This window comes from Perissodus microlepis, chromosome 20 (genome assembly GCF_051167445.1).
Source record: "Perissodus microlepis isolate ML-2025 ecotype Zambia chromosome 20, ASM5116744v1, whole genome shotgun sequence".
In the NCBI taxonomy this organism is placed as follows: Eukaryota; Metazoa; Chordata; class Actinopteri; order Cichliformes; family Cichlidae; genus Perissodus; species Perissodus microlepis.
This window is the reverse complement of record NC_140480.1, coordinates 12,760,913-12,833,001: the sequence shown is the minus strand read 5'-3', so window position 1 is coordinate 12,833,001 and position 72,089 is coordinate 12,760,913. Positions and strand designations below refer to the sequence as shown.

At 36.9% G+C, this 72,089-nt stretch overlaps 2 protein-coding genes across 6 annotated transcripts; one reads left to right on the top strand and one right to left on the bottom strand.

Moving 5' to 3' along the window:
• Positions 1 to 24,611: 24,611 nt before the first annotated feature.
• LOC146364233 (kinesin-like protein KIF1B) lies at positions 24,612 to 36,802 on the bottom strand. 5 transcript variants are annotated; one of them, XR_014798959.1, is made up of 9 exons: positions 34,960 to 36,275; positions 32,846 to 32,954; positions 32,661 to 32,727; positions 31,866 to 32,067; positions 31,634 to 31,718; positions 29,050 to 29,164; positions 28,819 to 28,951; positions 28,657 to 28,718; positions 24,612 to 28,562 (listed from the first exon to the last, which is right to left on the bottom strand). XR_014798959.1 is itself a non-coding variant. In XM_084917662.1 (8 exons), the coding sequence occupies exons 7-8, from the start codon at positions 28,109 to 28,111 to the stop codon at positions 27,648 to 27,650; spliced, it is 285 nt and encodes a 94-aa protein (XP_084773788.1). In that variant the 5' UTR covers positions 28,112 to 28,951; positions 29,050 to 29,164; positions 31,634 to 31,718; positions 31,866 to 32,067; positions 32,661 to 32,727; positions 32,846 to 32,954; positions 34,960 to 36,270; the 3' UTR covers positions 24,612 to 27,647. The 5 variants fall into 5 exon arrangements, 2 of the variants coding, with proteins under 2 accessions (XP_084773788.1, XP_084773789.1); XR_014798957.1 differs by adding an exon at positions 36,624 to 36,802 and having other exon boundaries at positions 24,612 to 28,951; positions 34,960 to 35,177; XR_014798958.1 differs by having other exon boundaries at positions 24,612 to 28,718; positions 34,960 to 36,274.
• A 1,002-nt stretch (positions 36,803 to 37,804) lies between these two features.
• LOC146364232 (uncharacterized) lies at positions 37,805 to 38,995 on the top strand. The gene is made up of 2 exons (XM_084916738.1): positions 37,805 to 37,810; positions 38,135 to 38,995. Exons 1-2 carry the CDS (start codon positions 37,805 to 37,807, stop codon positions 38,825 to 38,827), a joined length of 699 nt encoding a protein of 232 aa, XP_084772864.1. The 3' UTR covers positions 38,828 to 38,995.
• The last annotated feature ends 33,094 nt before the right edge of the window (positions 38,996 to 72,089 follow it).

Below are 72,089 nucleotides of genomic sequence, written 5' to 3'. Positions count from 1 at the left end.
TATGAGCTGTCTTGATGCAGAGAAAGTGGAGTTTGTCATCCTGGAGCTGTTGCCAAGATTGAACGATGCTCTGGCTCTGTGGTCAAGTTCAGACATAGGCTTTAAGCAACCATGAGCCACTGATAAGCGTGATAGATTAATAAGCATGTATAAAGTGGACTTGTTAAACAGCTCTGATAGGAGAAAGTCAATGAGCACGCAATAAAGTGGACTTGTTAGGGACAGTTTACCATCAGCCTTGATAAAGTTTAACTTCATTTGTATTGAAAGACAGACTTTAAAGAAGATTCTTATTTGAAACTGGTGATAAAATCCAGGTCAGATACAGTTACATACAAGCATACAGTACACACTACTGCTCAAAGGTCAGAGGTCAGTTAGAAAAGACCCTGATTTTAATAGAAAATTGGCTTTAATGCAACATCACATGAAGTTTATCAGTAATGTTTCACAGCTTTAATCAAATCCTTCATCATCCATAAGTTGTGATGGAAAAATGTCTGCAAGCGTGCAGGAGCCCATTTTTAGAGACAATCATTCCTGTGTTATAATGCTCATTGAAGTTTATCAGGTCAGACGACCAACAGATGATAAGAAATATAATCTTACTAATTATTAGAGTTGAAAAGTACTTTGCTAAGCAAAATTCAATGAGGTTAGGCTGGAGATTGAGACGTTAACATAAAAGGGTCAGTTGGTGATGCATGAAAAAAAATAAATTTCTTCTAAAAATCTATTGGAGAATTCTGATTGTAAGAAATGAAAAATATTAAAACAGTGAAACTGTTAAAAAAAAGTGAAGGTTTTGTGCAGCTGGGTGTTGCAGCCCCTTTAGAGGAAAATGGAAACTTGGTTTCATGAGGTTAAAAACAAACACTGGGATGATCCAGACACATTTATTGTTTCTTTAATCACCACAATAGTTTCAGTTTGTGCTAAAATCTCTTAAAAAGCTGTTTGAGTGATAAGTTTGGCTTTAATGTGTTAAGCTTGCATTAGATAAGACAATGTACCACTGAACACAGGAGGGATTAATGCTGAAAATGGGTCTCTGAACACCTCTGTAGATATTCTATTAAAAATCATTCATGATTTGTGATCAGTGTTAATATTAAGCATTTATATGATTATTTTGATAAATTGCTGTGATTCAATCTGAAACCAAATTTGAGTCTATTCTGAAAACAAGACATTTCTAATTCACCTCAGACTTTTGAGCTGTAGTCTACATTGTAATGATAGTGTATGGTTATTGATTAGAGCAGATGATATGAGGCTATCAGGAGAGACTGTTAAAAAGTTATGAGCTGTCTTGATGCAGAGACAGTGGAGTTTGTCATCCTGGAGCTGTTGCCAAGATTGAACGATGCTCTGGCTCTGTGGTCAAGTTCAGACATAGGCTTTAAGCAACCATGAGCCACTGATAAGCGTGATAGATTAATAAGCATGTATAAAGTGGACTTGTTAAACAGCTCTGATAGGAGAAAGTCAATGAGCACGCAATAAAGTGGACTTGTTAGGGACAGTTTACCATCAGCCTTGATAAAGTTTAACTTCATTTGTATTGAAAGACAGACTTTAAAGAAGATTCTTATTTGAAACTGGTGATAAAATCCAGGTCAGATACAGTTACATACAAGCATACAGTACACACTACTGCTCAAAGGTCAGAGGTCAGTTAGAAAAGACCCTGATTTTAATAGAAAATTGGCTTTAATGCAACATCACATGAAGTTTATCAGTAATGTTTCACAGCTTTAATCAAATCCTTCATCATCCATAAGTTGTGATGGAAAAATGTCTGCAAGTGTGCAGGAGCCCATTTTTAGAGACAATCATTCCTGTGTTATAATGCTCATTGAAGTTTATCAGGTCAGACGACCAACAGATGATAAGAAATATAATCTTACTAATTATTAGAGTTGAAAAGTACTTTGCTAAGCAAAATTCAATGAGGTTAGGCTGGAGATTGAGACGTTAACATAAAAGGGTCAGTTGGTGATGCATGAAAAAAAAGAATTTCTTCTAAAAATCTATTGGAGAATTCTGATTGTAAGAAATGAAAAATATTAAAACAGTGAAACTGTTAAAAAAAAGTGAAGGTTTTGTGCAGCTGGGTGTTGCAGCCCCTTTAGAGGAAAATGGAAACTTGGTTTCATGAGGTTAAAAACAAACACTGGGATGATCCAGACACATTTATTGTTTCTTTAATCACCACAATAGTTTCAGTTTGTGCTAAAATCTCTTAAAAAGCTGTTTTGAGTGATAAGTTTGGCTTTAATGTGTTAAGCTTGCATTAGATAAGACAATGTACCACTGAACACAGGAGGGATTATTGCTGAAAATGGGTCTCTGAACACCTCTGTAGATATTCTATTAAAAATCATTCATGATTTGTGATCAGTGTTAATATTAAGCATTTATATGATTATTTTTGATAAATTGCTGTGATTCAATCTGAAACCAAATTTGAGTCTATTCTGAAAACAAGACATTTCTAATTCACCTCAGACTTTTGAGCTGTAGTCTACATTGTAATGATAGTGTATGGTTATTGATTAGAGCAGATGATATGAGGCTATCAGGAGAGACTGTTAAAAAGTTATGAGCTGTCTTGATGCAGAGAAAGTGGAGTTTGTCATCCTGGAGCTGTTGCCAAGATTGAACGATGCTCTGGCTCTGTGGTCAAGTTCAGACATAGGCTTTAAGCAACCATGAGCCACTGATAAGCGTGATAGATTAATAAGCATGTATAAAGTGGACTTGTTAAACAGCTCTGATAGGAGAAAGTCAATGAGCACGCAATAAAGTGGACTTGTTAGGGACAGTTTACCATCAGCCTTGATAAAGTTTAACTTCATTTGTATTGAAAGACAGACTTTAAAGAAGATTCTTATTTGAAACTGGTGATAAAATCCAGGTCAGATACAGTTACATACAAGCATACAGTACACACTACTGCTCAAAGGTCAGAGGTCACTTAGAAAAGACCCTGATTTTAATAGAAAATTGGCTTTAATGCAACATCACATGAAGTTTATCAGTAATGTTTCACAGCTTTAATCAAATCCTTCATCATCCATAAGTTGTGATGGAAAAATGTCTGCAAGCGTGCAGGAGCCCATTTTTAGAGACAATCATTCCTGTGTTATAATGCTCATTGAAGTTTATCAGGTCAGACGACCAACAGATGATAAGAAATATAATCTTACTAATTATTAGAGTTGAAAAGTACTTTGCTAAGCAAAATTCAATGAGGTTAGGCTGGAGATTGAGACGTTAACATAAAAGGGTCAGTTGGTGATGCATGAAAGAAAATAAATTTCTTCTAAAAATCTATTGGAGAATTCTGATTGTAAGAAATGAAAAATATTAAAACAGTGAAACTGTTAAAAAAAAGTGAAGGTTTTGTGCAGCTGGGTGTTGCAGCCCCTTTAGAGGAAAATGGAAACTTGGTTTCATGAGGTTAAAAACAAACACTGGGATGATCCAGACACATTTATTGTTTCTTTAATCACCACAATAGTTTCAGTTTGTGCTAAAATCTCTTAAAAAGCTGTTTGAGTGATAAGTTTGGCTTTAATGTGTTAAGCTTGCATTAGATAAGACAATGTACCACTGAACACAGGAGGGATTAATGCTGAAAATGGATCTCTGAACACCTCTGTAGATATTCTATTAAAAATCATTCATGATTTGTGATCAGTGTTAATATTAAGCATTTATATGATTATTTTGATAAATTGCTGTGATTCAATCTGAAACCAAATTTGAGTCTATTCTGAAAACAAGACATTTCTAATTCACCTCAGACTTTTGAGCTGTAGTCTACATTGTAATGATAGTGTATGGTTATTGATTAGAGCAGATGATATGAGACTATCAGGAGAGACTGTTAAAAAGTTATGAGCTGTCTTGATGCAGAGAAAGTGGAGTTTGTCATCCTGGAGCTGTTGCCAAGATTGAACGATGCTCTGGCTCTGTGGTCAAGTTCAGACATAGGCTTTAAGCAACCATGAGCCACTGATAAGCGTGATAGATTAATAAGCATGTATAAAGTGGACTTGTTAAACAGCTCTGATAGGAGAAAGTCAATGAGCACGCAATAAAGTGGACTTGTTAGGGACAGTTTACCATCAGCCTTGATAAAGTTTAACTTCATTTGTATTGAAAGACAGACTTTAAAGAAGATTCTTATTTGAAACTGGTGATAAAATCCAGGTCAGATACAGTTACATACAAGCATACAGTACACACTACTGCTCAAAGGTCAGAGGTCAGTTAGAAAAGACCCTGATTTTAATAGAAAATTGGCTTTAATGCAACATCACATGAAGTTTATCAGTAATGTTTCACAGCTTTAATCAAATCCTTCATCATCCATAAGTTGTGATGGAAAAATGTCTGCAAGCGTGCAGGAGCCCATTTTTAGAGACAATCATTCCTGTGTTATAATGCTCATTGAAGTTTATCAGGTCAGACGACCAACAGATGATAAGAAATATAATCTTACTAATTATTAGAGTTGAAAAGTACTTTGCTAAGCAAAATTCAATGAGGTTAGGCTGGAGATTGAGACGTTAACATAAAAGGGTCAGTTGGTGATGCATGAAAGAAAATAAATTTCTTCTAAAAATCTATTGGAGAATTCTGATTGTAAGAAATGAAAAATATTCAAAGAGTGAAACTGTTAAAAAAAAGTGAAGGTTTTGTGCAGCTGGGTGTTGCAGCCCCTTTAGAGGAAAATGGAAACTTGGTTTCATGAGGTTAAAAACAAACACTGGGATGATCCAGACACATTTATTGTTTCTTTAATCACCACAATAGTTTCAGTTTGTGCTAAAATCTCTTAAAAAGCTGTTTTGAGTGATAAGTTTGGCTTTAATGTGTTAAGCTTGCATTAGATAAGACAATGTACCACTGAACACAGGAGGGATTATTGCTGAAAATGGGTCTCTGAACACCTCTGTAGATATTCTATTAAAAATCATTCATGATTTGTGATCAGTGTTAATATTAAGCATTTATATGATTCTTTTTGATAAATTGCTGTGATTCAATCTGAAACCAAATTTGAGTCTATTCTGAAAACAAGACATTTCTAATTCACCTCAGACTTTTGAGCTGTAGTCTACATTGTAATGATAGTGTATGGTTATTGATTAGAGCAGATGATATGAGGCTATCAGGAGAGACTGTTAAAAAGTTATGAGCTGTCTTGATGCAGAGAAAGTGGAGTTTGTCATCCTGGAGCTGTTGCCAAGATTGAACGATGCTCTGGCTCTGTGGTCAAGTTCAGACATAGGCTTTAAGCAACCATGAGCCACTGATAAGCGTGATAGATTAATAAGCATGTATAAAGTGGACTTGTTAAACAGCTCTGATAGGAGAAAGTCAATGAGCACGCAATAAAGTGGACTTGTTAGGGACAGTTTACCATCAGCCTTGATAAAGTTTAACTTCATTTGTATTGAAAGACAGACTTTAAAGAAGATTCTTATTTGAAACTGGTGATAAAATCCAGGTCAGATACAGTTACATACAAGCATACAGTACACACTACTGCTCAAAGGTCAGAGGTCAGTTAGAAAAGACCCTGATTTTAATAGAAAATTGGCTTTAATGTAACATCACATGAAGTTTATCAGTAATGTTTCACAGCTTTAATCAAATCCTTCATCATCCATAAGTTGTGATGGAAAAATGTCTGCAAGCGTGCAGGAGCCCATTTTTAGAGACAATCATTCCTGTGTTATAATGCTCATTGAAGTTTATCAGGTCAGACGACCAACAGATGATAAGAAATATAATCTTACTAATTATTCGAGTTGAAAAGTACTTTGCTAAGCAAAATTCAATGAGGTTAGGCTGGAGATTGAGACGTTAACATAAAAGGGTCAGTTGGTGATGCATGAAAGAAAATAAATTTCTTCTGAAAATCTATTGGAGAATTCTGATTGTAAGAAATGAAAAATATTCAAATAGTTAAACTGTTAAAAAAAAGTGAAGGTTTTGTGCAGCTGGGTGTTGCAGCCCATTTAGAGGAAAATGGAAACTTGGTTTCATGAGGTTAAAAACAAACACTGGGATGATCCAGACACATTTATTGTTTCTTTAATCACCACAATAGTTTCAGTTTGTGCTAAAATCTCTTAAAAAGCTGTTTTGAGTGATAAGTTTGGCTTTAATGTGTTAAGCTTGCATTAGATAAGACAATGTACCACTGAACACAGGAGGGATTATTGCTGAAAATGGGTCTCTGAACACCTCTGTAGATATTCTATTAAAAATCATTCATGATTTGTGATCAGTGTTAATATTAAGCATTTATATGATTATTTTGATAAATTGCTGTGATTCAATCTGAAACCAAATTTGAATCTATTCTGAAAACAAGACATTTCTAATTCACCTCAGACTTTTGAGCTGTAGTCTACATTGTAATGATAGTGTATGGTTATTGATTAGAGCAGATGATATGAGGCTATCAGGAGAGACTGTTAAAAAGTTATGAGCTGTCTTGATGCAGAGAAAGTGGAGTTTGTCATCCTGGAGCTGTTGCCAAGATTGAACGATGCTCTGGCTCTGTGGTCAAGTTCAGACATAGGCTTTAAGCAACCATGAGCCACTGATAAGCGTGATAGATTAATAAGCATGTATAAAGTGGACTTGTTAAACAGCTCTGATAGGAGAAAGTCAATGAGCACGCAATAAAGTGGACTTGTTAGGGACAGTTTACCATCAGCCTTGATAAAGTTTAACTTCATTTGTATTGAAAGACAGACTTTAAAGAAGATTCTTATTTGAAACTGGTGATAAAATCCAGGTCAGATACAGTTACATACAAGCATACAGTACACACTACTGCTCAAAGGTCAGAGGTCAGTTAGAAAAGACCCTGATTTTAATAGAAAATTGGCTTTAATGTAACATCACATGAAGTTTATCAGTAATGTTTCACAGCTTTAATCAAATCCTTCATCATCCATAAGTTGTGATGGAAAAATGTCTGCAAGCGTGCAGGAGCCCATTTTTAGAGACAATCATTCCTGTGTTATAATGCTCATTGAAGTTTATCAGGTCAGACGACCAACAGATGATAAGAAATATAATCTTACTAATTATTCGAGTTGAAAAGTACTTTGCTAAGCAAAATTCAATGAGGTTAGGCTGGAGATTGAGACGTTAACATAAAAGGGTCAGTTGGTGATGCATGAAAGAAAATAAATTTCTTCTGAAAATCTATTGGAGAATTCTGATTGTAAGAAATGAAAAATATTCAAATAGTTAAACTGTTAAAAAAAAGTGAAGGTTTTGTGCAGCTGGGTGTTGCAGCCCATTTAGAGGAAAATGGAAACTTGGTTTCATGAGGTTAAAAACAAACACTGGGATGATCCAGACACATTTATTGTTTCTTTAATCACCACAATAGTTTCAGTTTGTGCTAAAATCTCTTAAAAAGCTGTTTTGAGTGATAAGTTTGGCTTTAATGTGTTAAGCTTGCATTAGATAAGACAATGTACCACTGAACACAGGAGGGATTATTGCTGAAAATGGGTCTCTGAACACCTCTGTAGATATTCTATTAAAAATCATTCATGATTTGTGATCAGTGTTAATATTAAGCATTTATATGATTATTTTGATAAATTGCTGTGATTCAATCTGAAACCAAATTTGAATCTATTCTGAAAACAAGACATTTCTAATTCACCTCAGACTTTTGAGCTGTAGTCTACATTGTAATGATAGTGTATGGTTATTGATTAGAGCAGATGATATGAGGCTATCAGGAGAGACTGTTAAAAAGTTATGAGCTGTCTTGATGCAGAGAAAGTGGAGTTTGTCATCCTGGAGCTGTTGCCAAGATTGAACGATGCTCTGGCTCTGTGGTCAAGTTCAGACATAGGCTTTAAGCAACCATGAGCCACTGATAAGCGTGATAGATTAATAAGCATGTATAAAGTGGACTTGTTAAACAGCTCTGATAGGAGAAAGTCAATGAGCACGCAATAAAGTGGACTTGTTAGGGACAGTTTACCATCAGCCTTGATAAAGTTTAACTTCATTTGTATTGAAAGACAGACTTTAAAGAAGATTCTTATTTGAAACTGGTGATAAAATCCAGGTCAGATACAGTTACATACAAGCATACAGTACACACTACTGCTCAAAGGTCAGAGGTCAGTTAGAAAAGACCCTGATTTTAATAGAAAATTGGCTTTAATGTAACATCACATGAAGTTTATCAGTAATGTTTCACAGCTTTAATCAAATCCTTCATCATCCATAAGTTGTGATGGAAAAATGTCTGCAAGCGTGCAGGAGCCCATTTTTAGAGACAATCATTCCTGTGTTATAATGCTCATTGAAGTTTATCAGGTCAGACGACCAACAGATGATAAGAAATATAATCTTACTAATTATTAGAGTTGAAAAGTACTTTGCTAAGCAAAATTCAATGAGGTTAGGCTGGAGATTGAGACGTTAACATAAAAGGGTCAGTTGGTGATGCATGAAAAAAAAGAATTTCTTCTAAAAATCTATTGGAGAATTCTGATTGTAAGAAATGAAAAATATTAAAACAGTGAAACTGTTAAAAAAAAGTGAAGGTTTTGTGCAGCTGGGTGTTGCAGCCCCTTTAGAGGAAAATGGAAACTTGGTTTCATGAGGTTAAAAACAAACACTGGGATGATCCAGACACATTTATTGTTTCTTTAATCACCACAATAGTTTCAGTTTGTGCTAAAATCTCTTAAAAAGCTGTTTTGAGTGATAAGTTTGGCTTTAATGTGTTAAGCTTGCATTAGATAAGACAATGTACCACTGAACACAGGAGGGATTATTGCTGAAAATGGGTCTCTGAACACCTCTGTAGATATTCTATTAAAAATCATTCATGATTTGTGATCAGTGTTAATATTAAGCATTTATATGATTCTTTTTGATAAATTGCTGTGATTCAATCTGAAACCAAATTTGAGTCTATTCTGAAAACAAGACATTTCTAATTCACCTCAGACTTTTGAGCTGTAGTCTACATTGTAATGATAGTGTATGGTTATTGATTAGAGCAGATGATATGAGGCTATCAGGAGAGACTGTTAAAAAGTTATGAGCTGTCTTGATGCAGAGAAAGTGGAGTTTGTCATCCTGGAGCTGTTGCCAAGATTGAACGATGCTCTGGCTCTGTGGTCAAGTTCAGACATAGGCTTTAAGCAACCATGAGCCACTGATAAGCGTGATAGATTAATAAGCATGTATAAAGTGGACTTGTTAAACAGCTCTGATAGGAGAAAGTCAATGAGCACGCAATAAAGTGGACTTGTTAGGGACAGTTTACCATCAGCCTTGATAAAGTTTAACTTCATTTGTATTGAAAGACAGACTTTAAAGAAGATTCTTATTTGAAACTGGTGATAAAATCCAGGTCAGATACAGTTACATACAAGCATACAGTACACACTACTGCTCAAAGGTCAGAGGTCAGTTAGAAAAGACCCTGATTTTAATAGAAAATTGGCTTTAATGTAACATCACATGAAGTTTATCAGTAATGTTTCACAGCTTTAATCAAATCCTTCATCATCCATAAGTTGTGATGGAAAAATGTCTGCAAGCGTGCAGGAGCCCATTTTTAGAGACAATCATTCCTGTGTTATAATGCTCATTGAAGTTTATCAGGTCAGACGACCAACAGATGATAAGAAATATAATCTTACTAATTATTAGAGTTGAAAAGTACTTTGCTAAGCAAAATTCAATGAGGTTAGGCTGGAGATTGAGACGTTAACATAAAAGGGTCAGTTGGTGATGCATGAAAAAAAAGAATTTCTTCTAAAAATCTATTGGAGAATTCTGATTGTAAGAAATGAAAAATATTAAAACAGTGAAACTGTTAAAAAAAAGTGAAGGTTTTGTGCAGCTGGGTGTTGCAGCCCCTTTAGAGGAAAATGGAAACTTGGTTTCATGAGGTTAAAAACAAACACTGGGATGATCCAGACACATTTATTGTTTCTTTAATCACCACAATAGTTTCAGTTTGTGCTAAAATCTCTTAAAAAGCTGTTTTGAGTGATAAGTTTGGCTTTAATGTGTTAAGCTTGCATTAGATAAGACAATGTACCACTGAACACAGGAGGGATTATTGCTGAAAATGGGTCTCTGAACACCTCTGTAGATATTCTATTAAAAATCATTCATGATTTGTGATCAGTGTTAATATTAAGCATTTATATGATTCTTTTTGATAAATTGCTGTGATTCAATCTGAAACCAAATTTGAGTCTATTCTGAAAACAAGACATTTCTAATTCACCTCAGACTTTTGAGCTGTAGTCTACATTGTAATGATAGTGTATGGTTATTGATTAGAGCAGATGATATGAGGCTATCAGGAGAGACTGTTAAAAAGTTATGAGCTGTCTTGATGCAGAGAAAGTGGAGTTTGTCATCCTGGAGCTGTTGCCAAGATTGAACGATGCTCTGGCTCTGTGGTCAAGTTCAGACATAGGCTTTAAGCAACCATGAGCCACTGATAAGCGTGATAGATTAATAAGCATGTATAAAGTGGACTTGTTAAACAGCTCTGATAGGAGAAAGTCAATGAGCACGCAATAAAGTGGACTTGTTAGGGACAGTTTACCATCAGCCTTGATAAAGTTTAACTTCATTTGTATTGAAAGACAGACTTTAAAGAAGATTCTTATTTGAAACTGGTGATAAAATCCAGGTCAGATACAGTTACATACAAGCATACAGTACACACTACTGCTCAAAGGTCAGAGGTCAGTTAGAAAAGACCCTGATTTTAATAGAAAATTGGCTTTAATGCAACATCACATGAAGTTTATCAGTAATGTTTCACAGCTTTAATCAAATCCTTCATCATCCATAAGTTGTGATGGAAAAATGTCTGCAAGTGTGCAGGAGCCCATTTTTAGAGACAATCATTCCTGTGTTATAATGCTCATTGAAGTTTATCAGGTCAGACGACCAACAGATGATAAGAAATATAATCTTACTAATTATTAGAGTTGAAAAGTACTTTGCTAAGCAAAATTCAATGAGGTTAGGCTGGAGATTGAGACGTTAACATAAAAGGGTCAGTTGGTGATGCATGAAAGAAAATAAATTTCTTCTAAAAATCTATTGGAGAATTCTGATTGTAAGAAATGAAAAATATTAAAACAGTGAAACTGTTAAAAAAAAGTGAAGGTTTTGTGCAGCTGGGTGTTGCAGCCCCTTTAGAGGAAAATGGAAACTTGGTTTCATGAGGTTAAAAACAAACACTGGGATGATCCAGACACATTTATTGTTTCTTTAATCACCACAATAGTTTCAGTTTGTGCTAAAATCTCTTAAAAAGCTGTTTTGAGTGATAAGTTTGGCTTTAATGTGTTAAGCTTGCATTAGATAAGACAATGTACCACTGAACACAGGAGGGATTATTGCTGAAAATGGGTCTCTGAACACCTCTGTAGATATTCTATTAAAAATCATTCATGATTTGTGATCAGTGTTAATATTAAGCATTTATATGATTCTTTTTGATAAATTGCTGTGATTCAATCTGAAACCAAATTTGAGTCTATTCTGAAAACAAGACATTTCTAATTCACCTCAGACTTTTGAGCTGTAGTCTACATTGTAATGATAGTGTATGGTTATTGATTAGAGCAGATGATATGAGGCTATCAGGAGAGACTGTTAAAAAGTTATGAGCTGTCTTGATGCAGAGAAAGTGGAGTTTGTCATCCTGGAGCTGTTGCCAAGATTGAACGATGCTCTGGCTCTGTGGTCAAGTTCAGACATAGGCTTTAAGCAACCATGAGCCACTGATAAGCGTGATAGATTAATAAGCATGTATAAAGTGGACTTGTTAAACAGCTCTGATAGGAGAAAGTCAATGAGCACGCAATAAAGTGGAGTTGTTAGGGACAGTTTACCATCAGCCTTGATAAAGTTTAACTTCATTTGTATTGAAAGACAGACTTTAAAGAAGATTCTTATTTGAAACTGGTGATAAAATCCAGGTCAGATACAGTTACATACAAGCATACAGTACACACTACTGCTCAAAGGTCAGAGGTCAGTTAGAAAAGACCCTGATTTTAATAGAAAATTGGCTTTAATGTAACATCACATGAAGTTTATCAGTAATGTTTCACAGCTTTAATCAAATCCTTCATCATCCATAAGTTGTGATGGAAAAATGTCTGCAAGCGTGCAGGAGCCCATTTTTAGAGACAATCATTCCTGTGTTATAATGCTCATTGAAGTTTATCAGGTCAGACGACCAACAGATGATAAGAAATATAATCTTACTAATTATTAGAGTTGAAAAGTACTTTGCTAAGCAAAATTCAATGAGGTTAGGCTGGAGATTGAGACGTTAACATAAAAGGGTCAGTTGGTGATGCATGAAAAAAAAAAATTTCTTCTGAAAATCTATTGGAGAATTCTGATTGTAAGAAATGAAAAATATTCAAATAGTTAAACTGTTAAAAAAAAGTGAAGGTTTTGTGCAGCTGGGTGTTGCAGCCCATTTAGAGGAAAATGGAAACTTGGTTTCATGAGGTTAAAAACAAACACTGGGATGATCCAGACACATTTATTGTTTCTTTAATCACCACAATAGTTTCAGTTTGTGCTAAAATCTCTTAAAAAGCTGTTTTGAGTGATAAGTTTGGCTTTAATGTGTTAAGCTTGCATTAGATAAGACAATGTACCACTGAACACAGGAGGGATTATTGCTGAAAATGGGTCTCTGAACACCTCTGTAGATATTCTATTAAAAATCATTCATGATTTGTGATCAGTGTTAATATTAAGCATTTATATGATTATTTTGATAAATTGCTGTGATTCAATCTGAAACCAAATTTGAATCTATTCTGAAAACAAGACATTTCTAATTCACCTCAGACTTTTGAGCTGTAGTCTACATTGTAATGATAGTGTATGGTTATTGATTAGAGCAGATGATATGAGGCTATCAGGAGAGACTGTTAAAAAGTTATGAGCTGTCTTGATGCAGAGAAAGTGGAGTTTGTCATCCTGGAGCTGTTGCCAAGATTGAACGATGCTCTGGCTCTGTGGTCAAGTTCAGACATAGGCTTTAAGCAACCATGAGCCACTGATAAGCGTGATAGATTAATAAGCATGTATAAAGTGGACTTGTTAAACAGCTCTGATAGGAGAAAGTCAATGAGCACGCAATAAAGTGGACTTGTTAGGGACAGTTTACCATCAGCCTTGATAAAGTTTAACTTCATTTGTATTGAAAGACAGACTTTAAAGAAGATTCTTATTTGAAACTGGTGATAAAATCCAGGTCAGATACAGTTACATACAAGCATACAGTACACACTACTGCTCAAAGGTCAGAGGTCAGTTAGAAAAGACCCTGATTTTAATAGAAAATTGGCTTTAATGTAACATCACATGAAGTTTATCAGTAATGTTTCACAGCTTTAATCAAATCCTTCATCATCCATAAGTTGTGATGGAAAAATGTCTGCAAGCGTGCAGGAGCCCATTTTTAGAGACAATCATTCCTGTGTTATAATGCTCATTGAAGTTTATCAGGTCAGACGACCAACAGATGATAAGAAATATAATCTTACTAATTATTAGAGTTGAAAAGTACTTTGCTAAGCAAAATTCAATGAGGTTAGGCTGGAGATTGAGACGTTAACATAAAAGGGTCAGTTGGTGATGCATGAAAAAAAAGAATTTCTTCTAAAAATCTATTGGAGAATTCTGATTGTAAGAAATGAAAAATATTAAAACAGTGAAACTGTTAAAAAAAAGTGAAGGTTTTGTGCAGCTGGGTGTTGCAGCCCCTTTAGAGGAAAATGGAAACTTGGTTTCATGAGGTTAAAAACAAACACTGGGATGATCCAGACACATTTATTGTTTCTTTAATCACCACAATAGTTTCAGTTTGTGCTAAAATCTCTTAAAAAGCTGTTTTGAGTGATAAGTTTGGCTTTAATGTGTTAAGCTTGCATTAGATAAGACAATGTACCACTGAACACAGGAGGGATTATTGCTGAAAATGGGTCTCTGAACACCTCTGTAGATATTCTATTAAAAATCATTCATGATTTGTGATCAGTGTTAATATTAAGCATTTATATGATTATTTTTGATAAATTGCTGTGATTCAATCTGAAACCAAATTTGAGTCTATTCTGAAAACAAGACATTTCTAATTCACCTCAGACTTTTGAGCTGTAGTCTACATTGTAATGATAGTGTATGGTTATTGATTAGAGCAGATGATATGAGGCTATCAGGAGAGACTGTTAAAAAGTTATGAGCTGTCTTGATGCAGAGAAAGTGGAGTTTGTCATCCTGGAGCTGTTGCCAAGATTGAACGATGCTCTGGCTCTGTGGTCAAGTTCAGACATAGGCTTTAAGCAACCATGAGCCACTGATAAGCGTGATAGATTAATAAGCATGTATAAAGTGGACTTGTTAAACAGCTCTGATAGGAGAAAGTCAATGAGCACGCAATAAAGTGGACTTGTTAGGGACAGTTTACCATCAGCCTTGATAAAGTTTAACTTCATTTGTATTGAAAGACAGACTTTAAAGAAGATTCTTATTTGAAACTGGTGATAAAATCCAGGTCAGATACAGTTACATACAAGCATACAGTACACACTACTGCTCAAAGGTCAGAGGTCAGTTAGAAAAGACCCTGATTTTAATAGAAAATTGGCTTTAATGCAACATCACATGAAGTTTATCAGTAATGTTTCACAGCTTTAATCAAATCCTTCATCATCCATAAGTTGTGATGGAAAAATGTCTGCAAGCGTGCAGGAGCCCATTTTTAGAGACAATCATTCCTGTGTTATAATGCTCATTGAAGTTTATCAGGTCAGACGACCAACAGATGATAAGAAATATAATCTTACTAATTATTAGAGTTGAAAAGTACTTTGCTAAGCAAAATTCAATGAGGTTAGGCTGGAGATTGAGACGTTAACATAAAAGGGTCAGTTGGTGATGCATGAAAAAAAAAATTTCTTCTAAAAATCTATTGGAGAATTCTGATTGTAAGAAATGAAAAATATTAAAACAGTGAAACTGTTAAAAAAAAGTGAAGGTTTTGTGCAGCTGGGTGTTGCAGCCCCTTTAGAGGAAAATGGAAACTTGGTTTCATGAGGTTAAAAACAAACACTGGGATGATCCAGACACATTTATTGTTTCTTTAATCACCACAATAGTTTCAGTTTGTGCTAAAATCTCTTAAAAAGCTGTTTTGAGTGATAAGTTTGGCTTTAATGTGTTAAGCTTGCATTAGATAAGACAATGTACCACTGAACACAGGAGGGATTATTGCTGAAAATGGGTCTCTGAACACCTCTGTAGATATTCTATTAAAAATCATTCATGATTTGTGATCAGTGTTAATATTAAGCATTTATATGATTATTTTTGATAAATTGCTGTGATTCAATCTGAAACCAAATTTGAGTCTATTCTGAAAACAAGACATTTCTAATTCACCTCAGACTTTTGAGCTGTAGTCTACATTGTAATGATAGTGTATGGTTATTGATTAGAGCAGATGATATGAGGCTATCAGGAGAGACTGTTAAAAAGTTATGAGCTGTCTTGATGCAGAGAAAGTGGAGTTTGTCATCCTGGAGCTGTTGCCAAGATTGAACGATGCTCTGGCTCTGTGGTCAAGTTCAGACATAGGCTTTAAGCAACCATGAGCCACTGATAAGCGTGATAGATTAATAAGCATGTATAAAGTGGACTTGTTAAACAGCTCTGATAGGAGAAAGTCAATGAGCACGCAATAAAGTGGACTTGTTAGGGACAGTTTACCATCAGCCTTGATAAAGTTTAACTTCATTTGTATTGAAAGACAGACTTTAAAGAAGATTCTTATTTGAAACTGGTGATAAAATCCAGGTCAGATACAGTTACATACAAGCATACAGTACACACTACTGCTCAAAGGTCAGAGGTCAGTTAGAAAAGACCCTGATTTTAATAGAAAATTGGCTTTAATGCAACATCACATGAAGTTTATCAGTAATGTTTCACAGCTCTAATCAAATCCTTCATCATCCATAAGTTGTGATGGAAAAATGTCTGCAAGCGTGCAGGAGCCCATTTTTAGAGACAATCATTCCTGTGTTATAATGCTCATTGAAGTTTATCAGGTCAGACGACCAACAGATGATAAGAAATATAATCTTACTAATTATTAGAGTTGAAAAGTACTTTGCTAAGCAAAATTCAATGAGGTTAGGCTGGAGATTGAGACGTTAACATAAAAGGGTCAGTTGGTGATGCATGAAAGAAAATAAATTTCTTCTAAAAATCTATTGGAGAATTCTGATTGTAAGAAATGAAAAATATTCAAAGAGTGAAACTGTTAAAAAAAAAGTGAAGGTTTTGTGCAGCTGGGTGTTGCAGCCCCTTTAGAGGAAAATGGAAACTTGGTTTCATGAGGTTAAAAACAAACACTGGGATGATCCAGACACATTTATTGTTTCTTTAATCACCACAATAGTTTCAGTTTGTGCTAAAATCTCTTAAAAAGCTGTTTTGAGTGATAAGTTTGGCTTTAATGTGTTAAGCTTGTATTAGATAAGATAATGTACCACTGAACACAGGAGGGATTATTGCTGAAAATGGGTCTCTGAACACCTCTGTAGATATTCTATTAAAAATCATTCATGATTTGTGATCAGTGTTAATATTAAGCATTTATATGATTATTTTGATAAATTGCTGTGATTCAATCTGAAACCAAATTTGAATCTATTCTGAAAACAAGACATTTCTAATTCACCTCAGACTTTTGAGCTGTAGTCTACATTGTAATGATAGTGTATGGTTATTGATTAGAGCAGATGATATGAGGCTATCAGGAGAGACTGTTAAAAAGTTATGAGCTGTCTTGATGCAGAGAAAGTGGAGTTTGTCATCCTGGAGCTGTTGCCAAGATTGAACGATGCTCTGGCTCTGTGGTCAAGTTCAGACATAGGCTTTAAGCAACCATGAGCCACTGATAAGCGTGATAGATTAATAAGCATGTATAAAGTGGACTTGTTAAACAGCTCTGATAGGAGAAAGTCAATGAGCACGCAATAAAGTGGACTTGTTAGGGACAGTTTACCATCAGCCTTGATAAAGTTTAACTTCATTTGTATTGAAAGACAGACTTTAAAGAAGATTCTTATTTGAAACTGGTGATAAAATCCAGGTCAGATACAGTTACATACAAGCATACAGTACACACTACTGCTCAAAGGTCAGAGGTCAGTTAGAAAAGACCCTGATTTTAATAAAAAATTGGCTTTAATGTAACATCACATGAAGTTTATCAGTAATGTTTCACAGCTTTAATCAAATCCTTCATCATCCATAAGTTGTGATGGAAAAATGTCTGCAAGCGTGCAGGAGCCCATTTTTAGAGACAATCATTCCTGTGTTATAATGCTCATTGAAGTTTATCAGGTCAGACGACCAACAGATGATAAGAAATATAATCTTACTAATTATTAGAGTTGAAAAGTACTTTGCTAAGCAAAATTCAATGAGGTTAGGCTGGAGATTGAGACGTTAACATAAAAGGGTCAGTTGGTGATGCATGAAAAAAAAGAATTTCTTCTGAAAATCTATTGGAGAATTCTGATTGTAAGAAATGAAAAATATTCAAATAGTTAAACTGTTAAAAAAAAGTGAAGGTTTTGTGCAGCTGGGTGTTGCAGCCCCTTTAGAGGAAAATGGAAACTTGGTTTCATGAGGTTAAAAACAAACACTGGGATGATCCAGACACATTTATTGTTTCTTTAATCACCACAATAGTTTCAGTTTGTGCTAAAATCTCTTAAAAAGCTGTTTTGAGTGATAAGTTTGGCTTTAATGTGTTAAGCTTGCATTAGATAAGACAATGTACCACTGAACACAGGAGGGATTATTGCTGAAAATGGGTCTCTGAACACCTCTGTAGATATTCTATTAAAAATCATTCATGATTTGTGATCAGTGTTAATATTAAGCATTTATATGATTATTTTGATAAATTGCTGTGATTCAATCTGAAACCAAATTTGAATCTATTCTGAAAACAAGACATTTCTAATTCACCTCAGACTTTTGAGCTGTAGTCTACATTGTAATGATAGTGTATGGTTATTGATTAGAGCAGATGATATGAGGCTATCAGGAGAGACTGTTAAAAAGTTATGAGCTGTCTTGATGCAGAGAAAGTGGAGTTTGTCATCCTGGAGCTGTTGCCAAGATTGAACGATGCTCTGGCTCTGTGGTCAAGTTCAGACATAGGCTTTAAGCAACCATGAGCCACTGATAAGCGTGATAGATTAATAAGCATGTATAAAGTGGACTTGTTAAACAGCTCTGATAGGAGAAAGTCAATGAGCACGCAATAAAGTGGACTTGTTAGGGACAGTTTACCATCAGCCTTGATAAAGTTTAACTTCATTTGTATTGAAAGACAGACTTTAAAGAAGATTCTTATTTGAAACTGGTGATAAAATCCAGGTCAGATACAGTTACATACAAGCATACAGTACACACTACTGCTCAAAGGTCAGAGGTCAGTTAGAAAAGACCCTGATTTTAATAGAAAATTGGCTTTAATGCAACATCACATGAAGTTTATCAGTAATGTTTCACAGCTTTAATCAAATCCTTCATCATCCATAAGTTGTGATGGAAAAATGTCTGCAAGTGTGCAGGAGCCCATTTTTAGAGACAATCATTCCTGTGTTATAATGCTCATTGAAGTTTATCAGGTCAGACGACCAACAGATGATAAGAAATATAATCTTACTAATTATTAGAGTTGAAAAGTACTTTGCTAAGCAAAATTCAATGAGGTTAGGCTGGAGAGGACGGAGGTTAGGCTCCGTCATTAAGAAAGCCCAGCAGAGGATGTACTTCCTGAGGCAGCTGAAGAAATTCAACCTGCCAACACGGACGATGATGCAATTCTACACTGCAATCATCGAGTCCATCCTCACCTCCTCCATCACCGTGTGGTACGCTGGAGCCACTATCAGGGACAAACAGAGACTGCAGCGTGTTGTGCGTTCTGCTGAGAAGGTGATTGGCTGCAGACTCCCATCTCTGCAGGACCTGTACACCTCCAGGACACTGGGGCGTGCAGCTCGGATCTCAGCTGACCCTTCTCATCCTGGACACAGTCTGTTTGACCTGCTCCCCTCAGGCAGGAGGCTCCGGTCCATTCGCACCAGAACCTCTCGCCATAAGAACAGTTTCTTCCCCTCTGCTGTTGGACACATGAACAATAACCGTATGACTGTTCCCACCACTAACACATGACCCTACGCTGTGTTCACTGCATCATTCCATGTTTGGCACTGATCACCACCTGCACTCATGTATATATCATGTATATATCTATCTACTTAGCACTTTTAATTCTTATTCTTATTTTTTTATTTTATTTTATTTCTCATGTCTATTTAAGCGTTATTTATGACAGTATGTTTGCACTAAGGACCGCAGCAATTTCCTAATGTTGTAAACCTGCTCAACATTTGGCAATAAAACCCTTTCTGATTCTGATTCTGATTCTGATTCTGAGATTGAGACGTTAACATAAAAGGGTCAGTTGGTGATGCATGAAAAAAAAGAATTTCTTCTAAAAATCTATTGGAGAATTCTGATTGTAAGAAATGAAAAATATTAAAACAGTGAAACTGTTAAAAAAAAGTGAAGGTTTTGTGCAGCTGGGTGTTGCAGCCCCTTTAGAGGAAAATGGAAACTTGGTTTCATGAGGTTAAAAACAAACACTGGGATGATCCAGACACATTTATTGTTTCTTTAATCACCACAATAGTTTCAGTTTGTGCTAAAATCTCTTAAAAAGCTGTTTTGAGTGATAAGTTTGGCTTTAATGTGTTAAGCTTGCATTAGATAAGACAATGTACCACTGAACACAGGAGGGATTATTGCTGAAAATGGGTCTCTGAACACCTCTGTAGATATTCTATTAAAAATCATTCATGATTTGTGATCAGTGTTAATATTAAGCATTTATATGATTATTTTTGATAAATTGCTGTGATTCAATCTGAAACCAAATTTGAGTCTATTCTGAAAACAAGACATTTCTAATTCACCTCAGACTTTTGAGCTGTAGTCTACATTGTAATGATAGTGTATGGTTATTGATTAGAGCAGATGATATGAGGCTATCAGGAGAGACTGTTAAAAAGTTATGAGCTGTCTTGATGCAGAGAAAGTGGAGTTTGTCATCCTGGAGCTGTTGCCAAGATTGAACGATGCTCTGGCTCTGTGGTCAAGTTCAGACATAGGCTTTAAGCAACCATGAGCCACTGATAAGCGTGACAGATTAATAAGCATGTATAAAGTGGACTTGTTAAACAGCTCTGATAGGAGAAAGTCAATGAGCACGCAATAAAGTGGACTTGTTAGGGACAGTTTACCATCAGCCTTGATAAAGTTTAACTTCATTTGTATTGAAAGACAGACTTTAAAGAAGATTCTTATTTGAAACTGGTGATAAAATCCAGGTCAGATACAGTTACATACAAGCATACAGTACACACTACTGCTCAAAGGTCAGAGGTCACTTAGAAAAGACCCTGATTTTAATAGAAAATTGGCTTTAATGTAACATCACATGAAGTTTATCAGTAATGTTTCACAGCTTTAATCAAATCCTTCATCATCCATAAGTTGTGATGGAAAAATGTCTGCAAGCGTGCAGGAGCCCATTTTTAGAGACAATCATTCCTGTGTTATAATGCTCATTGAAGTTTATCAGGTCAGACGACCAACAGATGATAAGAAATATAATCTTACTAATTATTAGAGTTGAAAAGTACTTTGCTAAGCAAAATTCAATGAGGTTAGGCTGGAGATTGAGACGTTAACATAAAAGGGTCAGTTGGTGATGCATGAAAGAAAATAAATTTCTTCTAAAAATCTATTGGAGAATTCTGATTGTAAGAAATGAAAAATATTCAAAGAGTGAAACTGTTAAAAAAAAGTGAAGGTTTTGTGCAGCTGGGTGTTGCAGCCCCTTTAGAGGAAAATGGAAACTTGGTTTCATGAGGTTAAAAACAAACACTGGGATGATCCAGACACATTTATTGTTTCTTTAATCACCACAATAGTTTCAGTTTGTGCTAAAATCTCTTAAAAAGCTGTTTTGAGTGATAAGTTTGGCTTTAATGTGTTAAGCTTGCATTAGATAAGACAATGTACCACTGAACACAGGAGGGATTAATGCTGAAAATGGGTCTCTGAACACCTCTGTAGATATTCTATTAAAAATCATTCATGATTTGTGATCAGTGTTAATATTAAGCATTTATATGATTATTTTGATAAATTGCTGTGATTCAATCTGAAACCAAATTTGAATCTATTCTGAAAACAAGACATTTCTAATTCACCTCAGACTTTTGAGCTGTAGTCTACATTGTAATGATAGTGTATGGTTATTGATTAGAGCAGATGATATGAGGCTATCAGGAGAGACTGTTAAAAAGTTATGAGCTGTCTTGATGCAGAGAAAGTGGAGTTTGTCATCCTGGAGCTGTTGCCAAGATTGAACGATGCTCTGGCTCTGTGGTCAAGTTCAGACATAGGCTTTAAGCAACCATGAGCCACTGATAAGCGTGATAGATTAATAAGCATGTATAAAGTGGACTTGTTAAACAGCTCTGATAGGAGAAAGTCAATGAGCACGCAATAAAGTGGACTTGTTAGGGACAGTTTACCATCAGCCTTGATAAAGTTTAACTTCATTTGTATTGAAAGACAGACTTTAAAGAAGATTCTTATTTGAAACTGGTGATAAAATCCAGGTCAGATACAGTTACATACAAGCATACAGTACACACTACTGCTCAAAGGTCAGAGGTCAGTTAGAAAAGACCCTGATTTTAATAAAAAATTGGCTTTAATGCAACATCACATGAAGTTTATCAGTAATGTTTCACAGCTTTAATCAAATCCTTCATCATCCATAAGTTGTGATGGAAAAATGTCTGCAAGCGTGCAGGAGCCCATTTTTAGAGACAATCATTCCTGTGTTATAATGCTCATTGAAGTTTATCAGGTCAGACGACCAACAGATGATAAGAAATATAATCTTACTAATTATTAGAGTTGAAAAGTACTTTGCTAAGCAAAATTCAATGAGGTTAGGCTGGAGATTGAGACGTTAACATAAAAGGGTCAGTTGGTGACGGATGAAAGAAAATAAATTTCTTCTAAAAATCTATTGGAGAATTCTGATTGTAAGAAATGAAAAATATTCAAAGAGTGAAACTGTTTCACACAGTAGAAATTTGTATTCATCGTTTATATTGGTTTTTTTTCTGATTTTAGTGTTTATTTGTGAGTGTAGTTTTTATTTGCATGATTTTATTCTGTTTGTATCACATTGTTTCAGTGTGTTATTTTACATTGTTTTAATCCACTGTGGATTGGCTGGCAATGGGACAAATTAGCTGATAGTGATCACATGTTGAGGCATGGGTGTGTCCAGAGGTGTCCTTTCAGCTGTTTAAAGGTCGTATTAAAAGGAAGCAAGCTGAGCACTGGGAGGAGAGAGGCCCTAGATTGGAAGAGGAACGCATGAAGGCCAGGTGGAAAAGAGGGAGCCGCTGCGTGATCGTGGGGGGTGCGACGCCTCGTCTGGAGACCGGTCAGCGTGATGTGGTGACCCAGTCCCGACAGCAGGAACGGCGACAGTAGGAGACAACGTGTGTGATTGACATCAGGACAGATGTATACTGCCTGCATTTGTGAGTAGTGTCTCACTGTTGTTCACTGGGTGCAGCCGTGTTGGGAGAGTGTCGCCATGGTTATAAGCCAGGGCAGCTTCCGGGATGATGGTTCTGGCTCCTATTTGTTTTTACTTATAGGTGATGACGTGAGGGGAGCTGCGGTGGTATCGAGCGACGGACTCCAATGCAGAATGCGAACTGGGTTGGGATGTGATGGACCCAGTTGACGGACGAGACTGGGACAGGAGGCTCCTCGTCTGCCTGACACGAGGCTGGCGTGGACCCCGCTCAGCAAGAGGAATTTCTGTCCAGCTCAAGAACACACAAGGAATATTTGTCCTGGGTTGTGGGACTGGGTGGGATTTCTGTGCATGAAGAGAATTGTATTTTGACCAGTTTTAGAATAATCTTATCCAGTCTCAGTGGGAATTTTAGCATATCGAGAATATTTCATTGTATACTTTATTTCTTAGTATCTGGTTTGTTCTATTCCTGCTGTCCACCTCGTGGAATAAACATGAATGAAACAATACTTTCCTGTCAAAAACAATATTTTAGTCAGGGCTAGCGGAAAGTTTCATATATATCATGAACATCTTTCCTCTTTGTCTTCCTATAGTTTCGTTTCATTTTCTTACCCCAACCGGTGGAGGCAGATGGCCGCCCCTCCCTGATTCTGGTTCTGCCGAAAATGGAGTTTTCTTGCTCATAGGGGGTCATTTGATCGTTTGGGCTTCCTCTGTATTATTGCACAACCTTTATCTTACCATATATTTCAAGTTTATATGTTGTGAATTGGCTTGATTTAAATCAAATTGAACTCATTCAATTAAAACCAAATATAACTTGTAATCGAATCTATTCAAATGTAAAGTCATCTCACTCAATTTGTACAACTAGCACTGAAACATACACTGACATCCTCTGTTTCCCAATTAGCAGATCAGAGGTTGCTGTTTTATTCATGACTCAATACTTGAATGGTTTTAATAAACATTTAAAAAGTACATTGCTTCATTGTATGATTAATTCTTTGTCTGTGTCAGTCCTTAATACACACATGTATACAATAATTCTAGTTGCCACAGTCTCCGGAGATCCTATGCTCCCTTTTCTCATACTTTTCTTCACTGTTTACCTCATTTTGCGGAATAAAATATATATTTTTGTAAACAATGACTTGTTTTGGGCCATTAAAAAAACTGTCTCCATATGAGGACGTACTTGAAGAGAAAAAGTCACCACTTTGCATTTTACAAATCAAGTAAACAAACACGGGGCTGTTTATCATATAACTAACTTTTAGGTCTGTGGGATGGAAGGACAGGAGCTTTAAATGTTGTGCCTCCATAATTATTCTAGAGTCTTTACATTGTTCAGCGCCTGCTGTGATTTAGTGCTACATACATAAACTTGAAATGAATGAATCCACCTGTTCACAGGAGATCACAGGAAGATGACACCAAACATCAGAAGATCTTATTGTGCGCCACAGGGTGGTTTCTTGGGGCTAAAAGCACATAATAAACTACAGCAGAAGCTCACATAAAGCAGGAAATAAGCAGGCAGCACTTGATCTGCTAATGCACGTTTCCCACTTTTATTGTTGCCTCATTCACTAACAGTTCAATGGTGCAAGATTACCATACACAGAATTAGGATATCTGCATGACACATCTATACTGTACAGCTAATGGATTATAATTATTACAAATACAGTAAACATATTTATATTTTAGTTCAAGCTCCATACAACATAGATATTTACAAAGCATGAAAATGAAACCGGTCTGACAAATAATAAACAGCGTTAATGACGTTTTATTTTTATTTTCTTTTGGTGAACAAATCTGAAAGGGGGCGGGGTTAACTGATATTAATTGTCAGAGGGGGAAGGTGGAAAATATCATGGCTAGTTTTGTTTGAAAGGCATTGTGATGGCCAAACCCGTGGCCACACTCTAAAGTCGTTGCTGGACAAAAGATGGTAGCCAGGGTTTGAAACCATTAAATGCAAAGGAAGATAATTGGACCACACCACCACTTCCTGCTGAAGGGGGAATGTGTGTTTTCTTTACTTTAAAAACAAAGTATTTGTATTTAATTAAATATTTGAGTTTAGGGTTTAATGGGGTTTTTGATTTTCTTCTTTGGTGTTTAGTTTATTAACAAACTAGATTGTACTGCATTGTTTGTGATTTATGATTGTGTTTTGTTTGTTACCCCTCATGTGTCACAATGGTCTGATCAGCCATTATATATACCTTTGTATGTCATTTCATGTTTTAGGTCAGTTATGTTTGTTTGTAGCAGTCATTTGGTTTGTTAAGTTTGCAGTCTTTGCCTGAGTTCAGTTTTGTTTCTTTGACCTCTTTTATGAGCTCAACATTCATTACTCTTGTAAATATAATTTTGGGGGTTAAATAAATGGAAACTATATTTTTCTAATAATTCCTGGGACTCCTCCTGTTTTTCAACTCGGTCCATCACAGGCATCAACAGAAAAATAAACACACAGAAAAAAGTGATGAGGTGAAGAAAGACACAATAAGTCTGCTGTCGTTTTAGATGTCACCAGCTACTTTGTATAGTCCTATATCTCTGATATTAGAAAAAATTAAAATGAGTTCAAATACACCTTTATTTTGATAGAGCTCAGATGGATGCCTCGCATGACTAATGAGTAGATCTCCTCCAAAAAAATAACAGACTTCTAATTCACTCAAACCGCTTTCTAATAAAGAGGAAGCACTAATGTAACTCACCTCCTCAGTCGAGCTGCAGGGGTTACATGTTAGGTCTGCTTTTCCTTTCCCCCCTCTCTTACATTCAAAGCCTCTCTTAGTTCACACTAGAACAGGCCGCCACACCATCATTTGGTTTAATATGAGTGGAACAACTAAACCGCACAGACTTTATTTGATCAGTTAGTTGAACCTTTTATTAATATGTGCAAAGAGCTGCAAACTAATATTTAAAGATTGCAAACAATAAATACACAATCCAAAATAAAAACACCTCTGCAAATGCAGTGGAAACGTTTGCTCTGGCAGCGCTTCGCATCAACATGTATATGAGGTACATTGCACTTTTCAGACTTGATCTGTGCATAGGTGCATCTTTGATGTGCAGCTCAGAGATCCACAATCCAGCACGTTTCTGTTTCTCTGACCGTCAGGCTGGCTGACCCGAGGTCACGTCAGAGCTTTATTTTTTATCTATATGTAACAGACAGTTGGTACCTCTCCTTCCATCCATTTCATACGACACAGCAGGCAGACTGCTGGTTGGTTGACCAGAGTTTTTCAATACCTTTCTGCATTAACACATCTCGAGAGGCGTAGGTGCCAAAAAGTGAATCCGAAGCCGAATGTAGCAGCTGCAGCACGGCACACAGAGCAAATATTTTCATGGGGTAGTATCAGAAATAAGACCTTTGAATATGTAGTCCCTTTAACTTCTTTCCTTCTATTAAACCATTCATTCATTCTTTTTCCTTAAGTCCTTCTAACCTTTTCACTGTGTTTTCTTTGCGTCTTTACAAGAAGAGTGTAAAGTTAATAGCAGTAAATGTCAAGGCTTTCTGATTCTCAGTGAGATAGAGCGAGCTAGAGGAGCAGAGAGGAATGTGTTAAATGAGGGTTAACTACCACACTGATCCCAGAACAGACTGCATGTACAAATCAAGTTCTCTCCTTAGTTTGTTTTCATCCTCCTAGTCCTCGTCCTCATCTCCTTGTAACCCTGTTTTTTTTCCTTGGGATGAAAAAGCAAAAAGGGGCCCAAATCTACTCCTGCAGGAACAATCGGTCATTGTTTGTTTTTTAAACTGCTGAGATATGAAGCGATCCGCGCTTGTTTGTCTCTAGTTAGTCTGCAGTTTTTATGTTAACACAAATGCATGAGTATTTTACTGACTCACTAACTGACACTGGCACTTTCGGGGGTTTAGAGGCGGCGTATGTACACAGATTGAGGAGGATCTAAGTATGACGTGGATGACAGTGGAAATCGGGCGTGGCCCTCCTGTCAAAGTTCATTCCCACTTTGAGTTTTTGTTTCAGAGACGGTTCAGCCTGATGCAAATTCACTGCGAGAAGAAAAATACCCTATAAATCTATTAGCAGCTATAGTTTAGGTAGCAGAGCGTAAACTAACACGTCACTTGGAGATGTAAGCTGTCTGATTTGGTTCATTTTTGTTTTTTGTTTGAAACTGAGCAAACCTGGTCTTCTCCTGAGGACTGCTGCAGGTATCATGCGAGCATGTTAATTTAATAAAAAACCAACAACAAAAAAACCCAAAATAGAATGAAACTCATTTCAGGAGACAAATAAAACTGATAGAGACATTTTTTTTGTACAGATGATTGGCAAACGGAAAGTTTCTAAAGAGTCGTGCACACACAAGTAGACTACTACAACATGCTACTTAGTTAGGGGAGTTTGGGAATGACAACCAAGCGGAACAAAATTAGACCCAAACATTGTCATCGAAACAAAAACACAAAAAGCTGAGGGGAGGGAATAGAGAGGAGGAAAGCTAAGCTGGCAGCGGGGTTGCTGGAGGGAAGCGGGGAGGCAAAAGTTCTGTGGAACTTAAACGTTTGAGTTGCATGAAAAGAGACTTAAGCCACAAGTCTACTTACAAGAGAAAACCGTCAAGAATCACAATGATTAATAAGTTTTAACACTTGGTATTTTCTGTATTTTCAAAGGCTTTTCAGAAAGGATGGAAGCGGTGGTTTTCCCGCGTACCGCTCCGCCCGATCAGTTCTTCGTCAGGCTGCCACGCCGCCTCGCCAGCTTAGATCTGCTGGGAGAGTTTTACGTCTATCCTGCCTCCGACGTTTTTCTCACCTTGGTGGCCAGCTCCTTCTCACGATCCACCAGCTCTCCATGTCAGCGGAATCGTAGCCGCTGCTCTCGCTCGGCGTGATGGCGCTTTCAAAGGTGGTGCTTGAGATCTGCAAGGAGATGGAGGTGGACGTGGACAGAGTACCCGAGCTCACACTGGGGGACAGAGACTCGCTCAGGGACTTGGAGGTGGGAGCTGTTCCCACGGGAGCCGCCTCTCCCAGCTTCTCTCTCAGCGCCAGAAGGTGACGGGTCTTTTCATCCACCTGGACGAAGGATGGGGGCGAATGTGAGGTGGGGAGAAAAGGGGAGGGTTAGTCATGTAAAGTCTGTACTCTAAAAAAAACTTTTTAGAATAGCACTTTGGTCTTTGAGTTGAAAAGTCTTTTTCCCTCTACGATATTAAACAGAGATTCATTTCTTTATAAATCTTTTAAGGCCCCACCTCCTGCAGCTGCTCCATCTTCTCTAGCTCCCACTGGTGCTCTAGGACAGCGGTCGCCAACCTTTTTTGCGCCACGGACCGGTTTATGCCCGACAATATTTTCACGGACCGGCCTTTAAGGTGTCACGGATAAATACAACAAAATAAAACCAGTACCGGTACCGAAAAAAAGAAGATTTATTCAGAACACACGTGAAAAGACCCAGGAAAACCGAGTTAACGATAAAAACGATAACAAAATAACGCTGGAAACCGATAAAAACCCTGAAAACCATACATTTTTCACCCGAGCCTCAACTCTCGCGGCCCGGTACCAAACGACTCACGGACCGGTACCGGTCCGAGGCCCGGGGGTTGGGGACCGCTGCTCTAGGATGAGGCTATCTCCTCTGGGCCTCCAGCCAGCGAGGCTCTCCTCGCACGTAAGCCACTGATGTGTCCAAGACCTTCCTCCTCCTCCTCTGCATCCCTGCTCCGGACATGAGCCCTCATTAGGATGAAGCTCTCCACAGAATTATGATAAAACAGCTGCTGTTCTTTAAACATGTTTCATGGCCGCCCACCTGGGCTTTCAGTGTCAGACATCTTACACAAGCTCAGCTCGTAGATCCCAGTCACTCGGTTGCTATAATGAAGCAGAAGTTATGAACAAGGAAACTTTGTAACAGGGCAGATATCTTTGATTGTGAAACAGAGATGGCCACAGTGCAGCAGCCCAGATTTACCAGTCAGGAGTTTTGGAGTATCCAGTCCCAAAGAGGTTCTTGAGAGAACAGGTGGGGACAACTTGGCGTCTCGGGAGTAAAAGACCATGCAGATGTCTTTGGTGATAATGGCAGGCTGGATGCAATGGTCCAGCTGCAGAGAGGAGATAAAGGGTGTGTGTTAGACACGATGACATCAAGACACTTAAAAACACGTACAAACAGGTACAACACGGCGGAGCAGCGGCTGACCTCCAGATACGCAGATAAGGTCATGTAGATCTTCTCTCCATAGGGAGTGACGCGGTTGAGCAGGAGGGAGTTGTGCAGGGATCTGTCCCACACTGCCTCAAAGCGATAGAAAGTGCTGAAAAAGACAGAAAGCGGAAAAGTTAGCTTGACAGCATTATTTTTTATGAAGTCCTACTTGGTGCTAACATTACAGGGTCTCTGTTTACAGCAGTGTGTCATGCTGTTAAAAAAAAGTGAGTGACGTGAGCACAGTTCTGACATATCAGGAAGTGAACACAGTGACTGAAGCGGTGTTCACATTCATCCTTGAATCATGACAAAACGTGAGGAATCGCACTGAGGTGAGACCTTGACAACAGATAAATCAGGAGCCACAGAGTGTCAAGTGTCAGCCGACACCAATCGGGACAATGATAAGAAATTCATTTACAGACACGTGAAAAAGCAGTTTAAGGATCTGGATCTAGATTATTACACCACATCATCATTATACCTGTGATGCAGCAGCTGATGGAACCAACTTTAGCAGCACAAACTTGAGGTAATCATTTTTTATTAGTGTTTCACAGCAGTGTGGATGGATTTCTGGCCCATTTGTCTTTACAATGGTTCTTCGGTTCATTGAAGTTTGCAGATATTTATTCATTCACAGCTTTCTTAACATTCAATCATGTTAAAGTCTCAACTTTGAGCCACTGCAGCACCACTCTGTTGTTGCTTTGCTGCTGCGCTCTGGAGTCAGACCCAACGATGATCTCATTTGACTCTAGAGTACTTCATGGCTCACTCAGTGACCTGGACACTTTGCAGGTTGTTTAGCAGCAAAAAAAGCCCAAATAATCATCACCCGAGCAAAACCGTTGGTATGAGGTGTTTGTGCTGATATGCCGTGTTTGGTTTTTACCAATGTTGAAGCTGTGCATTAGGGCTTAGGTTTTCAACTTTGCAAACCTAACCCATGCTGCCATGTTGTATTTAGAGGGAAAATGGTTTCTCCTGGAAGCCTTTCCAAACAGGCCATATTTGTTGAGTCTTTTTCTAATTGCACTGCCATGAACTCCAACATTTAGCATGCTAACTGTGGCCTGTAGAGCCTCAGATGTGTGGGGTGAATTTTCTGGGACGTCCACTCCTGGTAAGATTGGAAACAGTCTTTGATTTTTTGAACTTGCAAATAATCTTTCTTGCTGTAAAATGATGGACTTCAAAGCCTTCCCACATTCATGGGTATCAACAACTGCTTCTCTCCTCCTCAGTATGTTACCACTTACCTGAATACGCCACACCAGCAAACTGACAGTAGTGGTTACACTTACTGATGATCTATTGCATTTGATTAGCACCTGGCTGATACTGACCCTCTTAACTAATTATGGAAATAGTCTTGGATGTACTTAGTTTTTTAAACATCTGAATTTCGGCTCAGTGTTTGTTAAATAAATAATGACCTGGTATAATGTGTTATGTGTTGTTCATCTGAGGTTGCATTTACCTCATATTAAGACCTACTAAGGACCTGATTTTTTTTAATTATGTCCTGATACATAAAACCTGAGAGCTCACATAACTGCATATGCTCAGAATATACAGCACACATGGATACAAATTAGTGCCTTGCAGCAGCAATCTTAAGACCATCACTATGAGCTCTATACAAGGTTACACTGTTCCTGTTATTAACAGCAGGGGGCACTATCAGCCACAGACTGAGAGCCAGATATGCTCTGCTGGTGCCTCATTGTTACTGAGGTAAGACTCTATAGCAGGGGTAGGCAACGCCAGGCCTCGAGTGCCGGTGTCCTGCAGGTTTTAGATCTCACCTTGGGTCAACACACCTAAATCAAATGATTAGTTCATTACCAGCCCCCTGGAGAACTTCAAGACATGTTGAGGAGGTAATTTAGCCATTTGAATCAGCTGTGTTGGATCAAGGACACATCCAAAACCTGCAGGACACTGGCACTCGAGGCCTGGAGTTGCCTACCCCTGCTCTATAGTGAGAAACAGCTGAGGGGGAAAACATTGATCTGGAAACGTCTGAGTGTTACAGAGGATATACATAGCACTGTGGTTCAGTGTCACACAATCACAAACAAATACAGAAAAGTACTACAAAGGGTGTTGCCTCCAAAGATCGCTTTTACTGGTTTGGAGCTTAGGAGGCTTAATATCGACAGGCATGAATGAAGACAGATCAGAACAGCTGTTTGATCACAGCATCCAGTACCAACACAATCATCCACACTCAAGAGCCCTGTTGGCTTCAGAGTCAGCAGCTGAATGTCTAAAATATGAAATGTAATTCTTTTGGTCCATCAGCTACAGCTACAGCATGAACTGCTTAAAGTGAGAAGCAGCCTAAAGCCCGACAGATTCATCTTTCCAGACTGAAAATATCTCAGAGTGAACCGAGTGGTGCGTTTTCAGTGTGATCTCAATAAGTCAAATCCCTTTAATGATGTTCTGTCCTGTCTTCTTCTATCAAAAGCACACAAACACTATAAAACATTGTTTCTGAGCTTTGGGGTTTTTGTTTACTACAGAGAGGTATAGTACGACTAGACCCTAAAGGTAGGCTGCTCACCTACAAACAGCTCACGAACATCTTTCCAATGGAGCTCGCTGCCCTTCTCGTGGATGAGGGTCACTGTGATCCTCCGCTGGATCCCCTGCAGCAAACATAACAGGAGCTCAGGATCACAGTGGGCACAGCTAGAGCAACATTACGCTTTAAAAAAAGAGATTCAACTGTATACAAAGGAAGCAGTTACCACTGTGTGAGTAATAAGAAAACAACATGTGCACCAATCCTGTACCTGGTGCAGCAGGTAGGTCCCATGGCAGGGCAGGCCTCCACTGTGATCCACGATGGCTGGGATGTACCTGTGCATGGAGGGAGGAGGTGACACAACATCCATTCGAGGAGACAATATAATTTTTATGTTTTCTTTAAATCTTGCTGACACACTGACCCAGGTTGGATTTGGTGATGGTGTTCATTCAACTTGGTGGCTGGAACTTGCGCACACACACACACACACACACACACACACACACACACACACACACACACACACACACACAGAAGCTTTGTCACAAGGGAGCAACTAAAAGTAGCTATACATCCAAAACAATATTTAAAACATTACTTAAACCTTTAAACAAACTGCCCAGATTATTAACATTTAAATATCCACAACATTATCTATACCCATCACTATTTTATTAAGCTACATCATCACTTGATTTTATGCCATTTACAGTGTATAAGTACTTTAATACTACTTTAAATAACATAGATTCTGATTTACACACCACATGTATCAGTTACACATATATCAATGAAGGAAAAAAAACAGGCACAAACAGATTGTCAGTTGTCTAAGTAGCTGCAATCTGCAGATCAGTCTTTTGATAACTTTGCTTTATTTCTATCTTTAAGCGTGATAGCAGCAAAAGTGGCTGTCACTCAAGATTTGGAAAGGAAAAATAAGCCACCATATGTTGTTAACTACTGCTGAGGAAGGAACCAACACATAAATTATGTGCTGCTTATGTGAAAATGGGAGAAGGATTGATGATTGAATTTCCGTTTTTACAGTAAAATGTACCTGGTGCAGCAGGTAGGTACCATGACAGGGCAGGCCTCCACTGTGATCCACGATGGCTGGGATGTACCTGTGCACGGAGGGAGGAGGTGACACAACATCCCAACTTATAATATTCTTCGTGGAGATAATTTTTATGGTTCCTTTAAAGCTTGTGCGTGAATATAACACTCCAGGTGGATACTCACTCTCCAGTGGGCTCCAGCTCGCTGATCTCAAACCAGACCAGCAGGTCGTACTTGCTGACACACTGACCCAGGTTGGATTTGGTGATGGTGTTCAACTTGGTGGCTGGAACTGCCACACACACACACACACACACACACACACACACACACACACACACACACACACACACACACACACACACACACACACACACACGCTCAATGTTAACAAGTGGGAATTTGTCTGAATTTAAGAGAAGATGAATAAAAGTGAGGAGTATTTACTACATGCTTTGGGTGACTAAATGGAGGATGGATAGGTGACATGAAAACACTACTGACCCTTTATACTGAGCCAATAGCTCACACACTTCTATTAAATCTGTCTAAAGAGCCAGTAATCACAGAGGATAGATACTGGAAGCAAACTGAAATGTTAGGAGGAACTAAATCACACATTACAACACCAGTGGCAGCACCCTGCTGTCTCACACATCATCCGTCATCATTTCTGCTACACTGGCAGGGCTAGGGGCCAGGACTCTCCTCTTTGGGTTTTTGGGGGATGTTGCTAACTCCAGGACTGATAACAGGCACCACACCCGCAGTAGATGTGCACGGTGTGAGGTCTCGCAGCAAGCTATCAAATACGGCGCATTTTTCGGCTTTTTAAAAAAAACGCTATGCGTCGCCAGGTGTTTCATCGGATTTGAGGTGTTACCTCCTTTGACAGTATCACAGTATCACCTTAAAGCACTTGTTGCAGGCTGCTGAGTTTCCATCTTTTGCTGTGAAGTACAGCCAGACTTTTGACCGCTTCGCCTTGGGCATTTTTAATCTGTAGCTCTGCTCTAAAAGAACGTACGTACCTGGGCCCGCCTACTATCCTCGGAAACGTAAGATGATTGGCTAGAATCTAAAGTGTATCACAGCTCAGGAAAAAAAAGCACCGAAATGTGCGCTGCTTTTCGGTCTGGTTACTACGGTTTATGTCAGAACCGGTGCCATCATGGCACCGGATACCGGTACCCATCCCTAGTTATTACTGTGTTTTTTGGAAAATACGGCACACTTAAAATCAATCCTTAGAATTTTCTGAAAATCGACAGTGCCCCTTATAATCCAATGGGCCTTATGTATAAATTCTGGTTGTGTTTACTGACCTCGAAACGATTGTATGTACATGGCGCTCGAAAATCTGTCAAATGTTTTAGTACGACTTTGCTAAGCTACGAACCCGCACCGCTTGATGGATTGTCGGAGCATTACGGCTATCGTAGGCAGGCGCCTTGCGGAGTGATACGTACTGTGCTTCAACATAATATTACCGTATTGTGTGTGTATAACCTCTTTTTAAGTTTTGTGGATATTATACATGGTTCTGCTGAGGATATGTCGGCCAATTTCCACTGGAAATGCCTTTTGGTCAAACTGTCAGCGAGGAATTTGCATTTGCACAGGAAATGGAGATCACTCACCCAGTGAAAGTGCAACTGTCATTTAAACTCAGTCTACAGTCAGACCAAGCCACCTCGCCAAATTTATTTACACAGCTGTGTGGCCAAAGGCAGGGGGCCAGCTTGGGTACAGCTCTAAACATTAACCTCTTTAACTGCAGCTGAACGCCATCCCTTATTATCTGCTACTTATAATGCAGTTATAAAATAAGATCTACGGGTTTTCCTAATATCATTCACCACTGAAAAATATTTTGGTCTGTTAGATATTTCAACAGCATACACAATTTACATCCAATACTGTAACAAGCTTACTTAGCAGCATTTTTTTAATCAGATAAACTCAAATGAAACAAGTTGGTTAATTGGTAACAATTTCAAGTTTCAAATCATGTCACTGTGTGTTTATTGTAAAGGAGATTAAAATGCATGATAGTTTGAACCCACCTGAGGGACTCATTAAGTTTGATCTATGAATTCCTCATACATTTTTGCTTTATAGTGGCAGAAATGTTGATCATGAAAGCTTTTTGTAGTGAACTATGCTGCTTTCACCTACAACATCCAGAGCACACAGTACATGTTGCTATAAGCTACACCACATAGCTGCTATAATTTAAACGCACCAACGAGACCAGACTATGTCTCAAGAGCATATGATCTGTTGACAAAACTCACTGTTATGAAGATAGATTGGTTCCAGTGTCTTCATGAAACGCTGGCTTTATCCATCTTCTGGGGCGTGCCTGCAGTGGAGTTCTGAAGAGTTCCTTGTGAGGGAGCTGCTGGTGAAGATCACAATGTCCTCCTTGATTCCTGCCATGAGCTTCAGTCTTTCTGATGTTTCTCAAAGATGCCTCTTTCAGTGGGTCAACAGAACATCTGGCACAGGACAGCTGTGATGAAAGAAAAGGAAGAAGTTTCTCCAAACCTCTGGGCTAACGAAACCCAGCTGGGTCCTGATGGTCTCCCACACTACTTTCACCCCGGGTGGATGTAGCTGTTCATAATAATCTGCACTCTCTTCACTATTATGAAATGAAAAGAACAAGTTACACTACAGTACTGATACCTTCTGCTGCTCTTTTCAAACTTTCCATGTTACCAGGCTGTAGAGTGCTCTGAACATTTTAACACTTTTAAATCCATTACACACTCACAGTCTTATGTGAAAATCTCCTAAGGACAGCATTACATTTTTGCTATTAACAGTAACTCTGGACCTCTGTGGAGTGTGCAGATGATCTCATTACTGTCTAAAAATCCAAGGAGTGCTGAATCATTGAAAAATACACAGTAACAGGTGTGTAGCATCGCTAACTAGGTAGCAACAAGCCTCTAACACAGTGTGTGTATGCTAGTGGCTAATCTAGCAAACAAATGAACAGAGTGGTTTTAGGTGTTGCCCAAGGATAAGATGATAAGCTGTGTGTCTTTTTTATAATGACCTGCTTGAATTTACCTTAATCGAAGGAGTGGTCAGTGTGGGTAAAGCCATGAGCAGATAAAGTGGATGAGTGGGACTAGGTAGGTGTGCCGAAAAGAGGCAACAAAGCTGAAGAGTGTGTTGAGAACATAGTGGCGCTGCCAGCAGGTTTCCGGCTAGCAGGAAGGCTCTGGGTACCACCTCCAACATTGGCAGTCCCATTTTGTGAAAGCCAATTAAAAAAATAACTAGGTTTCCATGTGTAATTTGTGTGGAACAATACTGCACAAGAAGCTAAATAGATTTAGAAAAACGAAAAAAAAAATTGTTGAAGAACAGAAGATAAATGTCCTTTTTTTATATCGTTAACTGGCCTGCTGTGTGGTGCACAGCGTTAACAGGCCAGCATTCAGACCCCAGAGTTTAACGGCCAAGTTCGAGTCTCTGACGGTCTGTCTGCTACAGCGGGGTAGGCCGAGCGAAAGACGAAGCTCCGGGCTCCTCCTTTTTCCAGCTTTTTTTTCCATTACCATTTATTTAGATTTCAAGCTGCAAGTAAAAGCTCAGGGAAACACTTTTAAAGAGCACAACGTGCACATCGCGCAACCAACCTTTCCAAATTAGCTGGAGACCACACATTTTTGCACTCAAATACTCAACAAATTTCACACACCCACACCTGCTTTTTTCCCTGCACACCTCTTTCTACACTTATTTCTCAACAACCACTCCTTTTTCATCTCTGCTACCGTGCCTTTATTACATCCTCTTAGCTAGCATCAATGACTCCCTTCTATGGATTAGCTAAACCAACTTTACATAACAAGTTTCCCCGAAGAGCCCACTTCTCATCTTACCTGCCTAGATTTCAGGACCTAGCAAGGACGGTAGTTACTGACAAACACATTTAACTTACCGGAAAAAACAAGCAGCGGACCTCCTCTCAGCATCCTGCTCTATCTGCCATTCCCGAACAGAGATAAGCAAGTTTCTCCATGACTGCAGCTTTGTTTGGCCTGCTAAATTGGCGCCCCGGCGGCCACGCCCCCTGCCGTGACATCACGCTCCAAAGCCCCATAGACAATAGAACCAAATTTTTAAAAAAAGAAGAAAAAAAGAATGTTGTTGTTACATTATGTTATGACATCATCATGATGTCATAACATGCCTTTGATCTGTGAATCCTTAAATCCGGGTAAGAAGCCCAAACTTTCATGCAGTTTACTTGTAACACTCGAGATTGCAGCATTCAAAGGTACGCCTGAGAAAAATTTTAAAACAGTTGAATCTTTAAGACAGTCACTTCATCAACACTCTGACATGTCTCAGAGTAAACACGGCAAAGGCTTTACTACAATGGACCACCAAAATCCAGAGCCAAATTCTGATGAAACACATTTCCAGCTTCCACTCAAGAGGAAGCGAGGCCCGAATTATGTTGCACAGAATTGCAGAAGTGACGACAGCTGCTCTCCACCAAGGAAAAAAAGACGAATCTGTGAAGAAAAAACTGTGTTGAAAAGAAAATACAGTCAGATTTCCAAAGGCAGCAAAAACAACTCTGAGAGCTACTCTCCAGAGAGAAAGAGGATGAGAATAGACACTGAGAAAAAAGAAACAGCAGTGACTCGGAGCATCCAAAAAAGTTCTTCTTCAAGGACTATCCAACTCCAAGTTCAGAAAAAGAACGATATGAACTTGAGTGATACCAAAAACTCTCAAAACACACCAAAAGACAACAAGAGGCCAGAACAAGCTGCAGTGACAAAGAGCAGCCAAAAAAGTTGTTCGCCAAGGACTATCCGACTCCTAGTTGAGAAAATGAACAATATGACCTTGAGTGATACCAAAACCTTTGAAAACACACCAAAAGACAGCAAGAGGCCAGAACAAGCAGCAGTGACACAGAGCATCCAGAAAAGTTCTTCGTCAAGGACTATCCAACACGTAGTTGAGAAAATGGACGTTACGACCTCGAGTGATACCAAAACCTCTGAAAACACTCCAAAATACAACAAGAGGCCAGAACAAGCAGCAGTTAGACAGAGCATCCAGAAAAGTTCTTCGTCAAGGACTATCCAACACGTAGTTGAGAAAATGGACGTTACGACCTCGAGTGATACCAAAACCTCTGAAAACACTCCAAAATACAACAAGAGGCCAGAACAAGCAGCAGTGACACAGAGCAGCCAAAAAAGTCCCTGGTCCAGGACTATCCGACTCCCAGGTCAGAAAACAAACGATACGGCCTTGAGTGATACCAAAACCTCTGAAAACACACTGAAAGACAACAAGAGGCCAGAACAAGCAGTAGTGACACAGAGCATCCAAAAAAGTCCCTGGTCCAGGACTATCCGACTCCCACGTCAGAAAACAAACGATACGGCCTTGAGTGATACCAACACCTGTGAAAACACACCGAAATAGAAAGAGAGCCCAGAAGACCAGAGAGAAACAAGTGTGTGGATCATTGGGTCCAGTTACATCAGACGAGCCGAGGGTGAAGCAAAAGAGATTTTCGGAGAAAATTTCGGACTTAATACCAAAGTTCAGTGGTTTGGCAAAGGAGGAATGCGCTGGTGGGGAGTCCTTCCTCGTTTTTATAAGGAGCTATCCACACAGAGCCCACCTGACATACTGGTAATCCATGCTGGGGGCAATGATTTGGGACTCTTTTCTGCTTATAAACTTTCTTCTGTCATTGAGAAGGAATTAATGCAATTGCACACAGAGTCCCCCTCAATGACAATTGCATATTCATCCATCAACGAGCGTCAAGTGTGGATATATGGAAATCCAGGCAAAATCAATAAGGACAGGAAGACTGTGAATGCCAGCATTAGAAAGGCTGTCGACCGCTTCGATGGAGTGATTATTGAGCATCCGCATATCAGGTTTTTCGACAACTCCATTTTTTTGCGCAACGGAGTTCATTTCTCCAAGAAAGGAAATGAACAGTCCAGAAAACCATACGTTGTTCATTTTAGGCAATGTGAGCAACATATAGCTAACATGTGCTCTCTTTTTTCTTTTCCTCTGCCTCTCACCCCCCAACCAGTCACGACAGATGGCTGCCCCTTTCTTAGCCTGGTTCTGTCAAAGGTTTCTCCCTTTTTATAAGGGAGTTTTTCCTTTCCACCGTTGCCAAGCGCTTGCTATTAAAGGAGATCATTCGATTGTTGGGGTTGATAGTTTAGAATCTAAACTAAACTAATAAACATAAAACATCAGGTGAGGGGTTCACATAGTAGGGAGCACTACAAAAATTACAAATAAAAACATGTAATTGGCGGCAAATCAAAAATAAAAAAATAAAAAATTGAAAAATATCTCTTACTGCTCTGTTTATTTCCTTAAATGAACACTTGTACTTTTTGTCATAGAAGAATAAGAATATTAATATGAATATGAACACCAAAGCGTTCCCAGGCCAGCCGGGAGATATAATCTCTCAGCCTGTCTTGGGTCTGCCCCTGCCTCTATCAGTTTTATTTGTCTCCTGAAATGAGTTTCATTCTATTTTGGGTTTTTTTGTTGTTGGTTTTTTATTAAATTAACATGCTCGCATGATACCTGCAGCAGTCCTCAGGAGAAGACCAGGTTTACTCAGTTTCAAACAAAAAACAAAAATGAACCAAATCAGACAGCTTACATCTCCAAGTGACGTGTTAGTTTACGCTCTGCTACCTAAACTATAGCTGCTAATAGATTTATAGGGTATTTTTCTTCTCGCAGTGAATTTGCATCAGGCTGAACCGTCTCTGAAACAAAAACTCAAAGTGGGAATGAACTTTGACAGGAGGGCCACGCCCGATTTCCACTGTCATCCACGTCATACTTAGATCCTCCTCAATCTGTGTACATACGCCGCCTCTAAACCCCCGAAAGTGCCAGTGTCAGTTAGTGAGTCAGTAAAATACTCATGCATTTGTGTTAACATAAAAACTGCAGACTAACTAGAGACAAACAAGCGCGGATCGCTTCATATCTCAGCAGTTTAAAAAACAAACAATGACCGATTGTTCCTGCAGGAGTAGATTTGGGCCCCTTTTTGCTTTTTCATCCCAAGGAAAAAAAACAGGGTTACAAGGAGATGAGGACGAGGACTAGGAGGATGAAAACAAACTAAGGAGAGAACTTGATTTGTACATGCAGTCTGTTCTGGGATCAGTGTGGTAGTTAACCCTCATTTAACACATTCCTCTCTGCTCCTCTAGCTCGCTCTATCTCACTGAGAATCAGAAAGCCTTGACATTTACTGCTATTAACTTTACACTCTTCTTGTAAAGACGCAAAGAAAACACAGTGAAAAGGTTAGAAGGACTTAAGGAAAAAGAATGAATGAATGGTTTAATAGAAGGAAAGAAGTTAAAGGGACTACATATTCAAAGGTCTTATTTCTGATACTACCCCATGAAAATATTTGCTCTGTGTGCCGTGCTGCAGCTGCTACATTCGGCTTCGGATTCACTTTTTGGCACCTACGCCTCTCGAGATGTGTTAATGCAGAAAGGTATTGAAAAACTCTGGTCAACCAACCAGCAGTCTGCCTGCTGTGTCGTATGAAATGGATGGAAGGAGAGGTACCAACTGTCTGTTACATATAGATAAAAAATAAAGCTCTGACGTGACCTCGGGTCAGCCAGCCTGACGGTCAGAGAAACAGAAACGTGCTGGATTGTGGATCTCTGAGCTGCACATCAAAGATGCACCTATGCACAGATCAAGTCTGAAAAGTGCAATGTACCTCATATACATGTTGATGCGAAGCGCTGCCAGAGCAAACGTTTCCACTGCATTTGCAGAGGTGTTTTTATTTTGGATTGTGTATTTATTGTTTGCAATCTTTAAATATTAGTTTGCAGCTCTTTGCACATATTAATAAAAGGTTCAACTAACTGATCAAATAAAGTCTGTGCGGTTTAGTTGTTCCACTCATATTAAACCAAATGATGGTGTGGCGGCCTGTTCTAGTGTGAACTAAGAGAGGCTTTGAATGTAAGAGAGGGGGGAAAGGAAAAGCAGACCTAACATGTAACCCCTGCAGCTCGACTGAGGAGGTGAGTTACATTAGTGCTTCCTCTTTATTAGAAAGCGGTTTGAGTGAATTAGAAGTCTGTTATTTTTTTGGAGGAGATCTACTCATTAGTCATGCGAGGCATCCATCTGAGCTCTATCAAAATAAAGGTGTATTTGAACTCATTTTAATTTTTTCTAATATCAGAGATATAGGACTATACAAAGTAGCTGGTGACATCTAAAACGACAGCAGACTTATTGTGTCTTTCTTCACCTCATCACTTTTTTCTGTGTGTTTATTTTTCTGTTGATGCCTTTCAAACAAAACTAGCCATGATATTTTCCACCTTCCCCCTCTGACAATTAATATCAGTTAACCCCGCCCCCTTTCAGATTTGTTCACCAAAAGAAAATAAAAATAAAACGTCATTAACGCTGTTTATTATTTGTCAGACCGGTTTCATTTTCATGCTTTGTAAATATCTATGTTGTATGGAGCTTGAACTAAAATGTAAATATGTTTACTGTATTTGTAATAATTATAATCCATTAGCTGTACAGCATAGATGTGTCATGCAGATATCCTAATTCTGTGTATGGTAATCTTGCACCATTGAACTGTTAGTGAATGAGGCAACAATAAAAGTGGGAAACGTGCATTAGCAGATCAAGTGCTGCCTGCTTATTTCCTGCTTTATGTGAGCTTCTGCTGTAGTTTATTATGTGCTTTTAGCCCCAAGAAACCACCCTGTGGCGCACAATAAGATCTTCTGATGTTTGGTGTCATCTTCCTGTGATCTCCTGTGAACAGGTGGATTCATTCATTTCAAGTTTATGTATGTAGCACTAAATCACAGCAGGCGCTGAACAATGTAAAGACTCTAGAATAATTATGGAGGCACAACATTTAAAGCTCCTGTCCTTCCATCCCACAGACCTAAAAGTTAGTTATATGATAAACAGCCCCGTGTTTGTTTACTTGATTTGTAAAATGCAAAGTGGTGACTTTTTCTCTTCAAGTACGTCCTCATATGGAGACAGTTTTTTTAATGGCCCAAAACAAGTCATTGTTTACAAAAATATATATTTTATTCCGCAAAATGAGGTAAACAGTGAAGAAAAGTATGAGAAAAGGGAGCATAGGATCTCCGGAGACTGTGGCAACTAGAATTATTGTATACATGTGTGTATTAAGGACTGACACAGACAAAGAATTAATCATACAATGAAGCAATGTACTTTTTAAATGTTTATTAAAACCATTCAAGTATTGAGTCATGAATAAAACAGCAACCTCTGATCTGCTAATTGGGAAACAGAGGATGTCAGTGTATGTTTCAGTGCTAGTTGTACAAATTGAGTGAGATGACTTTACATTTGAATAGATTCGATTACAAGTTATATTTGGTTTTAATTGAATGAGTTCAATTTGATTTAAATCAAGCCAATTCACAACATATAAACTTGAAATATATGGTAAGATAAAGGTTGTGCAATAATACAGAGGAAGCCCAAACGATCAAATGACCCCCTATGAGCAAGAAAACTCCATTTTCGGCAGAACCAGAATCAGGGAGGGGCGGCCATCTGCCTCCACCGGTTGGGGTAAGAAAATGAAACGAAACTATAGGAAGACAAAGAGGAAAGATGTTCATGATATATATGAAACTTTCCGCTAGCCCTGACTAAAATATTGTTTTTGACAGGAAAGTATTGTTTCATTCATGTTTATTCCACGAGGTGGACAGCAGGAATAGAACAAACCAGATACTAAGAAATAAAGTATACAATGAAATATTCTCGATATGCTAAAATTCCCACTGAGACTGGATAAGATTATTCTAAAACTGGTCAAAATACAATTCTCTTCATGCACAGAAATCCCACCCAGTCCCACAACCCAGGACAAATATTCCTTGTGTGTTCTTGAGCTGGACAGAAATTCCTCTTGCTGAGCGGGGTCCACGCCAGCCTCGTGTCAGGCAGGCGAGGAGCCTCCTGTCCCAGTCTCGTCCGTCAACTGGGTCCATCACATCCCAACCCAGTTCGCATTCTGCATTGGAGTCCGTCGCTCGATACCACCGCGGCTCCCCTCACGTCATCACCTATAAGTAAAAACAAATAGGAGCCAGAACCATCATCCCGGAAGCTGCCCTGGCTTATAACCATGGCGACACTCTCCCAACACGGCTGCACCCAGTGAACAACAGTGAGACACTACTCACAAATGCAGGCAGTATACATCTGTCCTGATGTCAATCACACACGTTGTCTCCTACTGTCGCCGTTCCTGCTGTCGGGACTGGGTCACCACATCACGCTGACCGGTCTCCAGACGAGGCGTCGCACCCCCCACGATCACGCAGCGGCTCCCTCTTTTCCACCTGGCCTTCATGCGTTCCTCTTCCAATCTAGGGCCTCTCTCCTCCCAGTGCTCAGCTTGCTTCCTTTTAATACGACCTTTAAACAGCTGAAAGGACACCTCTGGACACACCCATGCCTCAACATGTGATCACTATCAGCTAATTTGTCCCATTGCCAAGCCAATCCACAGTGGATTAAAACAATGTAAAATAACACACTGAAACAATGTGATACAAACAGAATAAAATCATGCAAATAAAAACTACACTCACAAATAAACACTAAAATCAGAAAAAAAACCAATATAAACGATGAATACAAATTTCTACTGTGTGAAACAGTTTCACTCTTTGAATATTTTTCATTTCTTACAATCAGAATTCTCCAATAGATTTTTAGAAGAAATTTATTTTCTTTCATGCATCACCAACTGACCCTTTTATGTTAACGTCTCAATCTCCAGCCTAACCTCATTGAATTTTGCTTAGCAAAGTACTTTTCAACTCTAATAATTAGTAAGATTATATTTCTTATCATCTGTTGGTCGTCTGACCTGATAAACTTCAATGAGCATTATAACACAGGAATGATTGTCTCTAAAAATGGGCTCCTGCACGCTTGCAGACATTTTTCCATCACAACTTATGGATGATGAAGGATTTGATTAAAGCTGTGAAACATTACTGATAAACTTCATGTGATGTTACATTAAAGCCAATTTTCTATTAAAATCAGGGTCTTTTCTAACTGACCTCTGACCTTTGAGCAGTAGTGTGTACTGTATGCTTGTATGTAACTGTATCTGACCTGGATTTTATCACCAGTTTCAAATAAGAATCTTCTTTAAAGTCTGTCTTTCAATACAAATGAAGTTAAACTTTATCAAGGCTGATGGTAAACTGTCCCTAACAAGTCCACTTTATTGCGTGCTCATTGACTTTCTCCTATCAGAGCTGTTTAACAAGTCCACTTTATACATGCTTATTAATCTATCACGCTTATCAGTGGCTCATGGTTGCTTAAAGCCTATGTCTGAACTTGACCACAGAGCCAGAGCATCGTTCAATCTTGGCAACAGCTCCAGGATGACAAACTCCACTTTCTCTGCATCAAGACAGCTCATAACTTTTTAACAGTCTCTCCTGATAGCCTCATATCATCTGCTCTAATCAATAACCATACACTATCATTACAATGTAGACTACAGCTCAAAAGTCTGAGGTGAATTAGAAATGTCTTGTTTTCAGAATAGACTCAAATTTGGTTTCAGATTGAATCACAGCAATTTATCAAAAATAATCATATAAATGCTTAATATTAACACTGATCACAAATCATGAATGATTTTTAATAGAATATCTACAGAGGTGTTCAGAGACCCATTTTCAGCAATAATCCCTCCTGTGTTCAGTGGTACATTGTCTTATCTAATGCAAGCTTAACACATTAAAGCCAAACTTATCACTCAAAACAGCTTTTTAAGAGATTTTAGCACAAACTGAAACTATTGTGGTGATTAAAGAAACAATAAATGTGTCTGGATCATCCCAGTGTTTGTTTTTAACCTCATGAAACCAAGTTTCCATTTTCCTCTAAAGGGGCTGCAACACCCAGCTGCACAAAACCTTCACTTTTTTTAACAGTTTCACTGTTTTAATATTTTTCATTTCTTACAATCAGAATTCTCCAATAGATTTTTAGAAGAAATTCTTTTTTTTCATGCATCACCAACTGACCCTTTTATGTTAACATCTCAATCTCCAGCCTAACCTCATTGAATTTTGCTTAGCAAAGTACTTTTCAACTCTAATAATTAGTAAGATTATATTTCTTATCATCTGTTGGTCGTCTGACCTGATAAACTTCAATGAGCATTATAACACAGGAATGATTGTCTCTAAAAATGGGCTCCTGCACGCTTGCAGACATTTTTCCATCACAACTTATGGATGATGAAGGATTTGATTAAAGCTGTGAAACATTACTGATAAACTTCATGTGATGTTGCATTAAAGCCAATTTTCTATTAAAATCAGGGTCTTTTCTAACTGACCTCTGACCTTTGAGCAGTAGTGTGTACTGTATGCTTGTATGTAACTGTATCTGACCTGGATTTTATCACCAGTTTCAAATAAGAATCTTCTTTAAAGTCTGTCTTTCAATACAAATGAAGTTAAACTTTATCAAGGCTGATGGTAAACTGTCCCTAACAAGTCCACTTTATTGCGTGCTCATTGACTTTCTCCTATCAGAGCTGTTTAACAAGTCCACTTTATACATGCTTATTAATCTATCACGCTTATCAGTGGCTCATGGTTGCTTAAAGCCTATGTCTGAACTTGACCACAGAGCCAGAGCATCGTTCAATCTTGGCAACAGCTCCAGGATGACAAACTCCACTTTCTCTGCATCAAGACAGCTCATAACTTTTTAACAGTCTCTCCTGATAGCCTCATATCATCTGCTCTAATCAATAACCATACACTATCATTACAATGTAGACTACAGCTCAAAAGTCTGAGGTGAATTAGAAATGTCTTGTTTTCAGAATAGACTCAAATTTGGTTTCAGATTGAATCACAGCAATTTATCAAAATAATCATATAAATGCTTAATATTAACACTGATCACAAATCATGAATGATTTTTAATAGAATATCTACAGAGGTGTTCAGAGACCCATTTTCAGCAATAATCCCTCCTGTGTTCAGTGGTACATTGTCTTATCTAATGCAAGCTTAACACATTAAAGCCAAACTTATCACTCAAAACAGCTTTTTAAGAGATTTTAGCACAAACTGAAACTATTGTGGTGATTAAAGAAACAATAAATGTGTCTGGATCATCCCAGTGTTTGTTTTTAACCTCATGAAACCAAGTTTCCATTTTCCTCTAAAGGGGCTGCAACACCCAGCTGCACAAAACCTTCACTTTTTTTTAACAGTTTAACTATTTGAATATTTTTCATTTCTTACAATCAGAATTCTCCAATAGATTTTTAGAAGAAATTCTTTTTTTTTCATGCATCACCAACTGACCCTTTTATGTTAACGTCTCAATCTCCAGTCTAACCTCATTGAATTTTGCTTAGCAAAGTACTTTTCAACTCTAATAATTAGTAAGATTATATTTCTTATCATCTGTTGGTCGTCTGACCTGATAAACTTCAATGAGCATTATAACACAGGAATTATTGTCTCTAAAAATGGGCTCCTGCACGCTTGCAGACATTTTTCCATCACAACTTATGGATGATGAAGGATTTGATTAAAGCTGTGAAACATTACTGATAAACTTCATGTGATGTTACATTAAAGCCAATTTTCTATTAAAATCAGGGTCTTTTCTAAGTGACCTCTGACCTTTGAGCAGTAGTGTGTACTGTATGCTTGTATGTAACTGTATCTGACCTGGATTTTATCACCAGTTTCAAATAAGAATCTTCTTTAAAGTCTGTCTTTCAATACAAATGAAGTTAAACTTTATCAAGGCTGATGGTAAACTGTCCCTAACAAGTCCACTTTATTGCGTGCTCATTGACTTTCTCCTATCAGAGCTGTTTAACAAGTCCACTTTATACATGCTTATTAATCTATCACGCTTATCAGTGGCTCATGGTTGCTTAAAGCCTATGTCTGAACTTGACCACAGAGCCAGAGCATCGTTCAATCTTGGCAACAGCTCCAGGATGACAAACTCCACTTTCTCTGCATCAAGACAGCTCATAACTTTTTAACAGTCTCTCCTGATAGTCTCATATCATCTGCTCTAATCAATAACCATACACTATCATTACAATGTAGACTACAGCTCAAAAGTCTGAGGTGAATTAGAAATGTCTTGTTTTCAGAATAGACTCAAATTTGGTTTCAGATTGAATCACAGCAATTTATCAAAATAATCATATAAATGCTTAATATTAACACTGATCACAAATCATGAATGATTTTTAATAGAATATCTACAGAGGTGTTCAGAGATCCATTTTCAGCATTAATCCCTCCTGTGTTCAGTGGTACATTGTCTTATCTAATGCAAGCTTAACACATTAAAGCCAAACTTATCACTCAAACAGCTTTTTAAGAGATTTTAGCACAAACTGAAACTATTGTGGTGATTAAAGAAACAATAAATGTGTCTGGATCATCCCAGTGTTTGTTTTTAACCTCATGAAACCAAGTTTCCATTTTCCTCTAAAGGGGCTGCAACACCCAGCTGCACAAAACCTTCACTTTTTTTTAACAGTTTCACTGTTTTAATATTTTTCATTTCTTACAATCAGAATTCTCCAATAGATTTTTAGAAGAAATTTATTTTCTTTCATGCATCACCAACTGACCCTTTTATGTTAACGTCTCAATCTCCAGCCTAACCTCATTGAATTTTGCTTAGCAAAGTACTTTTCAACTCTAATAATTAGTAAGATTATATTTCTTATCATCTGTTGGTCGTCTGACCTGATAAACTTCAATGAGCATTATAACACAGGAATGATTGTCTCTAAAAATGGGCTCCTGCACGCTTGCAGACATTTTTCCATCACAACTTATGGATGATGAAGGATTTGATTAAAGCTGTGAAACATTACTGATAAACTTCATGTGATGTTGCATTAAAGCCAATTTTCTATTAAAATCAGGGTCTTTTCTAACTGACCTCTGACCTTTGAGCAGTAGTGTGTACTGTATGCTTGTATGTAACTGTATCTGACCTGGATTTTATCACCAGTTTCAAATAAGAATCTTCTTTAAAGTCTGTCTTTCAATACAAATGAAGTTAAACTTTATCAAGGCTGATGGTAAACTGTCCCTAACAAGTCCACTTTATTGCGTGCTCATTGACTTTCTCCTATCAGAGCTGTTTAACAAGTCCACTTTATACATGCTTATTAATCTATCACGCTTATCAGTGGCTCATGGTTGCTTAAAGCCTATGTCTGAACTTGACCACAGAGCCAGAGCATCGTTCAATCTTGGCAACAGCTCCAGGATGACAAACTCCACTTTCTCTGCATCAAGACAGCTCATAACTTTTTAACAGTCTCTCCTGATAGTCTCATATCATCTGCTCTAATCAATAACCATACACTATCATTACAATGTAGACTACAGCTCAAAAGTCTGAGGTGAATTAGAAATGTCTTGTTTTCAGAATAGACTCAAATTTGGTTTCAGATTGAATCACAGCAATTTATCAAAATAATCATATAAATGCTTAATATTAACACTGATCACAAATCATGAATGATTTTTAATAGAATATCTACAGAGGTGTTCAGAGACCCATTTTCAGCAATAATCCCTCCTGTGTTCAGTGGTACATTGTCTTATCTAATGCAAGCTTAACACATTAAAGCCAAACTTATCACTCAAAACAGCTTTTTAAGAGATTTTAGCACAAACTGAAACTATTGTGGTGATTAAAGAAACAATAAATGTGTCTGGATCATCCCAGTGTTTGTTTTTAACCTCATGAAACCAAGTTTCCATTTTCCTCTAAAGGGGCTGCAACACCCAGCTGCACAAAACCTTCACTTTTTTTTAACAGTTTAACTATTTGAATATTTTTCATTTCTTACAATCAGAATTCTCCAATAGATTTTTAGAAGAAATTCTTTTTTTTTCATGCATCACCAACTGACCCTTTTATGTTAACGTCTCAATCTCCAGTCTAACCTCATTGAATTTTGCTTAGCAAAGTACTTTTCAACTCTAATAATTAGTAAGATTATATTTCTTATCATCTGTTGGTCGTCTGACCTGATAAACTTCAATGAGCATTATAACACAGGAATTATTGTCTCTAAAAATGGGCTCCTGCACGCTTGCAGACATTTTTCCATCACAACTTATGGATGATGAAGGATTTGATTAAAGCTGTGAAACATTACTGATAAACTTCATGTGATGTTACATTAAAGCCAATTTTCTATTAAAATCAGGGTCTTTTCTAAGTGACCTCTGACCTTTGAGCAGTAGTGTGTACTGTATGCTTGTATGTAACTGTATCTGACCTGGATTTTATCACCAGTTTCAAATAAGAATCTTCTTTAAAGTCTGTCTTTCAATACAAATGAAGTTAAACTTTATCAAGGCTGATGGTAAACTGTCCCTAACAAGTCCACTTTATTGCGTGCTCATTGACTTTCTCCTATCAGAGCTGTTTAACAAGTCCACTTTATACATGCTTATTAATCTATCACGCTTATCAGTGGCTCATGGTTGCTTAAAGCCTATGTCTGAACTTGACCACAGAGCCAGAGCATCGTTCAATCTTGGCAACAGCTCCAGGATGACAAACTCCACTTTCTCTGCATCAAGACAGCTCATAACTTTTTAACAGTCTCTCCTGATAGTCTCATATCATCTGCTCTAATCAATAACCATACACTATCATTACAATGTAGACTACAGCTCAAAAGTCTGAGGTGAATTAGAAATGTCTTGTTTTCAGAATAGACTCAAATTTGGTTTCAGATTGAATCACAGCAATTTATCAAAATAATCATATAAATGCTTAATATTAACACTGATCACAAATCATGAATGATTTTTAATAGAATATCTACAGAGGTGTTCAGAGATCCATTTTCAGCATTAATCCCTCCTGTGTTCAGTGGTACATTGTCTTATCTAATGCAAGCTTAACACATTAAAGCCAAACTTATCACTCAAACAGCTTTTTAAGAGATTTTAGCACAAACTGAAACTATTGTGGTGATTAAAGAAACAATAAATGTGTCTGGATCATCCCAGTGTTTGTTTTTAACCTCATGAAACCAAGTTTCCATTTTCCTCTAAAGGGGCTGCAACACCCAGCTGCACAAAACCTTCACTTTTTTTTAACAGTTTAACTATTTGAATATTTTTCATTTCTTACAATCAGAATTCTCCAATAGATTTTCAGAAGAAATTTTTTTTTTTCATGCATCACCAACTGACCCTTTTATGTTAACATCTCAATCTCCAGCCTAACCTCATTGAATTTTTCTTAGCAAAGTACTTTTCAACTCTAATAATTAGTAAGATTATATTTCTTATCATCTGTTGGTCGTCTGACCTGATAAACTTCAATGAGCATTATAACACAGGAATGATTGTCTCTAAAAATGGGCTCCTGCACGCTTGCAGACATTTTTCCATCACAACTTATGGATGATGAAGGATTTGATTAAAGCTGTGAAACATTACTGATAAACTTCATGTGATGTTGCATTAAAGCCAATTTTCTATTAAAATCAGGGTCTTTTCTAACTGACCTCTGACCTTTGAGCAGTAGTGTGTACTGTATGCTTGTATGTAACTGTATCTGACCTGGATTTTATCACCAGTTTCAAATAAGAATCTTCTTTAAAGTCTGTCTTTCAATACAAATGAAGTTAAACTTTATCAAGGCTGATGGTAAACTGTCCCTAACAAGTCCACTTTATTGCGTGCTCATTGACTTTCTCCTATCAGAGCTGTTTAACAAGTCCACTTTATACATGCTTATTAATCTATCACGCTTATCAGTGGCTCATGGTTGCTTAAAGCCTATGTCTGAACTTGACCACAGAGCCAGAGCATCGTTCAATCTTGGCAACAGCTCCAGGATGACAAACTCCACTTTCTCTGCATCAAGACAGCTCATAACTTTTTAACAGTCTCTCCTGATAGCCTCATATCATCTGCTCTAATCAATAACCATACACTATCATTACAATGTAGACTACAGCTCAAAAGTCTGAGGTGAATTAGAAATGTCTTGTTTTCAGAATAGACTCAAATTTGGTTTCAGATTGAATCACAGCAATTTATCAAAAATAATCATATAAATGCTTAATATTAACACTGATCACAAATCATGAATGATTTTTAATAGAATATCTACAGAGGTGTTCAGAGACCCATTTTCAGCAATAATCCCTCCTGTGTTCAGTGGTACATTGTCTTATCTAATGCAAGCTTAACACATTAAAGCCAAACTTATCACTCAAAACAGCTTTTTAAGAGATTTTAGCACAAACTGAAACTATTGTGGTGATTAAAGAAACAATAAATGTGTCTGGATCATCCCAGTGTTTGTTTTTAACCTCATGAAACCAAGTTTCCATTTTCCTCTAAAGGGGCTGCAACACCCAGCTGCACAAAACCTTCACTTTTTTTTAACAGTTTCACTGTTTTAATATTTTTCATTTCTTACAATCAGAATTCTCCAATAGATTTTTAGAAGAAATTCTTTTTTTTCATGCATCACCAACTGACCCTTTTATGTTAACGTCTCAATCTCCAGTCTAACCTCATTGAATTTTGCTTAGCAAAGTACTTTTCAACTCTAATAATTAGTAAGATTATATTTCTTATCATCTGTTGGTCGTCTGACCTGATAAACTTCAATGAGCATTATAACACAGGAATGATTGTCTCTAAAAATGGGCTCCTGCACGCTTGCAGACATTTTTCCATCACAACTTATGGATGATGAAGGATTTGATTAAAGCTGTGAAACATTACTGATAAACTTCATGTGATGTTGCATTAAAGCCAATTTTCTATTAAAATCAGGGTCTTTTCTAACTGACCTCTGACCTTTGAGCAGTAGTGTGTACTGTATGCTTGTATGTAACTGTATCTGACCTGGATTTTATCACCAGTTTCAAATAAGAATCTTCTTTAAAGTCTGTCTTTCAATACAAATGAAGTTAAACTTTATCAAGGCTGATGGTAAACTGTCCCTAACAAGTCCACTTTATTGCGTGCTCATTGACTTTCTCCTATCAGAGCTGTTTAACAAGTCCACTTTATACATGCTTATTAATCTATCACGCTTATCAGTGGCTCATGGTTGCTTAAAGCCTATGTCTGAACTTGACCACAGAGCCAGAGCATCGTTCAATCTTGGCAACAGCTCCAGGATGACAAACTCCACTTTCTCTGCATCAAGACAGCTCATAACTTTTTAACAGTCTCTCCTGATAGCCTCATATCATCTGCTCTAATCAATAACCATACGCTATCATTACAATGTAGACTACAGCTCAAAAGTCTGAGGTGAATTAGAAATGTCTTGTTTTCAGAATAGACTCAAATTTGGTTTCAGATTGAATCACAGCAATTTATCAAAAATAATCATATAAATGCTTAATATTAACACTGATCACAAATCATGAATGATTTTTAATAGAATATCTACAGAGGTGTTCAGAGACCCATTTTCAGCATTAATCCCTCCTGTGTTCAGTGGTACATTGTCTTATCTAATGCAAGCTTAACACATTAAAGCCAAACTTATCACTCAAAACAGCTTTTTAAGAGATTTTAGCACAAACTGAAACTATTGTGGTGATTAAAGAAACAATAAATGTGTCTGGATCATCCCAGTGTTTGTTTTTAACCTCATGAAACCAAGTTTCCATTTTCCTCTAAAGGGGCTGCAACACCCAGCTGCACAAAACCTTCACTTTTTTTTAACAGTTTAACTATTTGAATATTTTTCATTTCTTACAATCAGAATTCTCCAATAGATTTTCAGAAGAAATTTTTTTTTTTCATGCATCACCAACTGACCCTTTTATGTTAACATCTCAATCTCCAGCCTAACCTCATGGAATTTTTCTTAGCAAAGTACTTTTCAACTCTAATAATTAGTAAGATTATATTTCTTATCATCTGTTGGTCGTCTGACCTGATAAACTTCAATGAGCATTATAACACAGGAATGATTGTCTCTAAAAATGGGCTCCTGCACGCTTGCAGACATTTTTCCATCACAACTTATGGATGATGAAGGATTTGATTAAAGCTGTGAAACATTACTGATAAACTTCATGTGATGTTGCATTAAAGCCAATTTTCTATTAAAATCAGGGTCTTTTCTAACTGACCTCTGACCTTTGAGCAGTAGTGTGTACTGTATGCTTGTATGTAACTGTATCTGACCTGGATTTTATCACCAGTTTCAAATAAGAATCTTCTTTAAAGTCTGTCTTTCAATACAAATGAAGTTAAACTTTATCAAGGCTGATGGTAAACTGTCCCTAACAAGTCCACTTTATTGCGTGCTCATTGACTTTCTCCTATCAGAGCTGTTTAACAAGTCCACTTTATACATGCTTATTAATCTATCACGCTTATCAGTGGCTCATGGTTGCTTAAAGCCTATGTCTGAACTTGACCACAGAGCCAGAGCATCATTCAATCTTGGCAACAGCTCCAGGATGACAAACTCCACTTTCTCTGCATCAAGACAGCTCATAACTTTTTAACAGTCTCTCCTGATAGCCTCATATCATCTGCTCTAATCAATAACCATACACTATCATTACAATGTAGACTACAGCTCAAAAGTCTGAGGTGAATTAGAAATGTCTTGTTTTCAGAATAGACTCAAATTTGGTTTCAGATTGAATCACAGCAATTTATCAAAAATAATCATATAAATGCTTAATATTAACACTGATCACAAATCATGAATGATTTTTAATAGAATATCTACAGAGGTGTTCAGAGACCCATTTTCAGCAATAATCCCTCCTGTGTTCAGTGGTACATTGTCTTATCTAATGCAAGCTTAACACATTAAAGCCAAACTTATCACTCAAAACAGCTTTTTAAGAGATTTTAGCACAAACTGAAACTATTGTGGTGATTAAAGAAACAATAAATGTGTCTGGATCATCCCAGTGTTTGTTTTTAACCTCATGAAACCAAGTTTCCATTTTCCTCTAAAGGGGCTGCAACACCCAGCTGCACAAAACCTTCACTTTTTTTTAACAGTTTCACTGTTTTAATATTTTTCATTTCTTACAATCAGAATTCTCCAATAGATTTTTAGAAGAAATTCTTTTTTTTCATGCATCACCAACTGACCCTTTTATGTTAACGTCTCAATCTCCAGCCTAACCTCATTGAATTTTGCTTAGCAAAGTACTTTTCAACTCTAATAATTAGTAAGATTATATTTCTTATCATCTGTTGGTCGTCTGACCTGATAAACTTCAATGAGCATTATAACACAGGAATGATTGTCTCTAAAAATGGGCTCCTGCACGCTTGCAGACATTTTTCCATCACAACTTATGGATGATGAAGGATTTGATTAAAGCTGTGAAACATTACTGATAAACTTCATGTGATGTTGCATTAAAGCCAATTTTCTATTAAAATCAGGGTCTTTTCTAACTGACCTCTGACCTTTGAGCAGTAGTGTGTACTGTATGCTTGTATGTAACTGTATCTGACCTGGATTTTATCACCAGTTTCAAATAAGAATCTTCTTTAAAGTCTGTCTTTCAATACAAACGAAGTTAAACTTTATCAAGGCTGATGGTAAACTGTCCCTAACAAGTCCACTTTATTGCGTGCTCATTGACTTTCTCCTATCAGAGCTGTTTAACAAGTCCACTTTATACATGCTTATTAATCTATCACGCTTATCAGTGGCTCATGGTTGCTTAAAGCCTATGTCTGAACTTGACCACAGAGCCAGAGCATCGTTCAATCTTGGCAACAGCTCCAGGATGACAAACTCCACTTTCTCTGCATCAAGACAGCTCATAACTTTTTAACAGTCTCTCCTGATAGCCTCATATCATCTGCTCTAATCAATAACCATACACTATCATTACAATGTAGACTACAGCTCAAAAGTCTGAGGTGAATTAGAAATGTCTTGTTTTCAGAATAGACTCAAATTTGGTTTCAGATTGAATCACAGCAATTTATCAAAAATAATCATATAAATGCTTAATATTAACACTGATCACAAATCATGAATGATTTTTAATAGAATATCTACAGAGGTGTTCAGAGACCCATTTTCAGCAATAATCCCTCCTGTGTTCAGTGGTACATTGTCTTATCTAATGCAAGCTTAACACATTAAAGCCAAACTTATCACTCAAAACAGCTTTTTAAGAGATTTTAGCACAAACTGAAACTATTGTGGTGATTAAAGAAACAATAAATGTGTCTGGATCATCCCAGTGTTTGTTTTTAACCTCATGAAACCAAGTTTCCATTTTCCTCTAAAGGGGCTGCAACACCCAGCTGCACAAAACCTTCACTTTTTTTTAACAGTTTCACTGTTTTAATATTTTTCATTTCTTACAATCAGAATTCTCCAATAGATTTTTAGAAGAAATTCTTTTTTTTCATGCATCACCAACTGACCCTTTTATGTTAACGTCTCAATCTCCAGCCTAACCTCATTGAATTTTGCTTAGCAAAGTACTTTTCAACTCTAATAATTAGTAAGATTATATTTCTTATCATCTGTTGGTCGTCTGACCTGATAAACTTCAATGAGCATTATAACACAGGAATGATTGTCTCTAAAAATGGGCTCCTGCACGCTTGCAGACATTTTTCCATCACAACTTATGGATGATGAAGGATTTGATTAAAGCTGTGAAACATTACTGATAAACTTCATGTGATGTTGCATTAAAGCCAATTTTCTATTAAAATCAGGGTCTTTTCTAACTGACCTCTGACCTTTGAGCAGTAGTGTGTACTGTATGCTTGTATGTAACTGTATCTGACCTGGATTTTATCACCAGTTTCAAATAAGAATCTTCTTTAAAGTCTGTCTTTCAATACAAATGAAGTTAAACTTTATCAAGGCTGATGGTAAACTGTCCCTAACAAGTCCACTTTATTGCGTGCTCATTGACTTTCTCCTATCAGAGCTGTTTAACAAGTCCACTTTATACATGCTTATTAATCTATCACGCTTATCAGTGGCTCATGGTTGCTTAAAGCCTATGTCTGAACTTGACCACAGAGCCAGAGCATCGTTCAATCTTGGCAACAGCTCCAGGATGACAAACTCCACTTTCTCTGCATCAAGACAGCTCATAACTTTTTAACAGTCTCTCCTGATAGTCTCATATCATCTGCTCTAATCAATAACCATACACTATCATTACAATGTAGACTACAGCTCAAAAGTCTGAGGTGAATTAGAAATGTCTTGTTTTCAGAATAGACTCAAATTTGGTTTCAGATTGAATCACAGCAATTTATCAAAATAATCATATAAATGCTTAATATTAACACTGATCACAAATCATGAATGATTTTTAATAGAATATCTACAGAGGTGTTCAGAGATCCATTTTCAGCATTAATCCCTCCTGTGTTCAGTGGTACATTGTCTTATCTAATGCAAGCTTAACACATTAAAGCCAAACTTATCACTCAAAACAGCTTTTTAAGAGATTTTAGCACAAACTGAAACTATTGTGGTGATTAAAGAAACAATAAATGTGTCTGGATCATCCCAGTGTTTGTTTTTAACCTCATGAAACCAAGTTTCCATTTTCCTCTAAAGGGGCTGCAACACCCAGCTGCACAAAACCTTCACTTTTTTTTAACAGTTTAACTATTTGAATATTTTTCATTTCTTACAATCAGAATTCTCCAATAGATTTTCAGAAGAAATTTTTTTTTTTCATGCATCACCAACTGACCCTTTTATGTTAACGTCTCAATCTCCAGCCTAACCTCATGGAATTTTTCTTAGCAAAGTACTTTTCAACTCTAATAATTAGTAAGATTATATTTCTTATCATCTGTTGGTCGTCTGACCTGATAAACTTCAATGAGCATTATAACACAGGAATGATTGTCTCTAAAAATGGGCTCCTGCACGCTTGCAGACATTTTTCCATCACAACTTATGGATGATGAAGGATTTGATTAAAGCTGTGAAACATTACTGATAAACTTCATGTGATGTTACATTAAAGCCAATTTTCTATTAAAATCAGGGTCTTTTCTAACTGACCTCTGACCTTTGAGCAGTAGTGTGTACTGTATGCTTGTATGTAACTGTATCTGACCTGGATTTTATCACCAGTTTCAAATAAGAATCTTCTTTAAAGTCTGTCTTTCAATACAAATGAAGTTAAACTTTATCAAGGCTGATGGTAAACTGTCCCTAACAAGTCCACTTTATACATGCTTATTAATCTATCACGCTTATCAGTGGCTCATGGTTGCTTAAAGCCTATGTCTGAACTTGACCACAGAGCCAGAGCATCGTTCAATCTTGGCAACAGCTCCAGGATGACAAACTCCACTTTCTCTGCATCAAGACAGCTCATAACTTTTTAACAGTCTCTCCTGATAGCCTCATATCATCTGCTCTAATCAATAACCATACACTATCATTACAATGTAGACTACAGCTCAAAAGTCTGAGGTGAATTAGAAATGTCTTGTTTTCAGAATAGACTCAAATTTGGTTTCAGATTGAATCACAGCAATTTATCAAAAATAATCATATAAATGCTTAATATTAACACTGATCACAAATCATGAATGATTTTTAATAGAATATCTACAGAGGTGTTCAGAGACCCATTTTCAGCAATAATCCCTCCTGTGTTCAGTGGTACATTGTCTTATCTAATGCAAGCTTAACACATTAAAGCCAAACTTATCACTCAAAACAGCTTTTTAAGAGATTTTAGCACAAACTGAAACTATTGTGGTGATTAAAGAAACAATAAATGTGTCTGGATCATCCCAGTGTTTGTTTTTAACCTCATGAAACCAAGTTTCCATTTTCCTCTAAAGGGGCTGCAACACCCAGCTGCACAAAACCTTCACTTTTTTTTAACAGTTTCACTGTTTTAATATTTTTCATTTCTTACAATCAGAATTCTCCAATAGATTTTTAGAAGAAATTCTTTTTTTTCATGCATCACCAACTGACCCTTTTATGTTAACGTCTCAATCTCCAGCCTAACCTCATTGAATTTTGCTTAGCAAAGTACTTTTCAACTCTAATAATTAGTAAGATTATATTTCTTATCATCTGTTGGTCGTCTGACCTGATAAACTTCAATGAGCATTATAACACAGGAATGATTGTCTCTAAAAATGGGCTCCTGCACGCTTGCAGACATTTTTCCATCACAACTTATGGATGATGAAGGATTTGATTAAAGCTGTGAAACATTACTGATAAACTTCATGTGATGTTGCATTAAAGCCAATTTTCTATTAAAATCAGGGTCTTTTCTAACTGACCTCTGACCTTTGAGCAGTAGTGTGTACTGTATGCTTGTATGTAACTGTATCTGACCTGGATTTTATCACCAGTTTCAAATAAGAATCTTCTTTAAAGTCTGTCTTTCAATACAAATGAAGTTAAACTTTATCAAGGCTGATGGTAAACTGTCCCTAACAAGTCCACTTTATTGCGTGCTCATTGACTTTCTCCTATCAGAGCTGTTTAACAAGTCCACTTTATACATGCTTATTAATCTATCACGCTTATCAGTGGCTCATGGTTGCTTAAAGCCTATGTCTGAACTTGACCACAGAGCCAGAGCATCGTTCAATCTTGGCAACAGCTCCAGGATGACAAACTCCACTTTCTCTGCAGCAAGACAGCTCATAACTTTTTAACAGTCTCTCCTGATAGTCTCATATCATCTGCTCTAATCAATAACCATACACTATCATTACAATGTAGACTACAGCTCAAAAGTCTGAGGTGAATTAGAAATGTCTTGTTTTCAGAATAGACTCAAATTTGGTTTCAGATTGAATCACAGCAATTTATCAAAAATAATCATATAAATGCTTAATATTAACACTGATCACAAATCATGAATGATTTTTAATAGAATATCTACAGAGGTGTTCAGAGACCCATTTTCAGCAATAATCCCTCCTGTGTTCAGTGGTACATTGTCTTATCTAATGCAAGCTTAACACATTAAAGCCAAACTTATCACTCAAAACAGCTTTTTAAGAGATTTTAGCACAAACTGAAACTATTGTGGTGATTAAAGAAACAATAAATGTGTCTGGATCATCCCAGTGTTTGTTTTTAACCTCATGAAACCAAGTTTCCATTTTCCTCTAAAGGGGCTGCAACACCCAGCTGCACAAAACCTTCACTTTTTTTTAACAGTTTCACTGTTTTAATATTTTTCATTTCTTACAATCAGAATTCTCCAATAGATTTTTAGAAGAAATTCTTTTTTTTCATGCATCACCAACTGACCCTTTTATGTTAACATCTCAATCTCCAGCCTAACCTCATTGAATTTTGCTTAGCAAAGTACTTTTCAACTCTAATAATTAGTAAGATTATATTTCTTATCATCTGTTGGTCGTCTGACCTGATAAACTTCAATGAGCATTATAACACAGGAATGATTGTCTCTAAAAATGGGCTCCTGCACGCTTGCAGACATTTTTCCATCACAACTTATGGATGATGAAGGATTTGATTAAAGCTGTGAAACATTACTGATAAACTTCATGTGATGTTGCATTAAAGCCAATTTTCTATTAAAATCAGGGTCTTTTCTAACTGACCTCTGACCTTTGAGCAGTAGTGTGTACTGTATGCTTGTATGTAACTGTATCTGACCTGGATTTTATCACCAGTTTCAAATAAGAATCTTCTTTAAAGTCTGTCTTTCAATACAAATGAAGTTAAACTTTATCAAGGCTGATGGTAAACTGTCCCTAACAAGTCCACTTTATACATGCTTATTAATCTATCACGCTTATCAGTGGCTCATGGTTGCTTAAAGCCTATGTCTGAACTTGACCACAGAGCCAGAGCATCGTTCAATCTTGGCAACAGCTCCAGGATGACAAACTCCACTTTCTCTGCATCAAGACAGCTCATAACTTTTTAACAGTCTCTCCTGATAGCCTCATATCATCTGCTCTAATCAATAACCATACACTATCATTACAATGTAGACTACAGCTCAAAAGTCTGAGGTGAATTAGAAATGTCTTGTTTTCAGAATAGACTCAAATTTGGTTTCAGATTGAATCACAGCAATTTATCAAAAATAATCATATAAATGCTTAATATTAACACTGATCACAAATCATGAATGATTTTTAATAGAATATCTACAGAGGTGTTCAGAGACCCATTTTCAGCAATAATCCCTCCTGTGTTCAGTGGTACATTGTCTTATCTAATGCAAGCTTAACACATTAAAGCCAAACTTATCACTCAAAACAGCTTTTTAAGAGATTTTAGCACAAACTGAAACTATTGTGGTGATTAAAGAAACAATAAATGTGTCTGGATCATCCCAGTGTTTGTTTTTAACCTCATGAAACCAAGTTTCCATTTTCCTCTAAAGGGGCTGCAACACCCAGCTGCACAAAACCTTCACTTTTTTTTAACAGTTTCACTGTTTTAATATTTTTCATTTCTTACAATCAGAATTCTCCAATAGATTTTTAGAAGAAATTCTTTTTTTTCATGCATCACCAACTGACCCTTTTATGTTAACGTCTCAATCTCCAGCCTAACCTCATTGAATTTTGCTTAGCAAAGTACTTTTCAACTCTAATAATTAGTAAGATTATATTTCTTATCATCTGTTGGTCGTCTGACCTGATAAACTTCAATGAGCATTATAACACAGGAATGATTGTCTCTAAAAATGGGCTCCTGCACGCTTGCAGACATTTTTCCATCACAACTTATGGATGATGAAGGATTTGATTAAAGCTGTGAAACATTACTGATAAACTTCATGTGATGTTGCATTAAAGCCAATTTTCTATTAAAATCAGGGTCTTTTCTAACTGACCTCTGACCTTTGAGCAGTAGTGTGTACTGTATGCTTGTATGTAACTGTATCTGACCTGGATTTTATCACCAGTTTCAAATAAGAATCTTCTTTAAAGTCTGTCTTTCAATACAAATGAAGTTAAACTTTATCAAGGCTGATGGTAAACTGTCCCTAACAAGTCCACTTTATTGCGTGCTCATTGACTTTCTCCTATCAGAGCTGTTTAACAAGTCCACTTTATACATGCTTATTAATCTATCACGCTTATCAGTGGCTCATGGTTGCTTAAAGCCTATGTCTGAACTTGACCACAGAGCCAGAGCATCGTTCAATCTTGGCAACAGCTCCAGGATGACAAACTCCACTTTCTCTGCAGCAAGACAGCTCATAACTTTTTAACAGTCTCTCCTGATAGTCTCATATCATCTGCTCTAATCAATAACCATACACTATCATTACAATGTAGACTACAGCTCAAAAGTCTGAGGTGAATTAGAAATGTCTTGTTTTCAGAATAGACTCAAATTTGGTTTCAGATTGAATCACAGCAATTTATCAAAAATAATCATATAAATGCTTAATATTAACACTGATCACAAATCATGAATGATTTTTAATAGAATATCTACAGAGGTGTTCAGAGACCCATTTTCAGCAATAATCCCTCCTGTGTTCAGTGGTACATTGTCTTATCTAATGCAAGCTTAACACATTAAAGCCAAACTTATCACTCAAAACAGCTTTTTAAGAGATTTTAGCACAAACTGAAACTATTGTGGTGATTAAAGAAACAATAAATGTGTCTGGATCATCCCAGTGTTTGTTTTTAACCTCATGAAACCAAGTTTCCATTTTCCTCTAAAGGGGCTGCAACACCCAGCTGCACAAAACCTTCACTTTTTTTTAACAGTTTCACTGTTTTAATATTTTTCATTTCTTACAATCAGAATTCTCCAATAGATTTTTAGAAGAAATTCTTTTTTTTCATGCATCACCAACTGACCCTTTTATGTTAACATCTCAATCTCCAGCCTAACCTCATTGAATTTTGCTTAGCAAAGTACTTTTCAACTCTAATAATTAGTAAGATTATATTTCTTATCATCTGTTGGTCGTCTGACCTGATAAACTTCAATGAGCATTATAACACAGGAATGATTGTCTCTAAAAATGGGCTCCTGCACGCTTGCAGACATTTTTCCATCACAACTTATGGATGATGAAGGATTTGATTAAAGCTGTGAAACATTACTGATAAACTTCATGTGATGTTGCATTAAAGCCAATTTTCTATTAAAATCAGGGTCTTTTCTAACTGACCTCTGACCTTTGAGCAGTAGTGTGTACTGTATGCTTGTATGTAACTGTATCTGACCTGGATTTTATCACCAGTTTCAAATAAGAATCTTCTTTAAAGTCTGTCTTTCAATACAAATGAAGTTAAACTTTATCAAGGCTGATGGTAAACTGTCCCTAACAAGTCCACTTTATTGCGTGCTCATTGACTTTCTCCTATCAGAGCTGTTTAACAAGTCCACTTTATACATGCTTATTAATCTATCACGCTTATCAGTGGCTCATGGTTGCTTAAAGCCTATGTCTGAACTTGACCACAGAGCCAGAGCATCATTCAATCTTGGCAACAGCTCCAGGATGACAAACTCCACTTTCTCTGCATCAAGACAGCTCATAACTTTTTAACAGTCTCTCCTGATAGCCTCATATCATCTGCTCTAATCAATAACCATACACTATCATTACAATGTAGACTACAGCTCAAAAGTCTGAGGTGAATTAGAAATGTCTTGTTTTCAGAATAGACTCAAATTTGGTTTCAGATTGAATCACAGCAATTTATCAAAAATAATCATATAAATGCTTAATATTAACACTGATCACAAATCATGAATGATTTTTAATAGAATATCTACAGAGGTGTTCAGAGACCCATTTTCAGCAATAATCCCTCCTGTGTTCAGTGGTACATTGTCTTATCTAATGCAAGCTTAACACATTAAAGCCAAACTTATCACTCAAAACAGCTTTTTAAGAGATTTTAGCACAAACTGAAACTATTGTGGTGATTAAAGAAACAATAAATGTGTCTGGATCATCCCAGTGTTTGTTTTTAACCTCATGAAACCAAGTTTCCATTTTCCTCTAAAGGGGCTGCAACACCCAGCTGCACAAAACCTTCACTTTTTTTTAACAGTTTCACTGTTTTAATATTTTTCATTTCTTACAATCAGAATTCTCCAATAGATTTTTAGAAGAAATTCTTTTTTTTCATGCATCACCAACTGACCCTTTTATGTTAACGTCTCAATCTCCAGCCTAACCTCATTGAATTTTGCTTAGCAAAGTACTTTTCAACTCTAATAATTAGTAAGATTATATTTCTTATCATCTGTTGGTCGTCTGACCTGATAAACTTCAATGAGCATTATAACACAGGAATGATTGTCTCTAAAAATGGGCTCCTGCACGCTTGCAGACATTTTTCCATCACAACTTATGGATGATGAAGGATTTGATTAAAGCTGTGAAACATTACTGATAAACTTCATGTGATGTTACATTAAAGCCAATTTTCTATTAAAATCAGGGTCTTTTCTAACTGACCTCTGACCTTTGAGCAGTAGTGTGTACTGTATGCTTGTATGTAACTGTATCTGACCTGGATTTTATCACCAGTTTCAAATAAGAATCTTCTTTAAAGTCTGTCTTTCAATACAAATGAAGTTAAACTTTATCAAGGCTGATGGTAAACTGTCCCTAACAAGTCCACTTTATTGCGTGCTCATTGACTTTCTCCTATCAGAGCTGTTTAACAAGTCCACTTTATACATGCTTATTAATCTATCACGCTTATCAGTGGCTCATGGTTGCTTAAAGCCTATGTCTGAACTTGACCACAGAGCCAGAGCATCGTTCAATCTTGGCAACAGCTCCAGGATGACAAACTCCACTTTCTCTGCATCAAGACAGCTCATAACTTTTTAACAGTCTCTCCTGATAGTCTCATATCATCTGCTCTAATCAATAACCATACACTATCATTACAATGTAGACTACAGCTCAAAAGTCTGAGGTGAATTAGAAATGTCTTGTTTTCAGAATAGACTCAAATTTGGTTTCAGATTGAATCACAGCAATTTATCAAAAATAATCATATAAATGCTTAATATTAACACTGATCACAAATCATGAATGATTTTTAATAGAATATCTACAGAGGTGTTCAGAGACCCATTTTCAGCAATAATCCCTCCTGTGTTCAGTGGTACATTGTCTTATCTAATGCAAGCTTAACACATTAAAGCCAAACTTATCACTCAAAACAGCTTTTTAAGAGATTTTAGCACAAACTGAAACTATTGTGGTGATTAAAGAAACAATAAATGTGTCTGGATCATCCCAGTGTTTGTTTTTAACCTCATGAAACCAAGTTTCCATTTTCCTCTAAAGGGGCTGCAACACCCAGCTGCACAAAACCTTCACTTTTTTTTAACAGTTTCACTGTTTTAATATTTTTCATTTCTTACAATCAGAATTCTCCAATAGATTTTTAGAAGAAATTCTTTTTTTTCATGCATCACCAACTGACCCTTTTATGTTAACGTCTCAATCTCCAGCCTAACCTCATTGAATTTTGCTTAGCAAAGTACTTTTCAACTCTAATAATTAGTAAGATTATATTTCTTATCATCTGTTGGTCGTCTGACCTGATAAACTTCAATGAGCATTATAACACAGGAATGATTGTCTCTAAAAATGGGCTCCTGCACGCTTGCAGACATTTTTCCATCACAACTTATGGATGATGAAGGATTTGATTAAAGCTGTGAAACATTACTGATAAACTTCATGTGATGTTGCATTAAAGCCAATTTTCTATTAAAATCAGGGTCTTTTCTAACTGACCTCTGACCTTTGAGCAGTAGTGTGTACTGTATGCTTGTATGTAACTGTATCTGACCTGGATTTTATCACCAGTTTCAAATAAGAATCTTCTTTAAAGTCTGTCTTTCAATACAAATGAAGTTAAACTTTATCAAGGCTGATGGTAAACTGTCCCTAACAAGTCCACTTTATTGCGTGCTCATTGACTTTCTCCTATCAGAGCTGTTTAACAAGTCCACTTTATACATGCTTATTAATCTATCACGCTTATCAGTGGCTCATGGTTGCTTAAAGCCTATGTCTGAACTTGACCACAGAGCCAGAGCATCGTTCAATCTTGGCAACAGCTCCAGGATGACAAACTCCACTTTCTCTGCATCAAGACAGCTCATAACTTTTTAACAGTCTCTCCTGATAGCCTCATATCATCTGCTCTAATCAATAACCATACACTATCATTACAATGTAGACTACAGCTCAAAAGTCTGAGGTGAATTAGAAATGTCTTGTTTTCAGAATAGACTCAAATTTGGTTTCAGATTGAATCACAGCAATTTATCAAAATAATCATATAAATGCTTAATATTAACACTGATCACAAATCATGAATGATTTTTAATAGAATATCTACAGAGGTGTTCAGAGACCCATTTTCAGCAATAATCCCTCCTGTGTTCAGTGGTACATTGTCTTATCTAATGCAAGCTTAACACATTAAAGCCAAACTTATCACTCAAAACAGCTTTTTAAGAGATTTTAGCACAAACTGAAACTATTGTGGTGATTAAAGAAACAATAAATGTGTCTGGATCATCCCAGTGTTTGTTTTTAACCTCATGAAACCAAGTTTCCATTTTCCTCTAAAGGGGCTGCAACACCCAGCTGCACAAAACCTTCACTTTTTTTAACAGTTTCACTGTTTTAATATTTTTCATTTCTTACAATCAGAATTCTCCAATAGATTTTCAGAATAAATTTTTTTTTTTCATGCATCACCAACTGACCCTTTTATGTTAACGTCTCAATCTCCAGCCTGACCTCATTGAATTTTGCTTAGCAAAGTACTTTTCAACTAATAATTAGTAAGATTATATTTCTTATCATCTGTTGGTCGTCTGACCTGATAAACTTCAATGAGCATTATAACACAGGAATGATTGTCTCTAAAAATGGGCTCCTGCACGCTTGCAGACATTTTTCCATCACAACTTATGGATGATGAAGGATTTGATTAAAGCTGTGAAACATTACTGATAAACTTCATGTGATGTTACATTAAAGCCAATTTTCTATTAAAATCAGGGTCTTTTCTAACTGACCTCTGACCTTTGAGCAGTAGTGTGTACTGTATGCTTGTATGTAACTGTATCTGACCTGGATTTTATCACCAGTTTCAAATAAGAATCTTCTTTAAAGTCTGTCTTTCAATACAAATGAAGTTAAACTTTATCAAGGCTGATGGTAAACTGTCCCTAACAAGTCCACTTTATTGCGTGCTCATTGACTTTCTCCTATCAGAGCTGTTTAACAAGTCCACTTTATACATGCTTATTAATCTATCACGCTTATCAGTGGCTCATGGTTGCTTAAAGCCTATGTCTGAACTTGACCACAGAGCCAGAGCATCGTTCAATCTTGGCAACAGCTCCAGGATGACAAACTCCACTTTCTCTGCATCAAGACAGCTCATAACTTTTTAACAGTCTCTCCTGATAGTCTCATATCATCTGCTCTAATCAATAACCATACACTATCATTACAATGTAGACTACAGCTCAAAAGTCTGAGGTGAATTAGAAATGTCTTGTTTTCAGAATAGACTCAAATTTGGTTTCAGATTGAATCACAGCAATTTATCAAAAATAATCATATAAATGCTTAATATTAACACTGATCACAAATCATGAATGATTTTTAATAGAATATCTACAGAGGTGTTCAGAGACCCATTTTCAGCAATAATCCCTCCTGTGTTCAGTGGTACATTGTCTTATCTAATGCAAGCTTAACACATTAAAGCCAAACTTATCACTCAAAACAGCTTTTTAAGAGATTTTAGCACAAACTGAAACTATTGTGGTGATTAAAGAAACAATAAATGTGTCTGGATCATCCCAGTGTTTGTTTTTAACCTCATGAAACCAAGTTTCCATTTTCCTCTAAAGGGGCTGCAACACCCAGCTGCACAAAACCTTCACTTTTTTTTAACAGTTTCACTGTTTTAATATTTTTCATTTCTTACAATCAGAATTCTCCAATAGATTTTTAGAAGAAATTCTTTTTTTTCATGCATCACCAACTGACCCTTTTATGTTAACGTCTCAATCTCCAGCCTAACCTCATTGAATTTTGCTTAACAAAGTACTTTTCAACTCTAATAATTAGTAAGATTATATTTCTTATCATCTGTTGGTCGTCTGACCTGATAAACTTCAATGAGCATTATAACACAGGAATGATTGTCTCTAAAAATGGGCTCCTGCACGCTTGCAGACATTTTTCCATCACAACTTATGGATGATGAAGGATTTGATTAAAGCTGTGAAACATTACTGATAAACTTCATGTGATGTTACATTAAAGCCAATTTTCTATTAAAATCAGGGTCTTTTCTAACTGACCTCTGACCTTTGAGCAGTAGTGTGTACTGTATGCTTGTATGTAACTGTATCTGACCTGGATTTTATCACCAGTTTCAAATAAGAATCTTCTTTAAAGTCTGTCTTTCAATACAAATGAAGTTAAACTTTATCAAGGCTGATGGTAAACTGTCCCTAACAAGTCCACTTTATTGCGTGCTCATTGACTTTCTCCTATCAGAGCTGTTTAACAAGCCCACTTTATACATGCTTATTAATCTATCACGCTTATCAGTGGCTCATGGTTGCTTAAAGCCTATGTCTGAACTTGACCACAGAGCCAGAGCATCGTTCAATCTTGGCAACAGCTCCAGGATGACAAACTCCACTTTCTCTGCATCAAGACAGCTCATAACTTTTTAACAGTCTCTCCTGATAGTCTCATATCATCTGCTCTAATCAATAACCATACGCTATCATTACAATGTAGACTACAGCTCAAAAGTCTGAGGTGAATTAGAAATGTCTTGTTTTCAGAATAGACTCAAATTTGGTTTCAGATTGAATCACAGCAATTTATCAAAATAATCATATAAATGCTTAATATTAACACTGATCACAAATCATGAATGATTTTTAATAGAATATCTACAGAGGTGTTCAGAGACCCATTTTCAGCAATAATCCCTCCTGTGTTCAGTGGTACATTGTCTTATCTAATGCAAGCTTAACACATTAAAGCCAAACTTATCACTCAAAACAGCTTTTTAAGAGATTTTAGCACAAACTGAAACTATTGTGGTGATTAAAGAAACAATAAATGTGTCTGGATCATCCCAGTGTTTGTTTTTAACCTCATGAAACCAAGTTTCCATTTTCCTCTAAAGGGGCTGCAACACCCAGCTGCACAAAACCTTCACTTTTTTTTAACAGTTTCACTGTTTTAATATTTTTCATTTCTTACAATCAGAATTCTCCAATAGATTTTTAGAAGAAATTCTTTTTTTCATGCATCACCAACTGACCCTTTTATGTTAACGTCTCAATCTCCAGCCTAACCTCATTGAATTTTGCTTAGCAAAGTACTTTTCAACTCTAATAATTAGTAAGATTATATTTCTTATCATCTGTTGGTCGTCTGACCTGATAAACTTCAATGAGCATTATAACACAGGAATGATTGTCTCTAAAAATGGGCTCCTGCACGCTTGCAGACATTTTTCCATCACAACTTATGGATGATGAAGGATTTGATTAAAGCTGTGAAACATTACTGATAAACTTCATGTGATGTTGCATTAAAGCCAATTTTCTATTAAAATCAGGGTCTTTTCTAACTGACCTCTGACCTTTGAGCAGTAGTGTGTACTGTATGCTTGTATGTAACTGTATCTGACCTGGATTTTATCACCAGTTTCAAATAAGAATCTTCTTTAAAGTCTGTCTTTCAATACAAATGAAGTTAAACTTTATCAAGGCTGATGGTAAACTGTCCCTAACAAGTCCACTTTATTGCGTGCTCATTGACTTTCTCCTATCAGAGCTGTTTAACAAGTCCACTTTATACATGCTTATTAATCTATCACGCTTATCAGTGGCTCATGGTTGCTTAAAGCCTATGTCTGAACTTGACCACAGAGCCAGAGCATCGTTCAATCTTGGCAACAGCTCCAGGATGACAAACTCCACTTTCTCTGCATCAAGACAGCTCATAACTTTTTAACAGTCTCTCCTGATAGCCTCATATCATCTGCTCTAATCAATAACCATACACTATCATTACAATGTAGACTACAGCTCAAAAGTCTGAGGTGAATTAGAAATGTCTTGTTTTCAGAATAGACTCAAATTTGGTTTCAGATTGAATCACAGCAATTTATCAAAAATAATCATATAAATGCTTAATATTAACACTGATCACAAATCATGAATGATTTTTAATAGAATATCTACAGAGGTGTTCAGAGACCCATTTTCAGCAATAATCCCTCCTGTGTTCAGTGGTACATTGTCTTATCTAATGCAAGCTTAACACATTAAAGCCAAACTTATCACTCAAAACAGCTTTTTAAGAGATTTTAGCACAAACTGAAACTATTGTGGTGATTAAAGAAACAATAAATGTGTCTGGATCATCCCAGTGTTTGTTTTTAACCTCATGAAACCAAGTTTCCATTTTCCTCTAAAGGGGCTGCAACACCCAGCTGCACAAAACCTTCACTTTTTTTTAACAGTTTAACTATTTGAATATTTTTCATTTCTTACAATCAGAATTCTCCAATAGATTTTCAGAAGAAATTTTTTTTTTTCATGCATCACCAACTGACCCTTTTATGTTAACGTCTCAATCTCCAGCCTAACCTCATTGAATTTTGCTTAGCAAAGTACTTTTCAACTCTAATAATTAGTAAGATTATATTTCTTATCATCTGTTGGTCGTCTGACCTGATAAACTTCAATGAGCATTATAACACAGGAATGATTGTCTCTAAAAATGGGCTCCTGCACGCTTGCAGACATTTTTCCATCACAACTTATGGATGATGAAGGATTTGATTAAAGCTGTGAAACATTACTGATAAACTTCATGTGATGTTACATTAAAGCCAATTTTCTATTAAAATCAGGGTCTTTTCTAACTGACCTCTGACCTTTGAGCAGTAGTGTGTACTGTATGCTTGTATGTAACTGTATCTGACCTGGATTTTATCACCAGTTTCAAATAAGAATCTTCTTTAAAGTCTGTCTTTCAATACAAATGAAGTTAAACTTTATCAAGGCTGATGGTAAACTGTCCCTAACAAGTCCACTTTATTGCGTGCTCATTGACTTTCTCCTATCAGAGCTGTTTAACAAGTCCACTTTATACATGCTTATTAATCTATCACGCTTATCAGTGGCTCATGGTTGCTTAAAGCCTATGTCTGAACTTGACCACAGAGCCAGAGCATCGTTCAATCTTGGCAACAGCTCCAGGATGACAAACTCCACTTTCTCTGCATCAAGACAGCTCATAACTTTTTAACAGTCTCTCCTGATAGCCTCATATCATCTGCTCTAATCAATAACCATACACTATCATTACAATGTAGACTACAGCTCAAAAGTCTGAGGTGAATTAGAAATGTCTTGTTTTCAGAATAGACTCAAATTTGGTTTCAGATTGAATCACAGCAATTTATCAAAAATAATCATATAAATGCTTAATATTAACACTGATCACAAATCATGAATGATTTTTAATAGAATATCTACAGAGGTGTTCAGAGACCCATTTTCAGCAATAATCCCTCCTGTGTTCAGTGGTACATTGTCTTATCTAATGCAAGCTTAACACATTAAAGCCAAACTTATCACTCAAAACAGCTTTTTAAGAGATTTTAGCACAAACTGAAACTATTGTGGTGATTAAAGAAACAATAAATGTGTCTGGATCATCCCAGTGTTTGTTTTTAACCTCATGAAACCAAGTTTCCATTTTCCTCTAAAGGGGCTGCAACACCCAGCTGCACAAAACCTTCACTTTTTTTTAACAGTTTCACTGTTTTAATATTTTTCATTTCTTACAATCAGAATTCTCCAATAGATTTTTAGAAGAAATTCTTTTTTTTCATGCATCACCAACTGACCCTTTTATGTTAACGTCTCAATCTCCAGCCTAACCTCATTGAATTTTGCTTAGCAAACTACTTTTCAACTCTAATAATTAGTAAGATTATATTTCTTATCATCTGTTGGTCGTCTGACCTGATAAACTTCAATGAGCATTATAACACAGGAATGATTGTCTCTAAAAATGGGCTCCTGCACGCTTGCAGACATTTTTCCATCACAACTTATGGATGATGAAGGATTTGATTAAAGCTGTGAAACATTACTGATAAACTTCATGTGATGTTGCATTAAAGCCAATTTTCTATTAAAATCAGGGTCTTTTCTAACTGACCTCTGACCTTTGAGCAGTAGTGTGTACTGTATGCTTGTATGTAACTGTATCTGACCTGGATTTTATCACCAGTTTCAAATAAGAATCTTCTTTAAAGTCTGTCTTTCAATACAAATGAAGTTAAACTTTATCAAGGCTGATGGTAAACTGTCCCTAACAAGTCCACTTTATTGCGTGCTCATTGACTTTCTCCTATCAGAGCTGTTTAACAAGTCCACTTTATACATGCTTATTAATCTATCACGCTTATCAGTGGCTCATGGTTGCTTAAAGCCTATGTCTGAACTTGACCACAGAGCCAGAGCATCGTTCAATCTTGGCAACAGCTCCAGGATGACAAACTCCACTTTCTCTGCATCAAGACAGCTCATAACTTTTTAACAGTCTCTCCTGATAGTCTCATATCATCTGCTCTAATCAATAACCATACACTATCATTACAATGTAGACTACAGCTCAAAAGTCTGAGGTGAATTAGAAATGTCTTGTTTTCAGAATAGACTCAAATTTGGTTTCAGATTGAATCACAGCAATTTATCAAAATAATCATATAAATGCTTAATATTAACACTGATCACAAATCATGAATGATTTTTAATAGAATATCTACAGAGGTGTTCAGAGATCCATTTTCAGCATTAATCCCTCCTGTGTTCAGTGGTACATTGTCTTATCTAATGCAAGCTTAACACATTAAAGCCAAACTTATCACTCAAAACAGCTTTTTAAGAGATTTTAGCACAAACTGAAACTATTGTGGTGATTAAAGAAACAATAAATGTGTCTGGATCATCCCAGTGTTTGTTTTTAACCTCATGAAACCAAGTTTCCATTTTCCTCTAAAGGGGCTGCAACACCCAGCTGCACAAAACCTTCACTTTTTTTTAACAGTTTCACTGTTTTAATATTTTTCATTTCTTACAATCAGAATTCTCCAATAGATTTTTAGAAGAAATTCTTTTTTTTCATGCATCACCAACTGACCCTTTTATGTTAACGTCTCAATCTCCAGCCTAACCT